This window comes from Haliotis rubra, unplaced genomic scaffold (assembly GCF_003918875.1).
Source record: "Haliotis rubra isolate DU_JTF1 unplaced genomic scaffold, ASM391887v1 Scf331, whole genome shotgun sequence".
Lineage (NCBI taxonomy): Eukaryota > Metazoa > Mollusca > Gastropoda > Lepetellida > Haliotidae > Haliotis > Haliotis rubra.
The window spans coordinates 980,805-1,052,893 of record NW_025767004.1 but is presented as its reverse complement, the minus strand read 5'-3'; the positions used below and the strand labels follow the sequence as shown (position 1 = coordinate 1,052,893).

General features: G+C 42.4%; 1 protein-coding gene and 1 long non-coding RNA gene across 2 annotated transcripts; both read right to left on the bottom strand.

The window, feature by feature from the left end:
• Positions 1-27,907: 27,907 nt before the first annotated feature.
• LOC124284222 lies at positions 27,908-28,391 on the bottom strand. Its single transcript, XR_006900504.1, has 2 exons — positions 28,338-28,391; positions 27,908-28,081 (listed from the first exon to the last, which is right to left on the bottom strand). It is a non-coding gene; the product is annotated as an uncharacterized LOC124284222 (long non-coding RNA).
• A 4,424-nt stretch (positions 28,392-32,815) lies between these two features.
• On the bottom strand, positions 32,816-33,921 carry LOC124284230. Its single transcript, XM_046720293.1, has one exon. The coding sequence runs from the start codon at positions 33,919-33,921 to the stop codon at positions 33,163-33,165; it is 759 nt and encodes a 252-aa protein (XP_046576249.1). The 3' UTR covers positions 32,816-33,162.
• Between the last annotated feature and the right edge of the window lie 38,168 nt (positions 33,922-72,089).

Genomic DNA, 72,089 nt, shown 5'->3' with positions numbered 1-72,089 from the left:
CATCTGGCCTACAATCAGTTGGGTAAGACTTCTGTCAACGGAACATCTGGCCTACAATCAGTTGGGTAAGACTTCTGTTAACGGAACATCTGGACAGCAATCAGTTGGGTAAGACTTCTGTTAACGGAACATCTGGACTGCAATCAGTTGGGTAAGACTTCTGTTAACGGAACATCTGGACTACAATCAGTTGGGTAAGACTTCTGTTAACGGAACATCTGGACTGCAATCAGTTAGATAAAACTCCTGTTAGCGAAACATCTGCATAACAATCAGTTAGGTAAGACTTCTGTTAACGGAACATCTGGATTACAGTCAGTTGGGTAAAGCTTCTCTTTACGGAACGTTTAGTCTATAATGATATCGGAAATGCTTCTGTTAGCGGACATTTAGACTAATAGTATAATGACATGGGAAAGGCTTCTGTTAACGGAACATCTGGATTACAATCAGTTGGGTGAGACATCTGTTAGTGGAACATCTGGACTACAATCAGTTAGGTAAGACTTCTTTTAGCGGAACATCTGGACTTCAATCATTTAGGTAAGACTTCTGTTAGCGGAACATCTGGACTGCAATCAGTTGGTTAAGACCTCTGCTGACTGAACATTTGGAGTACAATCGGATGGGTAAGACTTCTGTTAACGGAACATCTGGACTGCAATCAGTTTGATAAGACTTCTGTTAACGGAACATCTGGACTACAATCAGTTCGGTAAGACTTCTGTTAACGGAACATCTGGACTACAATCAGTTGGGTAAGACTTCTGTTAACGGAACATCTGGACTACAATCAGTTGGGTAAGACTTCTGTTAACGGAACATCTGGACAGCAATCAGTTAGATAAAACTTCTGTTAGCGAAACATCTGCATTACAATCAGTTAGATAAAACTTCTGTTAGCGGAACATCTGCATTACAATCAGTTGGGTAAGACTTCTGTTAACGGAACATCTGGATTACAATCAGTTGGGTAAAGCTTCTCTTTACGGAACGTTTAGTCTATAATGATATCGGAAATGCTTCTGTTAGCGGACATTTAGACTAATAGTATAATGACATGGGAAAGGCTTCTGTTAACGGAACATCTGGACTACAATCAGTTGGGTGAGACATCTGTTAGCGGAACATCTGGACTACAATCAGTTAGGTAAAACTTCTGTTAGCGGAACATCTAGACTACAATCAGTTAGGTAAAACTGCTGTTAACGGAACATCTGCATTAATCAGTTATCTTCTGTTAGTTACAATCAGATAAAACTTCTGTTAGCGGAACATCTGCATTACAATCAGTTAGGTAAGACTTCTGTTAACGGAACATCTGGATTACAGTCAGTTTGGTAAAGCTTCTGTTAACGGAACGTTTAGTCTATAATGATATCGGAAATGCTTCTGTTAGCGGACATTTAGACTAATAGTATAATGACATGGGAAAGGCTTCTGTTAGCGGAACATCTGGACTACAATCAGTGGACTACGGAACATCTGGACTACAATCAGTTAGGTAAAACTTCTGTTAGCGGAACATCTGGACTGCAATCAGTTAGGTAAGACTTCTGTTAGCGGAACATCTGGACTGCAATCAGTTGGGTAAGACTTCTGTTAGCGGAACATCTGGACTGCAATCACTTGGGTAAGACCTCTGCTGACTGAACATCTGGAGTACAATCGGATGGGCAGATTGGGCTGTAGCAAGAGCTTTCGGACTTACATCTAAAAGTAAAAATTCTTCTCAAGGCTGTCAACCATGGTGCAGCAATATGGGGAGTAAATCTTAAACCAGACGCGAACCGTGCGATGGGATGAAGAGGAGATGAAGACGTTTACGCTAAACCGTGCAGTTTTAGGATCTACCATGTGTTAGATATGGAAGCATATTTCAAGATAATACGAGTCAACTGACCCTAAACGGATTGGATTTCTAAGTCATCTGGTAGGTAAATACGACAGGCTACCAAACAACAACAACTGCAATCTACGTGTACAGGTGTCCAATATCATAGCATCCTTGGATCAATTCGGCTGTTGCAGAAAATTCCTCTGAAGCATGTTCCTTCCTGAAGTCTAGTAAAAATCATTAATCACAGCAGTCATTATAGAGAAGTTATTACTCCAGGAACGATGCCCCGCTCATGATCAACTCAATGATGTTTATGTGTGTTAACGCAGTACACATAACTGTAATGTAAAAACCGTGTTCACCCTTTCATTTCAACATTTGATCCATACATCTTTGTTGCGTACATTGTTATTACATACCCCTTCTCAAATTCACTTAATACAATTTTTGTATAACCTCAGGCAGTTGTATTTGGGTTTTGACTTTACGTATTTTCTTTAATATCCAATGAATGACGTAGTGTGTATCTCACTGGCATCTGCTAGGGCTACAAAGGGAAATCGACGCCAACAATGTCAGAGTGAGATCTTGATTTTTTCTACATAAAACGCAGGTGCTATCCCGGCAACCCTCCGCACCGTCTCCTCAAATTATTAGTCGCTACTCCGACTAACGACCTACTCCATAAGAGAGATCTAAGAGAGACTTCAAACAACGTTTGAAAAATATTTGTTCTTGGAGGTTAATTGCCTCCATTTCCATGCAACCAAGTTCTTTATTTTTTGCTGAAAGTGACATTGTGTTCCTTAATCGGAGTTATAATGTGACTTTCGTTTTGTGCTTCTTCCAGCGGTACAGATATCAATGATTCTGGAACGGTTTTGCGAGCTTTTTATACGCATTTGGATTGTATATGACCCTGTTTTGTCTCGTTCTGATGTCCTGCCAGATTTATTTTGAAATGTCGAAATACTTTATTGGAAGGCTGTGGAATGTGCTGCGAAGTGTTTGTGTAGTCAACGTGATTGAGCAGAACAATCACCTTCATCTCCCTCACACTGGTTGTGTCGATGGTGTCGGTCAGGATGAAGCCGAGTCGATGGTGTCGGTCAGGATGACGCCGAGACGATGGTGTCGGTTAGGGTGAAGCTGTAACCGGTAGGATATGCCATAGCCCCTCAAACAAGCGAACACAGGCACTTCAAGCACAGTATTGAGTGTGTTATCAACACTATACCTGATGAACAGAGGCGACAAAGTTGTTTCATTCTGAAACACTAACGTCACAGAATTTACAGTTTCGATTTTCTGTACTGCGCGGAAAATATCAAAAACAGGGATCAGTGTTCGGTTCCGAAATACAACATATGGATTTTGTGATTGTATCGATATGAATATAGTAGTGATACTATGTGTTCGTGAAAGGGTGAGCCTAGCTTGGCCCTACAGGGGCACCCGTCAGAGGCACAGGGTTAAATGGGAAGTCATCACTACATCACTGAGGCTTCTGGTGATGCCCCCCACATGGCCACCATCAAATGTTTCCAAGCTACCCTGAGGCATAGAGTGGACCCTCCAGTTCCCGTGTGTGTCATGCCCCAGTACACGACGCTCTGCACCCCAGTGACGTACCTGCAGGATCAGTGGTTGGTGAAACCTTTAACACCGGCCATAATCATCAAACGTGCTCAGTCTCATGGAAAACATCAGCATTATCACCCAGTGTGATCTCCTCCTCTTTCACCTGTCAGGCTGACGCCACAAGGGAACAATCTATGTGTCAGCTTTTAGTCAGTGAAGAACTGGCAGTGTTCTTATAAGTATCTTGATTTACACTACCAGCAACGGTAGATCTGTACGCAAATAGTACCGAGTATTTTTTTAAGCTGAACCTGACTTTTCACATGAATATTAACCACAGATAGCTATAATGATACCATGAATTATATTAACAGTGTCGCAAAGCTTTAAAGGTGTGGACTTATATTCCCTTAAGGCCACAAAGCAAACAGAAGTTGGTGCTACGGTGCCTTCCTGCCCCATAGACTCTTAAACCAACATATCAATTCGCTTTTCAATAAGTACATTTAATTTGTTACAACAAAAACATTAAAAGTTCGTGGCGATGACTTTGGTGTATGATTCTATTAAACTCACAGATGATATGATTTGTAAAAAATACATGCTAACAGAAACGTTTTCCGCATCCATAAATCTCTGCTAAAAGCAGTCGATGGAACAATTACACTCATGTCGTGAACATGTGTTTATGAATCACTATGAAATGGCAATGACACCAGGTGTTCTCGAAGAGGTGAGCGTATCCTGGCCACCGTCACACACACATGCAAAGGCTAGTCAACTGTTCGGACATCATATTTGACACTGATGAGTAAGATATTGAAATTTGCTCCCGATGCCTACCATGAAAGGTTTAGAGAGCTTTACTGAGTCTTTAAACTATAGGCCCCTGATCAAGAGTTGATTGGAAAGTCGAAATCACCTTGTTTGCCATACAACTTGCGGGGAGTTGTTTATTTTTTGTCACACTGAAACTCAGTTATTAAAATATGAAACAGATGAGGCGGTCTCGCTTGTCTAGTATATTCCAAGTTCAGGTGGGTAAATCAGTGGAAGAGAATTGACTATTTGATGTTTATTGAACGATATTAGATCATCGAAATACCTGAAACTAATCAAAACTCCAATTGTGGCCAGCCCGAGCAAAACGTGTGATTAATATGCATAAAGAAACACAGTTACAGGGTGGGGAGAACAATTGGTGACCACAGGGATGACTACTTCTTGTCGTAATGTTTCATCCCCCATTGTCGACAACAATGAGCAGTATGACATCGCTGAACGCAAACAATTCCGATTTGTATGACACCGCCGTTGTTGTCAGTCAATACAGACAGGTTTTAAAATACAAATGACAACACATTAGTTGAAAGCTGCGGTATCAATCATTACTATAGAAGGTGAATGATTCAATTGATATGCCAATCAGACAGCATGTGGGCGAACATTCTGCTCCTGACTTTTATTGCTTCCAATGTCTCCGATATTGAATGTTTAACCGCACATGAGGTACAGACCATGCGTGTATCCTTGCGACAGATAAACCTGATGACTCACTGGAGACTGAACCTTCCGAGTAGCGACAGTAACTCTGACATTTAATTCAGTTTCATGTTGCGGTGCATGAATATTTCCTTAATTCCAAATGCATCCGCAAATTGGTTTTTAAGATGTTTCGTGAGATTAAAAGCAATGTGTGAATGATGGATTGACGATTGTCTCTTAGGTCACATTCGAACGTATCACGGTCCTGTAGACGTCTTTTAAAAGACAATTATCGGGTGTTATCAGGTCCTGGAGTAATTATCGGGTGTTATCAGGCCCTGGAGTAATATTTCTGCACTCAACGGACGGTGTTCAAGAAGACATGTGACGTAGAGAATCAAGAAGAGTTAAATGTGCAGGGCATACTTCACGATCAGTATTCAATTGGAATAGATGTGTGTCAGTACTAACATTTGGGATTATACAAAAAGTAACACATTTTTGCTCCATGCTGTATAACAACTATCAAAACAGTCCAATCAAGTTGATAGCACTTGGAACAGCATTGGTAACTTGTTTGTTAGCAACATTCACAGAAAATAACTCTGAAGGCAGACAGGAGTCCTACAGCAGCCATCAGTGAACACCTGGGTGTAGTCAAAGACCTACATTGGAATCATTTCCAGATTGCTCCATTCTCCCAGGGGACACGTGTTGGGGGTATCGGACACCGACATGACTCCGGCCCGCTGGAATAATGAGCTGGCATCCACGCCAATCAGAGCTGACGTTGTAGCCCACACTCCTCCGTCGTTACAAACATCAGCCTCAGACAATAGATAAATGACCTACTCCACGACGACCGTGTCTGTCCGACTGAGAAATTGAATAATTTTGATGGATGAGATTCCTCCAACTTATCTGCTGGTGATTACCGGTTTAATGCTTTTCTAGGTTCCAAACGATACACACACTTAAGAAACTGAAGTATTTGTATGTTATTTTCTGAGCTAATTGGACCACTGACGGGGTGTATCTACATCGTTACGACGAACTACAGGTTTTTGAAAATTCCCATTCAATCCGCAGCTCTATCTATCAGATGTGAAGCCTTGCTGGAAGGGAAGTTGTCTGGCAAGGGTTCTCTGCACGTGCACTATGCTCTAATCTACTCGAGTACACTTGCAATAACTAATCGTTAAGTGTCTTGTAATGATTAATATGTAAGTGTATTGTTGTAACTTATATGTAATTGTACTTTTGTTGTTGCTATCATGCAAGAATACAGTTGTGATATCTGATCTGCAAAATCACTGTTGTCGTAAATAATGTGTGAAATGATTTAATTGTTGTAGAAACTGACCAGACTGGACACACTAACCAGAACTCTAACAAAGAGCGTGTGTGATAAATTACTTGTGGTGCGTAATCCTTCTGTGCAGGTTCCATCTGTATAGACTCACTTCTCCCACACAAGGGTCCTTGGTTAACGTCGTGCCCAGTGTCTGCATCGTCCATCAGGGACCAACATACGGTAACAAGCAGGAAACCAATCTATCAACTCTTCATTCATAGGACTTTGTCGGACTCAAGGGGCACTTATCTCTGGTCCCATGGTAACGTGAGGTACAGATGCAGTGGCGGGTAACGCCAAGGTGTATTTTTCATGGCTAGGGAGAAATGCAATATGCATGAGATTGGTCAAGTGAATTTCCACATTACGACCAGAAATAGTTCACGTCAAACAGCTGGGTGACGTAATCGATGTGTCTTATAACAACATTTGCTGCTTTAAGATAATTTATTCAACTCTTTGTCAAAGTAAACGAACATATGAAGTCCGCTATGTATTGTTTAAAGCGTCTCCAACTCCACAGAGTCCACACTGTGTCAGCCTTGTCTCAACAACCTTTAACATAGTGAATCAACTTAACGAGTTCCATGTACGAATATTTCTGTTGTTTGCTTTCGGTCTTCTTGGTTTAATTGTTTAAGAAGAATTAACATACCATCAGCAGGTGAGTTGACAGGTGTTTGACACAATAATCATGTACAAGGTCGGTTTCGAATTAGAACATTGCCTTCTATCAACATACTTGGCTTCTGTCTTCCTGGTTCAATTGTTGAGGAAGAATCAACATACCGTCACCAGGTGAGTTGACAGGTGTTTGACACAATAATCATGTACAAGGTCAGTTTCGAATTAGAACATTGCCTTCTATCAACATACTTGGCTTCTGTCTTCCTGGTTCAATTGTTGAGGAAGAATCAACATACCGTCACCAGGTGAGTTGACAGGTGTTTGACACAATAATCGTGTACAAGGTCAGTTTCGAATTAGAACATTGCCCTCTATCAACATACTTGGCTTCTGTCTTCCTGGTTCAATTGTTGAGGAAGAATCAACATACCGTCACCAGGTGAGTTGACAGGTGTTTGACACAATAATCGTGTACAAGGTCAGTTTCGAATTAGAACATTGCCCTCTATCAACATACTTGGCTTCTGTCTTCCTGGTTCAATTGTTGAGGAAGAATCAACATACCGTCACCAGGTGAGTTGACAGGTGTTTGGCACAATAATCATGTACAAGGTCAGTTTCGAATTAGAACATTGCCCTCTATCAACAAACTTGCCTTCTTGTCTTCCTGGTTCAATTGTTGAGGGAAGAATCAACATACCGTCACCAGGTGAGTTGACAGGTGTTTGACACAATAATCGTGTACAAGGTCAGTTTCGAATTAGAACATTGCCTTCTATCAACATACTTGGCTTCTGTCTTCCTGGTTCAATTGTTGAGGACAATATACCGTCAACAGGTGAGTTGACAGGTGTTTGGCACAATAATCGTGTACAAGGTCAGTTTCGAATTAGAACATTGCCCTCTATCAACAAACTTGCCTTATGTCTTCCTGGTTCAATTGTTGAGGAAGAATCAACATACCGTCACCAGGTGAGTTGACAGGTGTTTGACACAATAATCGTGTACAAGGTCAGTTTCGAATTAGAACATTGCCCTCTATCAACATACTTGGCTTCTGTCTTCCTGGTCCAATTGTTGAGGAAGAATCAACATACCGTCACCAGGTGAGTTGACAGGTGTTTGGCACAATAATCGTGTACAAGGTCAGTTTCGAATTAGAACATTGCCTTCTATCAACATACTTGGCTTCTGTCTTCCTGGTTCAATTGTTGAGGAAGAATCAACATACCGTCACCAGGTGAGTTGACAGGTGTTTGACACAATAATCGTGTACAAGGTCAGTTTCGAATTAGAACATTGCCCTCTATCAACATACTTGGCTTCTGTCTTCCTGGTCCAATTGTTGAGGAAGAATCAACATACCGTCACCAGGTGAGTTGACAGGTGTTTGACACAATAATCGTGTACAAGGTCAGTTTCGAATTAGAACATTGCCTTCTATCAACATACTTGGCTTCTGTCTTCCTGGTTCATTTGTTGAGGACAATATGACGTTAAAACAACAGTTGCGGTCAATCTTTCGAGAACAACCAACATGGCCGCATGTTTGGGACGATGGCCTGGAACCTTCATCATTTGAAAATAATATAAACTGAGCAGGTGGAAACGAGTTTAGTGTTTACCTAACGGGATCAGTGTGGTAGAACAATTCATGTAATTGGGCAAACCTGTGTTAGTGTCGCAATAATCACAGTGCAACCACACGTTACGTGTCCAGTAGTGGAAAAAACACACTCTGTGTATTGCCAAGCCAAGAGACAGCTTGGGATATAGCCGCGTACCACTCGTGTTGATCTAACTGATATCAGCAGACACTTGGGACAGATTCTCTATGTACCAAGTCACGGTATAACTGAACTATCGCCGATGTAACTGTAATTCTTAACTCACTCACTCACTTACTCATTCACTCACTCTATGTACTATAGGTCGTGTATGTTGGTATTGTTTGTGTACATCAGGACAAAACTGGTTTCCTGGTAAACGCGCAAGGCAAAGTGAGTGGAATTGGTTAACGCATGCCCATACACACTGAAATAATCATTCCAAGGAATTCACTTAAAACACAATGACCGAGGCTGTAGTTGGACTCGAGAGGACGTCGACTGGTTGATATTTGACAGGACTGTCCATCTCATCACACCACATACTTACCTGTATACATGTCAAACAATGGCGTTTGTCACATGCTACATAGAAACATACAGGAGATCAAACAGCAGGTAGGGAATTCATACAATGTTTGTGATTACGTCCTATTTGATGAATCAGCAGAACATAAGATCAAACAGCAGGTAGGGGAATTCATACAATGTTTGTGATTACGTCCTATTTGATGGCTCAGCAGAACATATGATCAAACAGCAGGTAGGGGAATTCATACAATGTTTGTGATTACGTCCTATTTGATGAATCAGCAGAACATAAGATCAAACAGCAGGTAGGGGAATTCATACAATGTTTGTGATTACGTCCTATTTGATGACTCAGCAGAACATAAGATCAAACAGCAGGTAGGGGAATTCATACAATGTTTGTGATTACGTCCTATTTGATGAATCAGCAGAACATAAGATCAAACAGCAGGTAGGGGAATTCATACAATATTTGTGATTACGTCCTATTTGATGACTCAGCAGAACATAAGATCAAACAGCAGGTAGGGGAATTCATACAATACAATTACGTTTTTGATGACTCAGCAGAACATAAGATCAAACAGCAGGTAGGGGAATTCATACAATGTTTGTGATTACGTCCTATTTGATGACTCAGCAGAACATAAGATCAAACAGCAGGTAGGGAATTCATACAATGTTTGTGATTACGTCCTATTTGATGACTCAGCAGAACATAAGATCAAACAGCAGGTAGGGAAATTTAGGGGAATTCATACAATGTTTGTGATTACGTCCCATTTGATGACTCAGCAGAACATAAGATCAAACAGCAGGTAGGGGAATTCATACAATATTTGTGATTACGTCCTATTTGATGACTCAGCAGAACATAAGATCAAACAGCAGGTAGGGGAATTCATACAATATTTGTGATTACGTCCTATTTGATGACTCAGCAGAACATAAGATCAAACAGCAGGTAGGGGAATTCATACAATATTTGTGATTACGTCCTATTTGATGACTCAGCAGAACATAAGATCAAACAGCAGGTAGGGGAATTCATACAATATTTGTGATTACGTCCTATTTGATGACTCAGCAGAACATAAGATCAAACAGCAGGTAGGGAATTCAATTCATACAATATTTGTGATTACGTCCTATTTGATGACTCAGCAGAACATAAGATCAAACAATTCAGGTAGGTCCTATTTGATGAATCAGCAGAATTCAATACAATTCATACAATATTTGTGATTTGTGATTACGTCCTATTTGATGACCTCAGCAGAACATAAGATCAAACAGCAGGTGGGGGAATTCATACAATATTTGTGATTACGACCTATTTGATGACTCAGCAGAACATAATTACGATCAAACAGCAGGTAGGGGAATTCATACAATATTTGTGATTACGTCCTATTTGATGACTCAGCAGAACATAAGATCAAACAGCAGGTAGGGGAATTCATACAATGTTTGTGATTACGTCCTATTTGATGAATCAGCAGAACATAAGATCAAACAGCAGGTAGGGAAATTCATACAATGTTTGTGATTACGTCCTATTTGATGACTCAGCAGAACATAAGATCAAACAGCAGGTAGGGGAATTCATACAATGTTTGTGATTACGTCCTATTTGATGAATCAGCAGAACATAAGATCAAACAGCAGGTAGGGAAATTCATACAATGTTTGTGATTACGTCCTATTTGATGACTCAGCAGAACATAAGAACAACGTTACAGACTAACTACATTTACCACCCACAGTGTGGGGCACACACAGACACTTTGACCCAATGGAATAAGGAGCCAGTAGAACCCCCGATCTTTGTTATCAATAAGATGCTTTGATTGTCAGATGATTGTGCACTATTCTCCCTTTTGTACGGGCGACAGCCTCAAAGTGGGAAGATTGGTGTATTCTACAACGGACGTGCTCGCCAAGCCCTGAGCGCGGGTTTTGCTGATGCATAAAACTCAGCTACTTCATCAGCGATGTGTGAAGCTGGGCTGTAGGAACACGCCTCAGGAAGTGTTGTCCTTACATCTTGAGGCTGCTGCTAATTGCTGACACTGACCTACACATGGTCCATCAAGTGATGTGTACCGAGTGTGATGTGTATAAAACACTGGCACTTTTTCGTTTGATCAGCGATCATTACGGACATGTTACTCCACAAACACCAAATGTAGGTCCATGCCCACACGCAGACATCTGGTAGACAACCGGGATTCCGTTAACATACGGGTATTCACACCTACACACAATCCGAACCACGTTCTGGCATCATGGAACTGACACAGGTCACTCTCCACCCATGCAGCATACGTGTAGACATTTGGATGAACAGTCAGTCTGTCTCACAGCCCCTGAATCGCATTATTCTCCCTACTGCCTAGCCCTTTCTACAATGAAAAGCCCTAAGTGAGTCTAGTTTCCTCAGAATACTCATCCCACGAGGCCTCCTTTTTATTTTAAATGGGAGTATTTGTTACTATCAATTATATATACATTTATTCAGAGACTAAGCGTTAGTCCATATTGGTCTAATACATTCACTCCGACTTCACTGTGTTTCATACACGCTGGCGTTACATGTCATAGACTCTGATTTGTACTTTAGAAGGCAACATACGTCATCATTGGCCTAATGTTCTGTCCCGGAGTCGGTTAAGCCAGATGAAATAATTGATCATGCAATCACTCATAAGATGTGCCATATTTAACAGCAAATGCCACGATAAGAATCTGCATCGTTTGAAAGCGGGATAGTTGCAATTGACTTAATATTATTACCCATATTAATACGTTTCCCCTACTCTCACCCATACATTGAAGATCCCCATACGCGCTGAAACAAACATAACCCAATCATGAGTGGCATGTTTTACATCTACAATGTAACACAGTTGATGGCCCTATTGTAATCATGCTAGTCTTACCTTGCAAAATAACGAGGACAGTATTTTGGATTATGTAAATCGGAAATGTTTTATCTACCGATCTGGAACTGCGAAACAGAAGATCCCCAGCGTCTGCATACTTCCGGCTGATCATACTGGCTGTCTGATGTGACTTTCAGACACGTACACTTTCTTGAAGTTCATGGGGGAGACCTAGCTTGTGATTGTTTTTGGGAAGAGTCTGTTCGTGATCATGATATTTCGTCTTCTTCGATATCCTTACCGTTTAACTCATTACAGTAGAAAGTAATCAAAAGTAATCATGGCAAGAAGTCAGTAATGGGCAACGTACAGAAACACGTGTCTGGTGTTACAGGAAGGACAGGGTATGTCCATGGTTTTCACGAACACTACCCGGTGGCAACAAGGATCTACAATAATCCATATGAAATTCACCACTAATTCGTATTTCAACAAAGTGGCATCAGTTTCCGAGGATAATCGCGATATATTATACTCTGGCATAGGCCTACACATTAATTTTTACATTACTTTTCATTGTAATTATTTCAATATTGGCAGAACTTTGGAAAATATATTTGTATTTCTATGTGTGATATGTATAGTGATGAAAGCAACACCTGCAAGTGTCATTAGTGGAAATAACGTAGTGATAAATCATTAAAGGTATATAAGATTGTAAGACGAATATGTGTTACACTTGGATATACGACTCTTAAACTGAAATACTGGAAACAAATGATCTGTATTGGAATCTTTGCGGAATATTCATCACACTACATAGTGTGGGGTCATCTACTGCAAGGGAACCTGTCACATATCATCAAAGGTATGATCCACGTTAATGCCATCAGAATAGTATTGTAACTTTCACATACGGATTTGGATCGTATGACAGTTCACGTATTTAATATGAAAACATCATTTGGTTTGTGAATCATGCTTTATTTCATCAAAGTTTATCAAGAATATTTTTAACATGCGAAAGTGTGCCTATCAGTGAAACTATACATCATGTTCGTCAAGTGATTAAGAATGTGATTTCCTCCAATATGCAGTATCAGTTCATCCCCGGTATTTCACCTTGTAGATTCCTTGTCTCGTTCAGTGGCTGTCCGACTGACATGGAAGCTGTTGAATAACAGTACAGAAGATTCCACAAGGGTCATGCAGGAAAGAACACAGAGTTGGAAACAAGTTATTGACTCACATATTTGATATAATAAGGAAGGGGTTTCGTTGAATTACTCATCAATCTAATATAATAATGAAGACGAATCGTAACAGCTTCTGCAGTGCATGTCAGCCATATCTGGCTGTATCTTTTACACAAGCTAATGCATGAACATTCGTCATGTAATTTCATTCACATGTATTTCGAAGATCACTTTACTGGAGCACAAAAACATACATTAATAGCCTCATCATTTCACATCATCACACGACAGCGCATGCGTGTAGCTCCACTAGGGCAGTGTACCTTCTTTCAACTGACGCTATTCTTGGAAGTAGTATCATCATAACTATCGCTGTCATAGTCTTTATAGGCCTACAGTACATGTATACTGACTATATTGTTATTAGGCAGTAGAGAGTACATTTCTCCTGTGTATAAAAGCATTGTATAGGAACATTGACAACTGTTCCAGGTGTTCCTTGCTAGAGTAGGTTAACAGAGATATAAATTTATAAATCTTGTGATGTTCAAAGTAATATTTCTTAATATACTTATTTCTTAAATTGTGGTAGGCTGGACAAACACAAAAAAATGATATTCATCTTCAATTAGATTCAAGTCACTCATTTTACATATTCTATCGTCTTATTTATTCCAATATATCTACCTGTTTCTATTAACAAATCATGGAAGGAGCAACGAAATTTTGTAAGCGTGATTCGATATTTCCTTACATTCAGATATATGGATAGGTTTCATTGTATATAGATTGCTGGAACATTCTGTAATAGAAACATTTATATACTGTCAATAATAGCTGGCTGTGTCTGTTTCACCTTGTTGGTGGGAGAACAGAACATGAAATATTGAAAATGTCGAAGATTATTGAACGAATAAAGCGACGTGCACGCATGTGAGTGTGGCTTCATGTACTAGTGCAGAATAATGCCACTTTATTGTGTACAACAGTGATACCTCACTCACACACAGTGTACTGACTCCGAGCCAACCAGAACCCGTTTAGTCTTTTAGTGCCAAACACCAGATTGGGCAACAACAAGTTCCCTCTTTTAACGTGTGTTGGTAGAGTGGGCGTCCTTATATTGAGGCAGTGACCTCCCGGATCGTGGAGGCTGTACCCAGCCAGGCGACCGTGTATCACGTTGTAGGTGTTGCAGGGACGTACATGGAGTAGAACCAGGGATGTAGCAGACTGTGTTGGGATGCATCCGATGACGCAGATCTGTACAGAATGACAACCCATGACAGTCTCAGGTCATACACTGCAAGACGACATGAGAAATGTCATACTTGCATATCCAATTCATTCAGGGTTTAGTGCTATATGCGATTTAAGTTACTACTTCGTGTTTAATTTGATTCAACCTTACAACCTTCTGCTATCCAAGCGTTGTTTATGATTGAGAGAGCAGTTGTGGACTAGCGAGATGGTATATAAATATTGAATTTACACTATTTGTTTCCATTTTGCCTACAGAAGTAGTTGTGTTGTGGAACTCCAGCTGGTACTGGTTTGTGCACAGTGAGCTACGCAGAGGAACACCAATGTATCCACATGTGTGATATGACTTTCTATGCGTTGTGGAGTCCTGTCATCTGAAAACTAACATGTGTAATATAAAACCTGTATCTACAATGTACTAGTATATCCATAGTGTGCACAACCTTAAACTTGCCCATGAGCTGGCAATACACTGACCTCCAAGAGAAACATTACTATTTCAATAATAACATAATTGCAAAAATGTAAAACCACAAAGCTAAAACTACATCATTAGGAATTTGTGGGCTCGAAAAAAATAGTTATTGTTATAGGTCATTATCATATATGTTGATTACTCAGCGTTACTGGGATGACATTCTTGGTTCGATTGTCCCACCATGTCCACAACACTACCCCTCACTGACGGTCTTAGACGTTGAGTTACAGTCCGTTTGAGTCAGAAACGGACCGATGAATTGCAAATTTGATCATTGTACAAAATTGCCACAGAAATATAAATAGTACACATGTTTATCATTTACTAATACCCAACAGCTTTCTTATATTTGAACATTTTCCGGACTCCACCAAAAAATTTGTTGAAGAAACTATCATCATTGAAAACGCAAAAGTTGTTATCTGTCGCGGCGGGGTGAAACTGCAGAAACGGAACAGCCACTATCTCGTCGGGCACGGGATGCACATGCCTGATGAAAAATGAAGTTGAATGCTGACGTCATTCATTCATTCATTCATTCATTCATTCATTTGGACAACTTTCAAAAGAACCTTGTAAGGCAGTCTATCAACAAGCTCTATTCTGAAAACAAATACATGTCGCCGAAATTTTTTAAAAAGCATTTGAAGCAAGAACACCTCAGAGTATCAAAGTACACACTCTGGCGACTCTTACACTCTTTCGGGTATCGTTATGAGAAAATTTCGGGGGAGAATAGGTCAGTACATTGAACGCCCTGATATCGGTCGCTTGAGAAATAACTTTCTCAGGGTTATAAAGAAGAAGCGAGAGGAAGGGTTCGAGCCAGTGTACTTGGACGAGACCTGGGTCAATGCCTCGCACACTGCCAGCAGTCAGTGGGTACCCGATGGGGGTGATAAGGGGTCACGTAGAAAGCTGCCTCTAGGGAAAGGAGAGAGACTAATCATTCCCCATGCTGGTTGCTCCAGCAAAGGCTTTCTCCCAGGCTGAAACTTGATATTCAGGGCAAAGTCCACAGATAATAGAGACTACCTTTCCGAGATGAATGGTGCGGTTTTCCTCGATTGGGTTAAAAACAAGTTGGTACCAGCTCTACCAGAGAAGTCTTTTATCGTAATGGACAATGCCCCATACCACAGCGTGCAGGACCCCGACAGTAAAGCCCCGACATCGAACAGTCGAAAAGGTGATATGATATCATGGCTCGACAAATGTCAGATCACACGGCCTTCAAAGGAAACGAAGCCTCAGCTATATGAGATCATAAAAACCCTCAAAGGTGAACCTTTCTACAAAGTTGACAGTTACATAAAAAGTAAGGGTCACGATATTCTGCGACTTCCACCCTAACACTGTGACCTTAACCCCATTGAAATGATATGGGGTATTGTCAAAGGAGATGTTGCCAGATCAAACACAACTTTTAGATTACGTGACGTAGAGGTTTTGGTTAAGGAACCCCTTATCAAAATCACGACTGAAACATGGCAAAACTGTGTCAACAAGGTAGCTAACGTCATTGAACAAGGTTACTGGTCTCGGGAAGGCTTCCAACAGGCAACTTTGGCACCAATTGTCATCCCTTTAAGTCGTGACTATGACACTACGACGGATGAGGAACCGACAGGTCTCCCGGAATAGATTTTGAGATGTCCCCCGCCATGAATGGCTGTTCCGTTTCTGCGGTTTCACCCCGCCGCGACAGATAACAACTTTTGCGTTTTCAGTGATGATAGTTTCTTCAACAACTTTTTTGGTGGAGTCCGGAAAATGTTCAAATATAAGGAAGCCGTTGGGTATTAGTAAATGATAAACATGTGTACTATTTATATTTCTGTGGCAATTTTGTACAATGATCAAATTTGCAATTCATCGGTCCGTTTCTGACTCAAACGGACTGTAGACGTGGATGTATTGCGTTCCATTCTTGTTGTTCAAGGGGATCTCTCTGGTGCAGCGTGCGACCCATGTTCAACATATTCCGCTGCGCAGTGTTTCTGCGATGCCAAACACGAGCTAGGCCATCAGGCATGAATTAATGAAGTCTTGTGATTCTGAGAAGGATTGTATCGTTTCTAGTCGTCACTCGTGGTCAACATGAACAGGGTCTTCTCGTTAACCCAGCAGCTTAGGTGCCCCTTAGTGTGTGGACTTCTGCCAAATAACAAGCACGCAACATATGATCGTTTCTTAAGGCTGATGAAATCTGCAGCCGCAGCTAGAACCATCAACCAGTCCACGTCGGATCTTCTGAGAGTCTGAGAGTACCGTCCAGAATGCCTTTCCTACCATCTGTCCTGACACACAACTGAAGGGCTGCACGTTTCACTATACACAGATGGTGTATCTCGTCTCACTGGCTGATAGTGTAAAACAAATGATGTGTATGTAATATGTGTATAATGTAATATCATGTAAAATATCATGTATAAATAACTATGTTCGATATATATTATGTCACAGTTATGTCTTAGCTTCCAAAGCTGACAAGACCAAATAACAAAGTAACCAGTATAACACAGTAACCAATTAGCGCGGGGGCCAAGACTGCATGTGACCAAATTTCACAGGGTACAAAATAAAAAGCGAACCTTTTGTTATGTGGGGTTTATAAATCATAAGTGCTGCGATACTTTTGTTCATGTTTATAGATTTATTGAAACTGGGGTAAAACATCTGTTGGCTGTCAGAGTAGTATGGTATGATCTGTGTTGTGAGCCAGTAGCTTTTATCCTGATATTAATCTGACTTTTCATGTGCGATCTAGGAATACCGCTTTTGACACGTTAGAAGTTGAGAGAATCAATAAATACGTATTTGAGTACCAACTGGACTTTCCCATCTTCATATCTGCAAAATTAAAACAAGCAATTTGGCATAGAAGTTTAACTGAAGCTTCAGATCTATTGGTGAACTGATATCTGTCAACAATATAAGTATCAAACTGCTAATACTCTTCCACATTTGAACTGAATGTCAAATTGCCAATTTTCTTATACATTTGAGCTAGGCATTAAATAGATTTGTGAAATCGTCTCATCTTGTTGATGTTTGGATTGAGTGTGACAACAAGCCTCTACTTGGCAATAAGAGGGTTTACTTCAACCTTACGAGGGTCAAGTTGTGTCGAGAAAGTCCAGTACTTCAAAGTGGATAGAAGGTTAGAGTGTTCATGGAGTTCTGAACCATAATATGACTTGTTAAAGGAAGGTTAGAGTGTTCATGGAGTTCTGAACCATAATATGACTTGTTAAAGGAAGGTTAGAGTGTTCATGGAGTTCTGAACCATAATATGACTTGTTAAAGGAAGGTTAGAGTGTTCATGGAGTTCTGAACCATAATATGACTTGTTAAAGGAAGGTTAGAGTGTTCATGGAGTTCTGAACCATAATATGACTTGTTAAAGGAAGGTTAGAGTGTTCATGGAGTTCTGAACCATAATATGACTTGTTAAAGGAAGGTTAGAGTGTTCAAGGTTATGAGTTAAAGTTCATGGAGTTCTGAACCATAATATGACTTGTTAAAGGAAGGTTAGAGTGTTCATGGAGTTCTGAACCATAAAGGTTAGAGTGTTCATGGAGCTCTGAACCATAATATGACTTGTTAAAGGAAGGTTAAGGTGTGAGAGTCTGTAAATAACAATGAAGTCACGAGTATGTTCATGGAGTCCTGACATTATGTAGGAGGTTAGTTGTTCATGGAGTCACAGATAAGCCAGGTGTTCAGGTGCAATGACGCGGAAGGTTAGAGTGATGGAATGAAAGTCACAGTGAAGCCAGGTGTGCAGGTGTAGATGTTAGACGCGTTTATAAATGAAGTCACAGGCCAGGTGTGCAGGTGTAGATGTAGACGCGTTTATAATGTCACAGTGAAGCCAGGTGTGCAGGTGTAGATGTAGACGCGTTTATAATGAAGTCACAGTGAAGCCAGGTGTGCAGGTGTAGATGTAGACGCGTTTATAATGAAGTCACAGTGAAGCCAGGTGTGCAGGTGTAGATGTAGACGCGTTTATAATGAAGTCACAGTGAAGCCAGGTGTGCAGGTGTAGATGTAGAGGCGTTTATAATGAAGTCACAGTGAAGCCAGGTGTGCAGGTGTAGATGTAGAGGCGTTTATAATGAAGTCACAGTGAAGCCAGGTGTGCAGGTGTAGATGTAGAGGCGTTTATAATGAAGTCACAGTGAAGCCAGGTGTGCAGGTGTAGATGTAGAGGCGTTTATAATGAAGTCACAGTGAAGCCAGGTGTGCAGGTGTAGATGTAGACGCGTTTATAATGAAGTCACAGTGAAGCCAGGTGTGCAGGTGTAGATGTAGAGGCGTTTATAATGAAGTCACAGTGAAGCCAGGTGTGCAGGTGTAGATGTAGAGGCGTTTATAATGAAGTCACAGTGAAGCCAGGTGTGCAGGTGTAGATGTAGAGGCGTTTATAATGAAGTCACAGTGAAGCCAGGTGTGCAGGTGTAGATGTAGACGCGTTTATAATGAAGTCACAGTGAAGCCAGGTGTGCAGGTGTAGATGTAGACGCGTTTCCAGGACGGATACAATCTGACCAACACCGAAACATGCTATCTGGTTACAAACATTCTGCTCGTATTGTAAGAATATGAAAAGTGAGAGTTAACGGAAGAATGATAACTCTTCACGATGAATGTCAAAGGAATTCACTGATTGCTCGGGTGAAGAACGTTCATGATACAACATCGTAGCCATCTGGCACCACTGTATGATGTGATTAAAGGGGATTGGCATTATAGCATCTGTCTATGTATAGTCAGTACCTTACATTAGTCTTACTGGTTATAGCTATACAATCTGCTGATGGATCCGATTGGCATAATCTGATTCAGACTAGATGCCAACTGCCCCTGATATTTTAAGTATTTGTCTAGACTGATGTGTGTAAGATTACCTCCAGGTTATTATAAACAAGTAGAGAGAGAGAGAGAGAGAGAGAGAGAGAGAGAGAGAGAGAGAGAGAGAGAGAGAGAGAGAGAGAGAGAGAGAGAGGGAGGAGAGAGGAGGGAGGAGGGAGGGAGGGAGAGAGAGAGGGAGGGAGGGAGGGAGGGAGGGAGAGAGGGAGGGAGGGAGGAGGGAGAGAGGGAGAGAGAGGGAGAGAGAGGAGAGGGAGGAGAGAGAGAGAGAGAGAGAGAGAGAGAGGGAGGGAGAGAGAGAGAGGGAGGAGAGAGAGAGGAGAGAGAGAGAGAGAGGAGAGAGAGAGAGAGGGAGAGAGAGAGAGAGAGAGAGAGAGAGGGAGAGAGAGAGAGGGAGAGAGAGGGAGTGAGAGGAAGGGAGAGGGAGAGAGAGTGGGAGAGAGAGAGACGTGACCCTCCGCCATATGCGATTTACAGCCGCTATCCTGAATCAACCTTCTCCCAGAAGAAAGACTTGGAGAAAGAGAGAGCAGTTATGTACTAGCACCCAGAGGTATACCAATATTGAATTTACACTATTTGTTTCCATTTTGTCTGCAGAAGTAGTTGTGTTGTTGAAGTCTACCTGGTCCTGGTTTGTGCACAGTGAGCTACGCGGAGGAACACCGGAGAGAGAGGTAGAGATATAAAAAGTTCCATTAATTGCAATGACGACGTGGCCCTCCGCCAAATGCGATTTAAAGATCCTGAATCACCCCTCTCTCATCAGCCTGGGTTAGAATCCCAGATGCGACAATGTGTGACTACCCTACACCCACTTGTTCAGTTGGCCATGTGGTCAGCCATACCTCCCATTCCACCACAGTACCGGTGGGGGTGGACAGACAGCGCATTATCACTGCTCGTATTGGGTTTTTTTTATAACTTTTTTTGATGTATTTGGTTTGATAGCACAATACCATGCTCGTGGTGAACGTTACAGACCTTCATTATGCTTATCCTCCATGAACCTGTCACGTTATGATGTAAGTAAGATGCTAAGTATATCTCACTGACTTCCTCTCTACTGTGGGCATAAAAAGCCTTTCTCTGTTTCCTGTTTCTCTGATCAACTTAAAGTTCATAACGCAAATTTCTGTAAAAAGTACTGAGGGCCTTTCTCAAGTTATTTGTATATTGAAAACCTTTGCAATTAGAGACGTGAAGATATTAACGAAGTTGACTTTATTTGAGAGCACATCGCAACAAAAAACATTGGTCGTGATGTATGGAAACGATAGCATCTTCTCCCGTATCTGTGTTACAATACCTCGTACCGTCTCCGTCATCGGGTAACGTGTATCACGGATGATACCTAGATAACATGTCTTGCATCCATGTCCGGCCATCTGAGTACAATCAGGTGTATAGCAGGCAGGGGTAGAGGATGCCGCTTTGTGATACCTGAAGTCACAAGTGTAGTATGACACGTAGTTCATGTTCGGCTTATGGCAATGAGCAATACGGGTGATCCAATTGGAACTATCTTATATGTCAGAGAGGTCAATACTGAGAGGTATTAAGGACTGCCAGTGACGAATGATTGCCATTAACTATCAAAGGTAAATGAACACATGGCTATGACTCAACCTCAGGTAAGAGATCTCCGGTATTAGCGGTCATGTATCAAAAACTCTTCTGTTTGATACTTTGACACAGACGCCAATGTGTTGTTACTCAAAAGTGTCATTATGTTACGACATTAGCCATAAACTGTTCCATTCTAATAAGGGATTGAAGGATAGCGTTTGGTTTACAGCATTCGCTCGGCACGCGAAGGGATAAAGTACTATGCCGTAAATGGATACAATGTGTGGTTTCTACGGGTGACTCAGATGTCTGTGTCTATCCCTATTGACATCCACCTTTACAGAGTTTAAACTAGTTTCATAAGGACTGGATATAGATCAGAATGATTATAATTACCGTTATTGTGTGAGGAACAACAAGTATTAAGTGATGCTATGTAGCAACTTCGATAGTCATGTATTTGATGTTCAGTAACATATCTGCACAGGTTTAACCTACCGTCCATAAAGCCGTGTTGAACCTTGTCCACGTCCTAGTCCCCCAGCAGACACCTGTGTACAGTCCCCCAGCAGACACCTGTGTACAGTCCCCCAGCAGACACCTGTGTACAGTCCCCCAGCAGACACCTGTGTACAGTCCCCCAGCAGACACCTGTGTACAGTCCCCGAGCAGACACCTGTGTACAGTCCCCCGGCAGACACCTGTGTACAGTCCCCCGGCAGACACCTGTGTACAGTCCCCCAGCAGACACCTCAACTGTACACATACAGTACCTGCTTCACTGGAACTCTGTACCGCTGGTCTCGGGGTCTCCAGGTGGGCTCTCTGCACATTTACTTTCTCTTCTTTCCACACAAGGAATATCTAGAGAGTTTGCATTGTGTCAAGTTACATGGAAGGTGGATAGCTTGCCATACTGTGCTCCCCTGATCATAAGTTCATTGTTCGGTAGCGATTGACGTGTTTTCATTTTTTAATGATTAATGCCATCAGAGAATTCTAAGAGTTCGAATTTCTAATGGGAATTTCAAATTTGATTTCAAATGAGTCTCCATAAAGATTAAGACACTGATTTGAAATGAATAAACTCTGCGCTTATTGTATATTCTATTGCACAATATATGTTTTAAATGGATGTCAAAATGTCAAACAATATTCTTTTTATCTAAGAGACAGTTATGTCGGGTAATTTGTGAAATAGGAACAGCAGTAACTATAAGTAACAAGACACATAATTGTTGATGGTCGCCTTTATAAATACATGTCAGGATAAAGCTAATAGGAAATTAACGTGGCTTCTAACACAGTCACACAGTAACTAAAATCAGGTTTTACTATATGCAGTATTGCAGTATTGTATTTCGATCAGCATATTCGCATTAAAGTGTCTACATTACATCCGTACTAAGACCAAGCAGGCCGTGATAACTATGCAAATTATGTCAATCCATGAACTACTTTCACAAAACTCCATACACGCGATGCGAATCCTACAACGTTTAACATTTCATTAATGACGTCGTCGCGAGTTTACATTGTTTGTAAACAAACATGGCTGCCCCCATTCTCAAAATTGGTGATTCTGTAAGAATTGATGACAGGTTCTGGAGTCGTTACTGCAGTAATTGACTTTGGTAAACATGAAACGGAGTACTTCGGTCAAACTGAAGGTACGGATTATGAGGCACCACTGAAAGGCAATCGTCTAAGAAAGGTACCAAACCATGAACTTCGATCTATCGATCACAATACAGACGACGAATCGATTCCGTCAGGTATCAGAAACTGATATTGATGAGGTGATTACCCGCAATGAAAATAGAAACACAGCTAAGAAAACAGTGCCTGATTTTGTTGTTCTTTTTACGACAGAAAGATCTTATTTTAAGCATGAGTTATGTTTGCACTGTATTAGCGACTAGTCACAACCATATGCCGCCGTCATGAACGACCTTCACCTTGGTGTACCGCTGAGTTTTCCTACGCGAATGCTCGATTCTCTTCATATACATTCACACAGATTTGCTTCTATTTTTAGAGTAACTTTAAGAATGACATTATATGATAAGAGATTATTAACCTCGTGTGTTTCCGTGTCATTAATATCATATATTAGGAATAAACAGGCCAAAGGCTCGCATAATACAATTTATTTTCCTAATATATGATATTAATGATACGGAAACAAACGAGGTTAATAATCTCTATATATTACACTGGTTATGTTTCACCAGATGGGTAATAATGAAGTATACACACCTATTTGCATTATCCCGCTAGAACTCTCCCACAGCACGGGACCGATATGGCCTAGTCCCATGACTCTGTGGCGGGCAAACCAAGGGGTGGTTATCAAAATGAGGCACAACAACCTGATCAAGAATATCTGTGATGAGGCGCTGGCCATTAAGACTTTTTCCCCGTACAGACACCGATTCATCACATGGGTACAATGTGTGTGAAGCCCATTTCTAATGTTCCCCGCCGTGATATTGCTGGAATATTGCTAAAACAAAACTCACTAACTCACCCAGGAAGATTGTGGTAATCGAATCGTCAGCTGCGAGAGTATACTATCGCCACTCATATAACCACGTGTTTTTGCAACATTAAATTCAGACAATATGTACAGTTTAAGTGAGCAGTAACTACAACACTATGCCCGTCCCCGTCAAATACCACTAGTATTACAACTCGGGAATTTCAAAACGTATCTAACGAGCGAAAGTGACGTTTTGAAATACACTCACTGTAATAAAGAAAGTTTCTGAGGTTGACTCGTTCAGTAATCGACATACATTTGATGCTTTAGTACAAACACAATGAGAATTATTCCCATAAGCTTGGTCTTTATTGCTCTTGGATGGCATATCCCTGTCCATTATAGAGTTTGACATAGGATACTTTGATATTGTTCAACACTGACATTTCTCAGAGAAAATGGAATTCTTATCCACTTCACAATTTTTAAAATTTCTATGGTAATGTGTGTTACATCTAGCAAGCACTCTTTTTTATGAGAAACAGTTCTAACGACATCCTCATCCTATAGATCATCTTGATGAAGGTACGCTGCTGTACATGAAATAAATGCTTGTGTTTGTCATGAAGCAAAGCTTCCTTATTTCAAATATGTAACCATAACAGTCATTCAATACATAAATCCCTGTTCTCATCCGTGAACGACCATCAAGCTGGCACTACAGACAATCTTACCTTTTTTTAGTATATGTTCAGATACGGTAATCGAATTGGAATTGAAGATCTCAAGATTTAATTACAATACTAGATCCTTGTTTGCAGGGTTTTAGTCACCCGTGAACATCCGGGTTAGAATTGGTCTTCAGTAACCCATGCTTGTCGTAAGAGGCGACTAACGGGATCAGGTGGTCAGACTGGCTGACTTGGTTGACACATGTCATCGTATCCCAAATACGTAGCTCAATGCTCATGCTGTTGATCACTGGATTGTCTGGTCGAGACTCGAATGTTTACAGACCACCGCCATATAGCTGGAATATTGCTGAGAGTGGCGTAAAACTAAACTCACCCACGTACTCACTCACTCACTCACTCACTCACTCACTCACTCACTCAAGGGTTTTAGTTAAAATAATGTTGTCATGTTGCAAGCTAAAACTCTACTGGATGAGCACAATGTTATCTCCACAGACGGATTTGTGTGTAATGTCTTCGATACCTCAAGATTAGAGATTTAGAAAATTGTAAATGCCACTTCTGTCAGTTCTATCAAAATAAATAAGTTACATTGAATCGATTATGTTTTTGTGTGAAAACATATTGCAAGTTTCAGAATACTTTTCTGTTCGGTGAATTTGATAATAGACTAGGCAAGGAGTAATTGTGTGATGGCAGAACCTCCCGGAGGAGCCGAACAGATACCAGGGGATTATATGTCTGTGGGATTATTGCGGGATTATGTGTCTGCGGGATTATGGCTGTGAAATGAAATTACATTAATGTTTGCGTCTCTTTATATGTATATGGGTGGAGTTGGGTGTGTTGCACTGGATTAAGTCAACTAAAGTCTGTTTTAATATCTTTTCATTAGCCAGGTTAAAACCGACAGCCCCATAAAACTAATGGTGGCATGATTACGTTTCCCTGTAGTGAGCTAAGATGAGATCGTTATGTCGCAGACATGCCCTTGTGATGTAAGTTAGTAGGTGCAGCTTGAAAAGCTCTGTGAACATAGACTGGCACAAGATCTTCACAGACACAAAGGCCCGTTTGAATCATGGCGAGGAGAAGACTTTCATTGGGACTGAGATGGCAGATAATGGGTATGTAGTTGGCATGTCAATTCAAAGCCATCGGGTGTCAACTTGTTTACTGCCACTCTGTCATCAATAGACTTATCCTGACACGCCAACAATCAGGCACTGTGGAGGATCAACCAACACCAAGGCAACCCAGGAATACAACACCGAGGCAACCCAGGAGTACAACACTAAGGCAACCCAGGAATACAACACTAAGGCAACCCAGGAATACAACACCAAGGCAACCCAGGAGTACAACACCAAGGCAACCCAGAAACACTACTCCAAGGCAACCCAGGAATACAACACTAAGGCAACCCAGGAATACAACACAAGCGGCCCAGGAATACAACACCAAGGCAACCCAGGAATACAACACTAAGGCAACCCAGGAGTACAACACCAAGGCAACCCAGGAGTACAACACTAAGGCAACCCAGAAACACTACTCCAAGGCAACCCAGGAATACAACACTAAGGCAACCCAGGAGTACAACACAAGGCAACCCAGGAATACAACACTAAGGCAACCCAGAAATACTACTCCAAGTCAACCCAGGAATACAAGACCAAGGCAACCCAGGAGTACAACACCAAGGCAACCCAGAAACACTACTCCAAGGCAACCCAGGAGTACAACACTAAGGCAACCCAGGAATACAACAATAAGGCAACCCAGGAATACAACACCAAGGCAACCCAGGAGTACAACACCAAGGCAACCCAGGAATACAACACCAAGGCAACCCAGGAATACAACACCAAGGCAACCCAGGAGTACAACACCAAGGCAACCCAGGAATACAACACCAAGGCAACCCAGAAGTACAACATTAATGCAACCCAAGCGTACAACACTAAGGCAACCCAGGAATACAACACCAAGGCAACCCAGGAGTACAACACTAAGGCAACCCAGGAATACAACACTAAGGCAACCCAGGAGTACAACACTAAGGCAACCCAGGAATACAACACCAAGCCAACCCAGGAATACAACACTAAGGCAACCCAGTAATACAACACCAAGGCAACCCAGGAGTACAACACTAAAGCAACCCAGGAATACAACACTAAGGCAACCCAGGAGTACAACACTAAGGCAACCCAGGAATACAACACCAAGGCAACCCAGGAGTACAACACCAAGCCAACCCAGTAATACAACACCAAGGCAACCCAGGAGTACAACACTCAGGCAACCCAGGAATACAACACTAAGGCAACCCAGGAGTACAACACCAAGGCAACCCAGGAATACAACACCAAGGCAACCCAGGAGTACAACACTAGGGCAACCCAGGAATACAACACTAAGACAACCCAGGAATACAACACCAAGCCAACCCAGGAATACAACACTAAGGCAACCCAGTAATACAACACCAAGGCAACCCAGGAGTACAACACTAAGGCAACCCAGGAATACAACACTAAGGCAACCCAGGAGTACAACACTAAGCCAACCCAGGAATACAACACCAAGGCAACCCAGGAGTACAACACCAAGCCAACCCAGTAATACAACACCAAGGCAACCCAGGAGTACAACACTAAGGCAACCCAGGAATACAACACTAAGGCAACCCAGGAGTACAACACCAAGGCAACCCAGGAATACAACACCAAGGCAACCCAGGAGTACAACACTAGGGCAACCCAGGAATACAACACTAAGGCAACCCAGGAATACAACACCAAGGCAACCCAGGAGTACAACACTAAGGCAACCCAGGAATACAACACCAAGGCGACCCAGGAGTACAACACTAAGGCAACCCAGGAATACAACACCAAGCCAACCCAGGAATACAACACTAAGGCAACCCAGTAATACAACACCAAAGCAACCCAGGAGTACAACACTAAGGCAACCCAGGAATACAACACTAAGGCAACTCAGGAATACAACACTAAGGCAACCCAGGAATACAACACCAAGGCAACCCAGGAGTACAACACCAAGGCAACCCAGGAATACAACACCAAGGCAACCCAGGAGTACAACACTAAGGCAACCCAGTAATACAACACCAAGCCAACCCAGGAATACAACACTAAGGCAACCCAGTAATACAACACCAAAGCAACCCAGGAGTACAACACTAAGGCAACCCAGGAATACAACACTAAGGCAACCCAGGAATACAACACTAAGGCAACCCAGGAATACAACACCAAGGCAACCCAGGAGTACAACACCAAGGCAACCCAGGAATACAACACCAAGGCAACCCAGGAGTACAACACCAAGGCAACCCAGGAATACTTAAGTTCTAAGTCGTAAACTCAACCGAACATAAAACATTTACAAATAATCGTACAACATTGTATTTGGGTACGTTCACGTCAGCCTGACGGGGCGGCAAGTTTATTGAAATACATTGAATACGAAGTTTACATCCACGGCTGGAACCGATCTGAATGGCTCCTCAGTGCTGTGTTATCTGGTAACCATATCTGCCCATGTGCTCCAGTAGAGTTTTCCGTTTGGAATTCCCGGAAGCCTGAAAAACTTAGAAAACTTATTTAAAACATTGTAACATATTCGATATTGATAAATTATTATACTGTCTTACATATTGAATCACAAATCAACTTCAACTGATTTTTCACCTTCATGAATCTTAAGATGGGTCCAGTGACCTAGTACACGAGGTCCAGTGACCTATTACATCCGAGGTTCAGTGACCAAAATTTAACCTGAAAACGGTTTTGCTGTTTACGAACCACTGACATAAGTTTAACCTGATCCATATTTACCTTGCACGGGAGTGGGTGGGAGGGCAGTCCTGCCCCGTCAGTCGTGAATCTCAAGTGCCTGTTGCACGTGCAATCTACCCTTTTATAGCACACCCATCACGTGATTTATTGCACGGACTGTAGTTCATCTGTACTGAATACTCTCGAACCCAAATATACAACCACGTATTAGTAAATATATTTATGTTCTAATTCGTAAACTCAACCGAACATAAAACATTTACAAATAATCGTACAACTCTGTATTTGGGTACGTTCACGTCAGCCTCAATAACTAAGAGAGCGGGCAAATAAAAGGATAATACAAATCTGTTTAATCAATCATTTATTACTGGCAACAGGAGATCACAACATTCAAATTCCCAATTTTTTTCGACACACTGACTGACTGACTGACTTTGGTTTTACGCCGCTTTTAGCAATATTCCAGCAACATCACGGCGGGGGACACCAGATATGGGCTTCACACATTGTACCCATGTGGGTCGACACACTGAGTCTTGCTAATAGGCTATCCGTCACATAAGAATCTTTTGCAGTCTCTGACCGCCACCGACCGCGACGCTTGAATAGCCTATCCGGCACTCCAGCATTGGCCGCCTCGGTCGCCCCTCCCGACCTGAGGCTGTGCACCCCAAAATCCTGTCTCTTTAGATCAACAGTCTCCATCATACTCAGAATGATCTCTCGCATACGTGTATAAGAGACTGGCTTGCTGCCTCTTAACTTATAAGTGTTTGACTTTCTGCAATAGTTCACTGGTTTAAAGATATATTCATCACTAACTTTCAAATGCTTGTTCTAGGTATGACTTCATAATACTAACTGGACAATTCTGATTGGGTTGCAGCAACAACCATGTGATGGCCATCTCGATATTTATCAGTCTTGCTTTTCTCTATAAAGATAACCATGTGACCTTCCCGAAATTTTATGTCAGAATATCTTAAATTTGCTGCTTCCGAAAACCTAAGGAAGCCAGCAAAAGAAACTATACAAAATGTTAAATTTCTCAGGTTGTATAAGCTGTCAACAGGAAACTTATCTTTTAACTTTCGTAGAATATCTGCTGTTATAGGCTCTTTCCGCCTGATTTGTACACCAAGAGTTCTCCGCGAAGATTCAAGCAAAGACTTGACGAAATGTGACTGAGATGGATTCCGTAGGCCTGCTAAATTATGTGCCCTGCCTATGGCGTAAATCGACTGCTAAATTGATGCAGGACTCTTACCGTTCTGCTCAAGATATAACACGTACAATGCTATATGAAATACAGAAGCCGGTATATGACTGATGGCAAATTGTTTACACCAATCCTTAAACTTCACAAATCGACCTTCATACTGTTTCACAGTAGTCTGAGCTCTAGATTCCAACATAAATTCTGGTAACCTTTCCGCTAAACTAATCAAAGTTGGATCTTTAAGCCCTCACCCCACCCCCTTCTCCTTCCAAACACCGAGTGAAAACACATCTGAATGAAATCAGAAAAATCTGATAGCTAAAACTGATCCCGAGAAATTCTTATCAAATATAGTTTTCGCTGCACCTTTCGCAAAAATGATTCTATCTTTGATTTCCCAGACCCCTGATATACCTGGTTTACTCCCGCCGTCACGGTTGAATAATCTTGGCCAAAATAAAGCAGATTTCCACAACGGTACCACAACAGTAGCTCTGCAGCTATTGTACAAAACAAAATCAATGGTTTTACATATCAGATTGAAGGGGACAACCCAATTATTGTCACGTGACCAATCTTGAGTGAAACAATCCACTGCTTCTGTCCCTGGAACCATAAATCTTGAGTTAAACCGTTTCAGTTTCTTATTCTTATGATCAGCAAACCTGTCTATAGTGAACGGTCCCCAGTGTTCATTTATCTCGGCAAACACTTCATCTACTACCGTCCAATCGTCTTGATCACCTGCCCTACTTAAACTGTCCGCCGCCGTATTACTCTCCCTGGGAATCCACTGGAATTCAACTTTAATACTGTTACTTCTAGTGAACATGAAGATGTTAGCTGCCAACTTTTGTAATTCTGATACGGTACTACCATGTTGAGCCACTAGACAGGCTGCTTGATTATCTGAAAAGAGCCTGACTGACCTTCCCTTAACTGTGTCAACAAAACTACTCAGAGCCAACTCTATCGCTCTCAGTTCCCGCCATGCCGAACTCCTTTGTATTTCATGCTCATCCCAGGCTATGAAGAACCTATTGTTTGTGTGGGGGATAAAAGCCCCACATCCCAGGCTATGAAGAACCTATTGTTTGTGTGGGGGATACAAGCCCCACATCCCAGGCTATGAAGAACCTATTGTTTGTGTGGGGGATACAAGCCCCACATCCCAGGCTATGAAGAACCTATTGTTTGTGTGGGGGATACAAGCCCCACATCCCAGGCTATGAAGAACCTATTGTTTGTGTGGGGATACAAGCCCCACATCCCAGGCTATGAAGAACCTATTGTTTGTGTGGGGATACAAGCCCCACATCCCAGGCTATGAAGAACCTATTGTTTGTGTGGGGATACAAGCCCCACATCCCAGGCTATGAAGAACCTATTGTTTGTGTGGGGGATACAAGCCCCACATCCCAGGCTATGAAGAACCTATTGTTTGTGTGGGGATACAAGCCCCACATCCCAGGCTATGAAGAACCTATTGTTTGTGTGGGGGATACAAGCCCCACATCCCAGGCTATGAAGAACCTATTGTTTGTGTGGGGATACAAGCCCCACATCCCAGGCTATGAAGAACCTATTGTTTGTGTGGGGGATACAAGCCCCACATCCCAGGCTATGAAGAACCTATTGTTTGTGTGGGGGATACAAGCCCCACATCCCAGGCTATGAAGAACCTATTGTTTGTGTGGGGGATACAAGCCCCACATCCCAGGCTATGAAGAACCTATTGTTTGTTTGTGTATGAAGAACCTATTGTTTGTGTGGGGATACAAGCCCCACATCCCAGGCTATGAAGAACCTATTGTTTGTGTGGGGGGGATACAAGCCCCACATCCCAGGCTATGAAGAACCTAGGCTTGTTTGTGTGGGGGATACAAGCCCCACATCCCAGGCTATGAAGAACCTATTGTTTGTGTGGGGGATACAAGCCCCACATCCCAGGCTATGAAGAACCTATTGTTTGTGTGGGGGATACAAGCCCCACATCCCAGGCTATGAAGAACCTATTGTTTGTGTGGGGGATACAAGCCCCACATCCCAGGCTATGAAGAACCTATTGTATGATGAAGAACCTATTGTTTGTGTGGGGAAGATACAAGCCCCACATCCCAGGCTATGAAGAACCTATTGTTTGTGTGGGGGATACAAGCCCCACATCCCAGGCTATGAAGAACCTATTGTTTGTGTGGGGGATACAAGCCCCACATCCCAGGCTATGAAGAACCTATTGTTTGTGTGGGGGATACAAGCCCCACATCCCAGGCTATGAAGAACCTATTGTTTGTGTGGGGATACAAGCTATGAAGAACCTATTGTTTGTGTGGGGGATACAAGCCCCACATCCCAGGCTATGAAGAACCTATTGTTTGTGTGGGGGATAAAAGCCCCACATCCGAAACTGCTTGCATCAGAAAAATAGAAAAACTCGGCGAATGATCCATTTCAAAGAATTTCACATTAAATGAGTGCAGATTATTTTTCCAAAATATCAGTTCCGACACACACTCTTCTGCTGGTCTGAAGTACCGACTATCCCATGACCTACATTCTGTGATCTGTTTGTACAAATGTCGAGTCATAATTCTACAAACATCTCCAAAAACGAATGACAAGGAAAGTATTTTACCTGTGACCTTAGCCAATAATCTTGCTGTAAATATCGGAAAAACTTGTAAACACTGTTCAATATCATGCACGGTATTTTCTAGTTTTCCTTGGGGGACAGACACAATGCCCTGTTCAGCATTCCAATTAAAGCCAAGCCAATCCAAGTTTTGCGTCGGTAACCATACTGACTTCTCAGCATTACACAAAAACCCTGCCTTAGTCAAAGTATCGTTTACAAACTCGGAGTCTTTCTGACACAAGGAACGACTCTGACTATGCCCAAATCCATCATCAAGATAAACCACAATATTCACCCCATTACCTCTCCAATATCGGACCAAAGGTCTGAGTATTTTAGTAAATATATATGGAGCTGACGTTAACCCGAAGGGAAGTACAGTAAATTGAAAATATCTCACTTTACCACCAATGTTCCATGAAAACCCAAAACGTTTGTTGTTTCTCACAGATATCAATATGATGATATCCGGACTTCAAGTCAAATTTGAACATGTAACCCGACTTGGAAATAAACTGCAAAGCCGAATTATGATTTTCGAAAACTATGGACTGCTTCCACACATGCGAATTCACCTGTCTCAGGTCCAAGATTAGGCGCTTTTTACCTGACGGCTGTACCGAAACTGACAACGGGCTGATTACACGGGGAGGGGAAAATACTTCTTGTATACATGCATTAGCCAACAATTCCGAAATAGCACTGTCAACAAAACACGAATGGTTGTAAGCCGACTTGTTATTCTTAGAACGCATTCTCTCAGGAGTTGACACACATGGAATAACGTATCCCGATCTGATAGACTGTAACACTAGTTCCGGAGCTCCAATTTCTTCCCAGAATTCCACTTTATCTTTCAAACGTCCTTTTACTGAAGTACCAGAAAGTCTATCCGCCGGACTGTTTCTGCCGGAATCTGAGTTGACCAATGAATGAGAACATGACGTACAGTACCTGAATCTGACATCTTGCTAGCTGTGGTCATGGCCTGCTTCACCGCACCCTCATTACTTCCTGTCAGTTCCAGATCCTGTGACGTCGTACTGCACGTCGCGGGAAGACGAGGCTTTAGCTGCTGGACACGTCTGCCTCCAGTGTCCGAGTTCTCCGCAGTAGTAACACTGTTGATATGGTCTGGGGCCCCTCTGGTTCTGACTCCGAAATGTTGAAGACTGGTTTTTATCGTTGTGCACCTCCTGTTGCCCTGTACGTTGATTGACGTGAGCTAGTGAAGGGTCATATGGACGACTTGAGCTGCTGCTGCAGCCACGGCTACGTTTCCTGAGAGCTTTCGCTTCAGCTCTCTCAAACCGACGTTCTTCATCAGAGTCGGAAGCGACGCCACTCCCTTCCAGTTCTGTGACAACACCCCAACCAGCTGGGGACTTGTCCGCTAAACGGATAAGCTTGTTCCGTTTTTTAACAGAGACAGAGAGAGACTCAATTTGTTCACACATATCAGTAGTATCTCTCTTGTATAACGATGACTTAATGTTGTCTAGACCATCTAAAATCTCACAATTAAACTTGTATTGCACAGAGTTCCCTTTATATTTGAAGTCAGGGTATTTGTCATATTTGACTTTCTTGGCGATAGACAAAGACAGTTGCTCTGATTCACTGATAAATTCTCTCTTAAGTGTAGACAGTTTAGCATCTAAATAATCCCGGAACAGTTGAAAAGACTGAAAGTCGTCACCTTTAGGTTGTTCCGAACGTTTAGGAGGAGCAGAGTCTTGTACACCGTCATCCGAAGAGTGGTCCATGTTTGCAGATACAGCCGAGACACGCAACAGCAGTCCTGCCCCGTCAGTCGTGAATCTCAAGTGCCTGTTGCACGTGCAATCTACCCTTTTATAGCACACCCATCACGTGACTTATTGCACGGACTCTAGTTCATCTGTACTGAATACTCTCGAACCCAAATACACAACCACGTATTAGTAAATATATAACACCAAGGCAACCCAGAAATACTACTGCAGCGGAAGATAGCAATATGGCCCGTTACGTGAGCATTGCACCCTTTGCCACGAGCACTCGTTGGAAGCAATTGTGGGGGCCCAACAGACTTTTGTCAATCAAGACCGTGGGTAACCGTCTCAAGGTTTATTGTTTCAGGTCCTGAAGGGTCATTAAGCGGCCAACTGTGACTCATGAACAACACAGGTAACGTCAGCAGTGGTGCTTTACTCGGCGGTACTGGAATCTCCGGACCTGGAGGCGGATCCAATGGTCAGACGAAAGCCGGTTTCTGCTTCATGTTACGGATGGTTGTGTGAGAGTTTGGAGGTGCATTAACACTGCTTATGTGCCGAGGAACATGTTCCCTTTGGTGGAGGCTCGGTTATGGTGTGGAGATGTGTCTCCGTGACTGTAAGTTGACATTGGCGTCTGTACGGGGAAATCTGAATCAACATCGCCTCATCACAGGCATTCTTCATCAGGCTGTTGTGCCTCACTTTTTATAAGAGCAGAGTTGGGAGCCACTAATGTGGGAACATGGGGACAAACGTGTGACAGAGGCCATGGAGAGTTGACAGACATCTCTCTCGTCGGTATTTCCTTAAAGGGTATACTGGTGGCGGTTTGTCAGCGTGATGGTGAGGGGAATATAAACAGAACACAGTTCCAGATGTCATGGAACCGCGACCAGGGTGTCATTAAATATGAATAAAGTAATACTAGAAATCATGGTGAAGGTTTTATAACTACCTGCTAAATGTAGCTGGAAATAGGTCATCTGAGGGGTCAAGACTCCATCTGATTAGCTTAGCTAGGGTATAACGAAAGATAGATAAAGGGCTTAACATACGCTGGCTAAGGGTGTCAATAAACATTTGCAACTAGATATGTACAATTTGTAAAGTGTCAAAAAAACATTTACGGGACAGCAAATCTCCCTTGTGAAACGCACAAATGTATCAACACAACGAGCTTTGCCGAAGTGGCCCGAGCTATGCCGACTTTAGGACAGCAATGAGCAGGTGACCAGGATTATTCGCACTTGGATGAAACATATACGTATGTCGTGTTATCGCTTTCTCGTCTCGTGTTATCGCTTTCTCATCTCGTGTTATCGCTTTCTCACTTTCTCGCCTCCGAATTTTAAGGCGAGAAAGCGATGTCCCTAATCAGCCACCATATATACGAGCTTAGACATGGGGCTGACAAACCAAGATGAATAAGGAATGTGAAGATTATTTCCCTTAACGTTTGGAAACTGTCGCATTATCGGAAATAGCTTGTCTGACTGTTTAAATAACTGTTTGAAATATGTGAAGAGCCTGAAATTACACACAATTGAAAGTGTATGGGGTAACATACACCTAAGCCTTTAATAGTTTCTCTATTGCACTAATCAAGGGTCGACAAATAATTACAAATCTTCCTAAACTCACAGAATGTCAGCTGTGAAAGTTAACTTGAACATGGCGTGAGTTTAGTACTGTGGACTGAAACACGCTCAAAATGGAAATCTGAAACATTCCGTGCACAGCTGATCAAATATGTAGAAATATATTCTTAGTCTTTGACAGATTCCAGACAGCTGCAATCATATGCGGATATGAGATTAGGAGGAAGCTTACAGGGCCAGTGGAAGGTCGCCTTGTTACAAGTTGAATCAATCTCATTATACAGTACCACTTGACGGGGCCCAGACAGTTGTATTAGGTCTAGCGTTCTGCATTGGGATTACAAGCTGCCACTCTTTGTTTTTTATCTTTATTTTCAATATACGTCAGAGTGTGTTTTATGTACAAGTATACATTAAACGGTTATTTTAGGAACGGGATTATATTGATGAAAATGTAAATATTGAGGTGCCAGGTTTTCATCTTCAATATACAATCAGACACAATCCGTCAACAACGCCAACTAATTACTTCTCATCTACGATTATCTGCCGACAACTAGGCCTAGCTGACAAAACAACGGGGGATCACTGTATATAGTGATGGCACTGTGTGTTTATTAAGTGTTTGTTAAATGTAAATGTTATATGTTGATGAAACGTATGGCACTGGAGCATCAAATGCTTGTTCACCTTTAATTTGTAATTAAACATAAAACTAGAATGATACAGAGTAACCTTTAGAAAGCTGAGGGTCTCCATTATCTGCTGAATAAGATTCCATTTGGCAAATTAGCGGTAACAGTTACAAGAATGGCTCACTGTAATAGCTGAAATCGCATTTCGCGATCTGCCATTCCCAAGCTTGTCACAACAAACAGTAATTGCCAGTGAGCAAGGTGTGAACACATCCTGGTAATGTTATAGCATGGGATGGCATCACACATCATGGTGCCGTTGTACAAAGCAAAGTTAGCTCTAAGACTGTCATAAGTTTATGTTAAGGTATGTGTGTTACGATCACCCTAGCGTTAAGATCCCCTTTGTAAAACGGTACCCACGTCGACATCGTCATGGATCAATACACCTGTTACGTTAGGCAGAAATCACGAATCAATCTGTCGACCATTATCGAAGTTTCGTTTGCCTAAGTGTGTGTTGATTGCGTCATTGGCCATAATCTGGACAGACCATAATCTGGACAGACCATAATCTGGGCAGACAATAATCTGGATAGACCATAATCTGTGCAGACCATAATCTGGACAAACAATAATTTGGACAAATCATAGTCTGCTGGACAGAACATAATCTGGACAAGTCATAATCTTGATAAACCATAATCTGGACAAACCATAATCTGGACAATCCATAATCTGGACAAACCATAATCTGGACAAACCATAATCTGGACAGGCCATAATGTAGACAACCATCATCTAGACAGACTATAATCTGCACAGACCATCTGGACAGGCCATAATCTGGATGGCGTTGTGTCCTGAACGGGTATATCATTGCTCCAAAACACAACACCTGGGTTGTCTGGCCCAGGCTTGTCTACAGGACACAGACGTGTGCCAGCAAGAGCATTTCTGGGAGAGCCTTCAGACAACGATCAAACACTTGTATTTTTAATTAAATGTGTGTGTGGCATGTCGTGTGGAATATCCTCGCCATTTTCACGAACACTTGTTGTCAATACTGACTTTCCAGAACCAGTTATATTTTGTTCATTTATTTTGTGTCTGTTACACCCCGTCGAATCAGAACGATAAACGGGATTGATTCCCTGACGCCGACTGCTTGAATTCAGTTCTCGTCACTTTAACCGCAGGGGAGGGGTTACGAGTCAGTTTAACTTGACAGACCCGAAATATCCAAGTCCCAGTATGACAGTCTGCAGTAGTGGAATCTGCAGAAGGTCGTAGTATGTGGGATCGGATTAGTAATGGAACTTCAAAGGAAAACCTATGTATCTAGATTTCTCGTGGATGGCAATAAGAGACACGGGGAGCTGTGTGGTCAGAGGGTAACTTTGTTGGTTGAGAGCTGGGAGAGGTACACGACGACGCTGCCAGTTAGCCAACACGTTCCAATACATTTTGTACATAAATCATTAACACTCTAGTCTTCCGCTATATAATTGTTTTGATGGAAAATTATATTTCTTAACATCGAGAAGCTTGAATTCCTTTGATCTGAAAATGAATCTGAAGGGACGTATCCTTAACATATAGATGAAGGTTGGATGTCGCAGACAGACAGCGAATCTTACAACCCCTTATTGACGGACGATATGCCATTATTTCAATATTGTATAAAGATCTCATATATTCTCCCTCAGGGTATAAAACACATCAAAGATTGGTGAAATGTGCGACAACAGTGACTCTCTCTAATAAGGCTGTGGTTGGATCCTGAGGAAATATTTGACGCCAGCCTTGAAACTCTCTGATTTACTGCAGGAGAATGAGTTGTTATGGACGCTTGTATTCAAAATACTGCTCCTGATAATACTGCTGGTAATTATTATCAGTATCCACATAAGCTGTTGAAGCCAGTTAGAATCCATTCCTCCGGCAGCTGTCATCAACTACCACCACACCATTAAGTCATCACGGCTACAACTAGTCTACAGGACTCGCACAACCGCCCTCTGGGGATGTCGGGGACAACACACGTACTGGCAATCAAGGGAGGGATATCCATGGCAGTACCAAATCTTATTGTGAATAATAATTGATGGTAAATACAATACATTACAACAAGTTGTCGTGTATTACACGAGAACTGTTTTTTTCAGTCCTTTATCATCTGTTAGACTTAAACTCTTCAAAGTTCAAAGTTGTCCAGTTTGAATTGTTATACGGCTGTCATTCGAATGTCAGTTACAAATGACACAAACATCAGTGAAGATTGACACTTCATAACGATATCAATTTTGAAACTATAATGTGAAATAATAACAACTTCCCTCCATTCTGTCTATACTGATGCCTGTCATCTCATCTTATATATCTCAATGTATACAAAGTTCAAAATAAATTTTCCACTACTTGCTTTCATCCACTGATAATAACAGTACCAGCACCTTTCCATAACATTTAGAAATCTCAGGCGAAGTCCCTTGTTAGGGAATAACATCACACATCTGTTTGGTCAATGATAAGTCCATATATCTATTATAACACTCTTTGAAAACGTACTGCTGCCTTGAATAATGTCATACTGTCACAATGTGGATACGCTGAAATCTACACTGAAGTGTTCAAGTGCCCATCTAAAGCTTACAATGGAGACATCAAAGACTGGAGCGACTAGTATGTGGAAAAAGAAATATATAGTCATCAGGACATAGAAACCAACACCGCGCTCAGACAAATACACGGATTTTATTGTTCCTCTGACCATACACCTACCAGCCTCCTAACTTCATCCATGTGTGTAAAGCCAATCTGGTGGAGGCAATCAGCCCGACAAGCGGCGCGATCAACAATCATGTGCCTCTCCTGCATTGTTATTTACAGTTCTTGCTTTTCCTATTTCACAAATTACCCGACATAAATGTCACTTGGATAAAATGAATAATGTTTGGCATTTGACATCCATGAAAAACACATCTTGTGTAATGGTATTAAGCCAAGAGTGCAGAGTTTATTCTTTTCAAATCAGTGTCTTAGTCTTTATGGAGACACATTTGAAATCAAATTCGAAATTCCCATTAGAAATTGGATCGCTTTTATAATTCTCTGATGGCACTAACCATTAAAACGAAAACACGTCAATCGCTACTGAACAATGAACTCTTGATCATGGGAGCACAGCGTGGCAAGCTAACCACCTTCAATGTAACTTGACACAATGCAAACTCTCTAGGTATGATTTGTCGTGGAGAAAATACATGTACAGAGCATAACCAGAGACACCGCCACTAACGTGCATTTTGATGAAGTAAACTGCCCCAGTGAAGCACCATAATATGTTCCGGGCATGTTCAAATGACTCCAATCTGGCCAAATAATGAAGGTATTCGAATGACGTGGAAACGATTCAACACGGCTTTATGAAGGTAGGTTAAAATAGTGCACATTTGCTACTTAGTTCCAACTACATGATAGTCGCATTAAATTCACCTTACTCCATGATAAGCTTCCACCACTATCAATTATCAAACTGGCTAAAGAACTTTGTACCACTGCAGCGATTGCAGTGATCTATTCATCATAGGTTCCTGAGTCACCCCTGGCAATATTCCAGCACTAGATTCAGTGCTGGGTCTGATATACAGCACATGGAACATCCGATATCAGGATATAAGTCAAACAGATGATAAAGGACTGAAACAGACACAGTTTACTTCTTAATAGCTTATGTGCTGCTTAGACATTCTTTTATGGAGTCCAAGCAAGAAAATCTCTGTAAAAACATTTTTCACATAATGAATAATAAACTACCGTGTATTGTAATGAAAAGAGCAGTAAATTGTAATAACCGCAGCACTTTGAATTGTTATGAAGTACTACAATTGTAACAAACGGTAACAAATTAAACCGACGGTGTCATCAACTACTGGTACACAGGGAACTTAACAGGTTTTCTAAAATATTTATGAATTTCAGCTCTTTTGTGCATTTAGGTGTCAAAATTTTACAAAGGTTATATACATTTGGGTATTGATAATATAGTTTGGGAATAAACAATAACCTGGTTGGGAGAAGAGATTCACATCTAAAGATGTAATGAAACTCATCTCCCATTACCTTTTGGTTGCATAGTTGACATAAACGATCTTCCCTCGCAATGCCCTGCCACCGGCCAGTCTCTATGGGTAAGTTATGATTTGAAGTGCGGAATCTTAGAATTTGGATAGAGATAGATTTAGGTGATAGTCAGTATTTTTCAAATTGTAGTTAGTACACTGTTTCACCAATAGAAATATAGCTCCAACAATCATATATATTATATGCTTCAAAGCTAATTCGTTATATTGGTTTTGTATTGAAACACCGATTATGAGTTGTCAAAAAATGGTTTTCAATTGATTCTAAACATAGAAGGCCAACGCCAGATGAAGACCAGTGGTAGTTATCGGAAGAAACAGATTCCTCTGGGCGTATGAAGACATTCTCTGAATGCCCACACGAGCAGTAATGACAACAGGCGTGTGCAATGTAGGTAAGCATGTCATTCTCAGCCGAGAGCACAATTGACACAATTTGTATAAAAATAAGTGTTTGTTTGGAAGTGTTTGTTTATTTTCTGTCTCTTCACAGCAGTGCTGCTGTCGTGCAACCTGACTTGACACATGTAGGAACATGGTGGTGGACAAGCCAACTAACTTGTACATTACTGGAATGCCATAACGTATGACGTGCCTTGATGGTGATTCCTAAACCCATCGTCATCTCGCCAGCACTGTACAGTCCACTCTCCTTTACCAAAGATTTCTGAGGGACAAGGAAAATGTTTTAATTACTGTAACAAACGTTGTCATTAGTTCGGACTCCTACGAACCTCAGTTCCAGCGTTGTTCGACTCAATCCAGGCCCAATGTCACGTTCATGTGAAACAAAACATTAGCTTGATTTCTATCGTCCATCTTGAGAGCAGGTGTGTTAATTCAACTTTCGACGTCAATTGTAAAGAGAGTTTGTTATTAATTATCTCAATGAAGAACTGCAATTCGATGTACAAAGTTGTGTCTGGTTCAGTGAAAGATATAACTTACTTTATCGCCCTGCTTTCAGTATATATACTCTCAATGAATGGGCACTTACATCCATATCAGTTTTATACATTTACAAGGTTGTCAGACAGACACTTTGTTGTAATGTATTGTATTTACCATCAGTTATTATTCATAATAAGATTTGGTACTGCCATGGATATCCCTCCCTTGATTGCCAGTACGTGTGTTGTCCCCGACATCCCCAGGGGGCGGTTGTGCGAGTCCTGTAGACTAGTTGTAGCCGTGATGACTTAATGGTGTGGTGGTAGTTGATGACAGCTGCCGGAGGAATGGATTCTAACTGGCTTCAACAGCTTATGTGGATACTGATAATAATTACCAGCAGTATTATCAGGAGCAGTATTTTGAATACAAGCGTCCATAACAACTCATTCTCCTGCAGTAAATCAGAGTTTCAAGGCTGGCGTCAAATATTTCCTCAGGATCCAACCACAGCCTTATTAGAGAGAGTCACTGTTGTCGCACATTTCACCAATCTTTGATGTGTTTTATACCCTGAGGGAGAATATATGAGATCTTTATACAATATTGAAATAATGGCATATCGTCCGTCAATAAGGGGTTGTAAGATTCGCTGTCTGTCTGCGACATCCACCTTCATCTATATGTTAAGGATACGTCCCTTCAGATTTATTTTCAGATCAAAGGAATTCAAGCTTCTCGATGTTTAGAAATATAATTTTCAATCAAAACAAGTCCATGGCGCAAGACTAGAGAGTTAATGATTTATGTATTGTAGAGCTTCCAGCATCTGAAGACAACAGAACGTGTTGGCTAACTGGCAGCGTCGTCGTGTACCTCTCCCAGCTCTCAACCAACAAAGTTACCCTCTGACCACACAGCTCCCCGTGTCTCTTATTGCCATCCACGAGAAATCTAGATACATGTAGGTTTTTCCTTTGAAGTTCCATTACTAATCCGATCCCACATACTACGACCTTCTGCAGATTCCACTACTGCAGACTGCCATACTGGGACTTGGATATTTCGGGTCTGTCAAGTTAAACTGACTCGTAACCCCTCCCCTGCGGTTAAAGTGACGAGAACTGAATTCAAGCAGTCGGCGTCAGGGATTCAATCCCGATTATCTGTCTGATTCGACGGGGTGTAACAGACACAAAATAAATGAACAAAATATAACTGGATCTTGAAAGTCAGTATTGACAACAAGTGTTCGTAAAAATGGCGAGAATATTCCACACGACATGCCACGCACATATCTAATAAAAAATGTAAGTGCTTGATTGTTGCCTGAAGGCTCTCCCAGAAATGCTCTTGCTGGCACACGTCTGTGTCCTGTAGACAAGCCTGGGCCAGACAACCCAGGTGTTGTGCTTTGGAGCAGTGATATACCCGTTCACGACACAACGCCATCCAGATTATGGTCCGTCCAGATTATGGTCTGTGCAGATCGTGGTCTGTCTAGAGGATGGTTTGTCTGCATTATAGCCTATCTAGAGTATGGTCTGTGCAGAGAATGGGTTGTCCAGATTATTGTCTGTCCAGATTATGGTTTGTACAGATTACGGTTTGAAAGGATTATGGTTTGTGAAGGTTATGGTTTATCAAGATTATGGTTTGTCCAGATTATGGTGTGTCCAGATTATCGTGTGTACAGATTATGGTTTGTACAGATTATGGTTTGACCAGATTATGGCATGTCCAGATTATCGTATGTACAGATTATGGTTTGTGTAGATTATGGTATGTCCAGATTATGGTTTGACCAGATTATGGTATGTCCAGATTATGATCTGTCTACATTATGATCTGTCCAGATTTTGGTGTGTCCAGATTGTGGTATGTCCAGATTATGGTTTGTACAGATTGTCCCATGCTATAACATTAACAGGAAGTGTTAACACCTGAACACTGTCAATTACTGTTTGTAGTGACCAACATGGGATTTCAGCTATTACAGTGAGCCATAATTGTAACTGTTGCCGCTAATTTGCCAAATGGAATCTTTTTCAGTAGATGATGGAGACTCTTAATGGTTTTAATGGTTACTCTAGCTTTCTCGTTTTATGTTAGATTAGAAAAAATAATATATTTGAACACACATTTGATGTCTCAGTGAGACAAGTTTCATCAACATTTAACATTTACATTTAACAAACATTTAACAAACACATTGTGCCATCACTATCTACACTGATCCATCCAGGCCTAGTTGTCGGCAGATAATCGTAGATGAGAAGTAATTAGTTGGCGTTGTTGACGGATTGTGTCTGATTGTATATTGAAGATGAAAACCTGGCACCTCAATAAGTTTTCATTTTCATCAATATAATCCCGTTACTGAAATACACCTTTTAATCACTTGTATACTTGTACATAAAACACACTCTGACGTAAATTGAAAATAAAGATAAAAAAAAAAGAGTGGCAGCTTGTTATCCCAATGCAGAACGCTAGACCTAATACAACTGTCTGGGCCCCGTCAAGTGGTACTGTATAATGAGATTGATTCAACTTGGAACAAGGCGACCTTCCACTGGCCCTGTAAGCTTCCTCCTAATCTCATATCCGCATATGATTGCAGCTGTCTGGAATCTGTCAAAGACTAAGAATATATTTCTACATATTTGATCAGCTGTGCACGGAATGTTTTAGATTTCCATTTTGAGCGTGTTTCAGTCCACAGTACTAAACTCACGCCATCTTCAAGTTTAACTTTCACAGCTGACATTCTGTGAGTTTAGGAAGATTTGTAATTATTTGTCGACCTCTGATTAGTGCAATAGAGAAACTATTAAAGGCTTAGGTGTATGTTACCCCATACACTTTCAATTGTGTGTAATTTCAGGCTCTTCACATATTTCAAACAGTTATTTAAACAGTCAGACAAGCTATTCCCGATAATGCGACAGTTTCCAAACGTTAAGGGAAATAATCTTCACATTCCTTACTCACCTTGGTTTGTCAGCCCCATGTCAGCCCCCATAGCTCGGATATGTTTCATCCAAGTGCGAATAGTCCGGGGCACCTGCTCATTGCTGTCCTAAAGTCGGCACAGCTCGGGCCACTTCGGCAAAGCTCGTTGTGTTGATACTTTTTAGTGTTTCACAAGGGAGATTTGCTGTCCCGTAAATGTTTTTTGCCACCTTACAAATTGTACATATCTAGTTGTAAATGTTTATTGACACCCTTAGCCAGCTTATGTTTAGCCCTTTATCTATCTTTCGTTATATCGTTGCTAAGCTAATCAGATTGTATACTTGCTGATGGTGTGTTAATCAGCTATCCTTGTCGGCGTTAAGTGGAGTCTTGACCCCTCAGATGACCTGTTTCAAGTTACAAATAGCAGGTGATAATAAAACCGTCACCGTGATTTCTAGTATTACATTATTCATATTTAATGACACCCTGGTCGCGGTTCCATCACATCTGGAAATGTGTTCCGTTTATATTCCCCTCACCATCACTCTGACAAACCACCACCAATATATACTTTTAACGAAATACTGACGCGAGAGATGTCTGTCAACTCTCCCAGGTCTCGTACACACATTGGTTCTCGCGTCACTACATTACTGTCTCCCAACTCTGCTCCGTGGTCCTCTCAAGTTCACTCATCAACTGAATTAACCCAATCAAACCACTGTTTCCCGTGTTCTATTTCATAAGCTTGTGTATAATCAATGGGATTGGCAGGCGTTTGCTACATCAGATGAATCACTGACAGTCACGAAGTGTGAACTGCAATACTTGGAGAGTCAAACAGTGTGTCGACCGAGATGGTAGTAAAATTGTCCCCATACTATCCCCGATCAGGACGAAACAACAGCAGATACTTTGCCAAGAAATGATCCACAAAAGGATCTAGATAGAATCTAATAATACTAACATGCCGATTAACATCATTGACAATGTTGTAATCAAAAGAGCCAAACCGCCATTATTAACAAGAAATCTATTATACGAATTAGCCTACATCATGAATATGTGGTTTTATGTCACGATCAATTGATGACAGCCAATGTGTGTGTGAAGTGATCAGCGTATCCTGCACAAATAGTGTAGCCTTCAAGTTAGTCAGGTATACCTGAACCATCAACATTAAAACTGCCTGTTGCCCTCACTCTGATTTATCTTGAAGTTAGTCAGGTAAACCTGAACTACCAACATTAATACTGATTGCTGACCACACCTGTAATCTGTCTCATCTTCAAGTTAGTCAGTTATACCTGAAGGAATGAAACACTTAGGTATCATCGAGAGTGAAACATCTCCCAACATCAAAATATTTCTTTACTCTATCTTGTGACATGACAAAAACACCTAGACTTCACAAACATTCAGCAAACAAATTCTTTTGAATTCTATAATTCTATTGATTTCTAAATCTGGCTTAAGAAGTAAAATAATTTCGTCAATCTGTTTCTATAGCACTGGTCCCTAACCCTTCAAGACCGACCACTTGGTATCCGAAAAATGTCCCGCAAAATGTTTCAGACAGCTGAAAACAATAAGATATTTTCCCTTAAAAATACATTTTTCCAAGACAAAACATTTTATTCAGAGTTTTGACCAAACAAAACCTAGCTTGTAGACGTAGATGAAAAATATCAGTCTAGTCTTCATACGCTACCTCAGAGTGCTTCAGGCTATTTCATAAATTTAGCAGACTTCAGCTATTTCCAGATGGACACGTCGTTCTTGTCAAGACTGAGACACATTTCACTTTCCTGATTAAACCAAATTAGTTATATAGGTCGTTTTTATTTACAAATTTCTACTTTTTCTTCATACTTACACCATACACATAAAGGAGTTTAGAAATATAACGTGTTAGATTGCTTTTAAGAGTTTCTGTAAAGTGTCTAAAACTGCAGTGCTTCAGCCCCATTGTAAAGTGGCCTCATATTCGTGTTTTTATCTACTTGTACCACATGTACTTGTCTTATACACAACAGACAGGCTGATCTGGATTTTGTCCATAGGTATTGATGTAGACAAGGCTTGAATCAAGCTTTGTAAATGATTATTAATATACGTTTTCACATGCACATACCTAAAACCAAATATGTCAGTGACTATATGAGTTTCCATACATATCTTTACAGCCATCATCTTCTTGGGCAGTTTTGTCTGAAAGTGTAATCAACATACTGCCGAATGGTTTACCTCTTGTAGCTTGTGATTACGTGATGTGACAATACTTCAGCATGTCTGTGTATGTGTGAGGCTGGATGTACTGAATACAGCAACACGATGGCGACCTTGAAACCCTGGAACCTTGAGGGATAAAACTGGGTGACATCATCAACAGGCCATACATGAGGTGACGATGACCTTAAAACCCTGGAACCTTGAGGGATAAAACTGTGTGACATCATCAACAGGCCATACATGAGGTGACGATGACCTTAAAACCCTGGAACCTTGAGGGATAAAACTGGGTGACATCATCAACAGGCCATACATGAGGTGACGATGACCTTGAAACCCTGGAACCTTGAGGGATAAAACTGTGTGACATCATCAACAGGCCATACATGAGGTGACGATGACCTTGAAACCCTGGAACCTTGAGGGATAAAACTGTGTGACATCATCAACAGGCCATACATGAGGTGACAATGACCTTGAAACCCTGGAACCTTGAGGGATAAAACTGGGTGACATCATCAACAGGCCATACATGAGGTGACGATGACCTTGAAACCCTGGAACCTTGAGGGATAAAACTGGGTGACATCATCAACAGGCCATACATGAGGTGACAATGACCTTGAAACCCGGATCAAGTTGCATTGTACGAACTTACTGCGTAATAAGATAATAATGTGTCCCTCATTGCCAAATGTGGGTAACTATCTGTACCGTCTCCTTTAACCGAACACAGTAGACCTAGTCACCGAAACCACAAGACAACGTAACTCAGTACTTTGTTTCCTATACACTTTTACTGTTGCGAGACTAATAAGAAATGCCTTTTCACTACTACGCTGGTATATACATAGAGCATACTGTGTCGCTTATTGTAGAGAAATAAGAAAATATCTAATCTACTGTTACACCTCTTGCATTACGTCACAATGAAATGACCGCACAGCGTCTAGGTTGCACCCCTGGTAACCAACGTCACGAATCACGTCAACTGCCTAGTACGACCTCCTACAGTGCATCATGCTCGGTTAGCGCCCCGTTTCATGGTTTGCACTTGCTTCATGGCTGACATGACTGGTGAAAACATTACGTTCAACTTTTTCGTGGGAAGATTCTAATGTCGTTCTAAAATGCCCATCAAAGATATAGCACTTATAAGTTACATTTGAGAAAACATTCAAACGACATGTCGCAGTTACATTTATGTCCAACAAACACGAGCCTGCATTTCTCTGTGGAAGTTTCATAATCTTTAACACGACGATAAAACCCAATTCACCTCCATCTCTTCCGCCCTTATGACACTATCAGCAGTACATTTTAAACAATAACGCTCAATAAACAATAATAAGTATGATTTGATTTTGTTCTGATGATGATGAATATTTTGAAATAGGTTATTGTAATCGAAATCTGCCTTAAAGATATATAATAAACGTCCTTGAAATCAAAGGACATTATATTAATTGATAATGGTTCGAATTTAAGAACAGTATAGATAAACTAACATCGGTGCCAATCTTGAGATGCTTGTGTGGCACATGGGACTGAAATAAACTCAACAGTTTAAGCCGTCGGTGGTGACGTTCGGATTCTCACAATGTTCTACACTTCTTTAATAACATTATCCGGATTTACTGGTCTTGCCCAGACAGTTATCTTGAGCCGACGAATCTCCCCGTTATCGCCGATTAGTCAATTTTTCACAGATTCTTCATCTGCGGCTTGAAACTGTCTGATCACGATGGTTTGGCTGAACAGCCAGGCCAGCTTGGTCATCAGAGCAGGAACATTTTCCATCATCTACGATACACACAAGGTACTGTTACCAACATACTCACAGTGTTGTTCAATACAGCAGAGTAAACTATCATTGACTGTCAGCGACTTAAAAGGCACGACAGAATCAACATCTCTCAAAACATTTCGATTGATTTCCCAGCCAACATTATTTATGATCGTCACTTTAATAGAGTTCTTGTTTTAAAAAAGAAAAATATCATCCACAGAATGTTATCAGACTTATGAGGCTTTCGAAGTAATTTCTGATCATATTGTGGCAACCTCTTCCAACAGAGGCCATTATATATTTAATATTTGATCAACTATTATTTAATGGTCTACCGCACTTCGTTCAGTGGCCATGCGTTCAATGGATCACTTCCTGTACGTACAAGGTTACTGTTGCTCTGATTGGAAACGTGGGCTATAAAGTGAGTCCTAACCCAATCATGTGCCTCGAGTTGGACGCACAGCCAGTTTAAAACAATACATAAATCTTCTGCCTTCCAGGCTGCCGCCATAAAAGTGTCGCAGTGAACAGCGAAGAGGAAATTTGTTGAAACGCCAAGGAGGTAAATTCAATTCGGCTGATCTGCATATGGATTTAGGGAGGTACCAACAGTTTCTGCTGTGACAATGGTCGCCGGCAGCAGTGGACACATGACCATCGACAGACTATGCCAGGTTACCAAATGTCAAAAAGTCACGTTGCCCAAGTAAGCTGGTCATGAAAATTCATTTTCTCCATGAAGACCAGTAGAGACCTCCATTGTCCGCTCCCTGCATTAGGGCTTCCTTGGTGATCAGTGTCTATATAACCGGCCGGGCCTATCAGGCTCAATTCATCTGGCTGCCAACCGGCCATCACAGTCGTCAGCCAGAATTTGCCAGCAGCAATATGGCGTGATCTGATGTGATCCCCGGGAAATGGGGGATCGGATATGACGTCCATTCCCCGTGTGGATCAGCTGGATTAGCACTGTCTCCTATGTTGAGATCAGTCTCAAAATGCTTATAGTGTCAAAATATTTCACAATTTCTTGTTGCATTGTAGAGATGAAAACGTTCGACTCCATGCAATGAAAAGAAACATAAATTACGTTTCTGTATTCTACAACTTTAAGTACAATACTTACTCTCAAATGTACGAACACACTGTGATGCCATCCATACTTAATCTCTGAATCATGGCAGCTTAAGCTGATACTCTACAGGGACAATGCCTTACATTTGTTGCCCAACCAGGAGTGTCACACAAATATCTGACGTCAACGCTAGAATACGGAAAACATGTATGTATATGAATGAATCAATGAAAGACGATTATCAAGCATATTCAAGTGTATAAAATAACACATTGGTAATCGACAATCTAGAAATTGTCCCATATCACCTTCAATATTTGACACATTTGGTTATAACATAGATCAGGGCTGGATACCTACTACACCAGCGTAAAATGTATTCAGTAACTGTTTCCACTGCCCAGTTCATCTACCTCTTAAAACTAACATTTTTCGTAAGAAGCAAAATCTCACGTTCTTGGCATCGAACATTTTGAAGGAATGCGCCATACCCAGGGAGCCTGTGAAAAACATTACCACTAGTCAGTTACGTCTATACATAAAATACAAACCACGAAACAGAAACAAGACTGGGCGAAACACAACACGTTGTCTCAAACCCATACGTTTTTTGCATTTCTGTATATTGACTGCGATAGTTTCTGAGCGTAATCCAGCTTTCTTCTGCCGGTACACAGATCCCATGACGGCGTATCAAACTAAATGTCTGATTAATTAATAACGTCAATTTTCTCCATATGAATGAAACGGTTAAGTTCAGGACAAAGCATCCATTTGAAAAACAAGCCACCAAATCTCATAAAAGAAATCAAAATTTTCTTAAAAGTACCCTAAAGACTCATGACACTAAAAGTGTCTAGAACCATGGTATCACCCTTTATATATCATCACGTACAGGGGCTGTGGGGTAGCCCAGCGGTTAAAACTTTGGTTCGTCACGCCGAAGACCCGGGTTCGAATACCCACATGGGTACAATGCGTGAAGCCCATTTCTGGTGTCTCCCGCCGTGATGTTGCTGGAATATTGCTAAAAAACCATACTCAGTCAGTCAGTCAGTCAGTCAGTCATCATGTACATTGTCTAACTCTCATATATAGCACATTGAATTTATCGTTTGAACACAGACAGAATCGCACATGTCAGTAAATAAGACACTTTTCATGAATACGCGAAATATCGGATGAAACAAATGCATTTGACTTTATACTTCGTACACAGTGCACGATTATCTGGTACAGTGCACGATTATCAGTGCACGATTATCTGGTACACAGTGCACGATTATCTGGTACACACTGCACGATTATCTGGTACACACTGCACGATTATCTGGTACACACTGCACGATTATCTGGTACACACTGCACGATTATCTGGTACACACTGCACGATTATCTGGTCCATGCTGTATTATAAACATGCAGAAAAAGTGCAGTACTGCTAAATGCCATTATTTAATGTGTCGAAAATGAACACCGCCAAAATATGTGTTTGTTGTTTATTCAGATACATATTGAAGGGAAAATAAAATAACATCAATGGCCGTCTTTTCTAATGCAGGCACTATCGGGGAGAGAGAGAGAGAGAGAGAGAGAGAGAGAGAGAGAGAGAGAGAGAGAGAGAGAGAGAGAGAGAGAGAGAGAGAGAGAGAGAGAGAGAGAGAGAGAGAGAGAGAGAGAGAGAGAGACAGAGACAGAGACAGAGACAGAGAGAGAGAGAGAGAGAGAGAGAGAGAGAGAGAGAGAGAGAGAGAGAGAGAGAGAGGTGATCGTGTATGACAAGTATAACCATCCGCCACGTTTAACGCTCGAGAGGGATTCGATCAGAGTAACATATTCAGGGTTGATGGCAGATGTGTGTAAGTAAGGTACTCAGGCATGTAGAAACATAAACATGTGCTTAGCAATGCAGAACTGCGTTACCGCCAAATTTGACAGCGTAGTGTTGAATCTAACAAAAAGTTAGGTATTGCGGACAAATTTGCAGATGTTCGTCCACGTGATATAAATGATATTATCGAAAAAAGGTAACTGTACATAAAATTGCATAAAATAAAAGTTATTTGAAAAGCTATAAAGGTAACCCTAAATAAACATGTAGCATGAAATTTGATGTCACGTATCACACGTGGCACGTGCACTATGAATTTACTCCATTTTTGCATGTTTTTTGACACCTGAAGTTCACACACTTGATACTGAAAATTGAAGAACGGTTGCTTATTCTCTAGTCTCTGAATGTTGTGGAAAACACGTTAATTTCAGCCTAAACTGCGCGTACGTCATGCGACGGCTTACAGAAAATCAACCACATTCGGCTGACCTATCTAAGGTATCGATTCCAGGGCCTAGATTTTCGAAGCTCTCTTAGCGCTAAGATAGTCGTAAGTGCCATACATTAACATTAACTTACCACTGTCTTTGCGCTAAGAGAACTTCGAAAATATAGGCCCAGGCTGCCAGTCTGACTGCTCGAACCATTCCTGGCTTACGTCCAACCAGTTCCTGGACTGTACGGAACTGATCCACACAACATCCGGCACCGTCAGCCTGCAATACGTCCAATTTGTCTCCAACGTCACCGACAGGCACTCCTTGCCGGGTGCAGACAGACGTGGACAATTTGGTGGCGAAAAACGTTATGGCATGGGGAAGCATCACATCTCATGGTCAGACACAACTTGTCATTGTTAATGACAATCTCACAGGTTTGCGATACAGGGATCGGATCATAGGGCCTCATGTGCAGCGTTCATTCAAGGGCAGAGACGTAACTTCACGCTTCAGCAAGATAATGCCCGTCCACATCTCGCTCGTGTTGTGAGAGATTTCCTGAGACAGCAGAACATTCCGGTACTCCCCTGGCCAGCTGTTTCTCCGGACCTGTCCCCTATCGAGCACGCTTGGGATGAAATAGTGCGACGTCTACGTCAGCCCAGAATCAGCCATTGATGTTAGCTGAGTTGGGTCAAGTGTCGATTCAGACATGGAATAACATTCCCAAAGCTTTCTTCAATCGTTTAGTGTCGTCTATGCGTCGTCGTTGTCAAGTCTGCATCAACGCCAATGTTGAAACACACGATACTGAACTTGTGAACTGGCTTTTGACACCACATCTCTTCCAGAGCGTGTCACGATGTCAAGTGTCAGACTATACAGATCATAGTTCGAAATTGTCCTGTCAACAATTAAACAGTGATTGAGGAAAACAGCATAAATCATGTTATTATCCTTTTGCATGACAAAACGGCATAACATCAAATAATGCATAGTTACTTTATTCCAGTACAACAATTTTTACGCACAAGCCTCTTGAGCGATCAAATTAATACGAAGCTAAACAGACATCGACTTTTTCTACCATGCTAATAGAAACATTGTCAGAAATGGACAGTGGACAACATCAGCGCCTTATTATCAGAGCAGTACAGAGCCGAGTGAACACTGGCTCACCACCTTCACTGTACCTTCACAACATGGCGGCAGACACGATCGCATATAGTAGTGTATGCTGTAAAATGTACTTTAACCCCCTGCGTGCCACAGCGACATATATGTCCTTCCCCTTCAACACTCAATTTGAAGTCCAATAAAAATTAAAATATCCCACGCACACAAATACACTTCACAGTTTCGAATTCTGCGGGAATGTTCCTGTTTCTTGATACCTTCCACTATTATTTTAGACACAGCCCAAGTGCTTAAAATGACCTTTCAAAATAGGCTTCAATGAAAATGTCGCCAGTTTTGACACAGTACGAAATCGCGATTGAAAGCGTTATTTGCTGTATGTTTTGAAATGTGAAAATCGGATAACTACTGGGAGTATTGAATCTAAAAAATAACATATTAATGAACACTGATATCACTTTTACATGAAATCGCTAATGATAATTCTGAAACGTTGCCGATGAATCAAGAATCGGTAGGGATGTTTTCGAAAATACACTTACACGAACGCCGTAGAGCGCTTTCCGCCATATTGGATAGTGTTTACAAAATCACGTTTCGCGAAGGCCGGTATTGAGACGCCTATACATCACGTATATTTCATATTGAGCTTCGAAAAATGCATCACTGAATTCCCCATACATTTTAGAATCGAAATTGCAACTGCTCTTTGTCACCAATATCAACTGTCAAGATCAAATGAGACGAAACATATTGGGTGTGAAAACGAACGCTGTGCTCGAAAGACTGTGCTGGTTCGAAATGTAAACAAAGACAATTTCCGACTTTACACTGTGTAGCATTTTCTGAAATTTTTCATATGCACTTATGTCGTTCAGATATCAGGCTGTATTTTCTTCGCTCACACTTTCCGTAAAGATGCCACATTAAAATATTCGTAGCACAGTGCTTTTATCGGTGCGCGATAAAAAGCGGATAAATTTACTGTTTTGTAACGCATAACAAACTTTGGACAACATTTAGCAGTGTCTATTTCTCAAACCGCCAAGGAAGTTGTACTTATATTTATACCAACGGATAGGAAATTAAATATTCTACATTTCTGTGTAATTTTATAGCCGTACGTAGATCCAGGACCACGCGAGCGCAATTCTCGCACAACGTTCACTTTTCAAACCGTATGAAAATGTGCTCCTGAAAAAAAACTCGGCATCAAGGGGGTTAAACGTCAACTTTGTAACGAAATCAACATGTCAAATATGTCCGAATTGAGGCGGGACAGAGAAAAAGCTCTCAGCGTAATGGACGATGGGCACACACATGTAATCCATTCAAGTTCAATGAAACGCCACATAAATGGTGTGATTAAACACACCCTGCTTCAAGACAAGCAACAACTCTCCGGTAAACAGAAAAAGTCGCTCATACTGTTAATGTAGCAGCAGTACACATCTGTAAAACATAAGAACTGATATTTGTATCTCCTGTGTATTTCTTTTTACCGACTAAAGCAGGACAGTAGTGTTACCAGCATCATTTATTCCACGTTACCGACATCCAGACTTTTGAGTTACCGACATCCTCGCGCGATTTTAAGAATACTTATTCCTCAACACATAGACATCAATAAGCAAATTCAGTGCATTCAATGTATTCACACCATCAAAGTTTATCAATGTGCTAAATACTGTTGATTGTATACACGTGGAAGACTGCTAATTCGAGATGAATAATCGCCAAGCGATCTCGTCTGCCGCCATGTTGTGATGCTGGTAACCCACCTTACCAGCATCACCTTAGGTACAGTGACCTTGGTGGGGCTATTGTATTGAACGTCCTTGGCGTGGCACAATTACAACATCTCCTGCAGGGAGACTGCTGCTGTCACTGTGTTGCAACATCTTTGAAATCAGGACTAAGCAAGGCCACGTCTTGTACAGTGTACTCCTGAAAACGCCGTCTGATGTTCTTAAGAGTAATGTCACCCAGAAGGCGCATTCACTGAAAGTAAAATAGCTTCTTTTGATATCAAAATAGATTACCCAACGATGGTAGTCAAAGATTCTGTAATGGAAATTAAAAGTCCAGGAATATTGGGGGCAAATTGAAGCAACAGTGATGTAACATGGCACGTGCACATCCACTGCCACACGTGTTACATGCAACAGTGATGTAACCAAACACGTGCACACCCAACAGTGATGTAACCAGACACGTGCACAACTACTGCCAGACATGTTACATGCAACAGTGATGTAACCAGACACGTGTTTATGTACTGCCAGATGTGTTACATCCAACAGTGATGTAACCCGACACGTGTTCATGTACTGCCAGATGTGTTGCATCCAACAGTAATGTAACCCGACACGTGTTCATGTACTGCCAGATGTGTTACATGCAACAGTGATGTAACCAAAGACGTGTACCTCTACTGCCAGATGTGTTAAATGCAACAGTGATGTAACCAGACACGTGTTCATGTACTGCCAGACGTGTTACATGCAACAGTGATGTAGCCAGAGACGTGTTCATGTACTGCCAGACGTGTTGTTATGTCACTAATCTACCATTTACTATGCAACTGCATTTAAACTTTAGCTAAGTGAAAGAATCGGTGTGTCCTTAACTTCTCTTTATGTAGCTCATTTTGTGCATTCGAAAGCCTAAAGTCTTGAATTTCTATTTCAATACCAATCAAAAACATACATTTACGTCAGTGGAATCTGTAATGGAATTGATGCCCTTCAAGGCCGTATGTTTAACAAACATTGGAGGATTAACTCCGTAAATAGATGGTACTGGCCGGGAGATGATGTTGGTAGAACCTCTGATGGAGACAGAAGGTCTCATTAGGAAAACAATGTGTATTTCCAGGCTGAGGTTTACTGCCGACCCACTGAAGGTAGTGGTAGGTATTATTTACACACATCAATCCAGTGCAGACCACAATGCATACATCCTAATTATGTCTTGCCACCAGCGCTGCTGAATCTATTGCTGCCATCTCAGATGTAATATATCGTATTCCTAACTGTGACAATAATTGGAGAGACACGGAGGTATAGCGCTCGTTATAGTTCTGTACAACCTGATCTGTTGCCTTGCACACATTGTACGTTGCTTCAACTCCACCATGACATGGATACACCGTGTGAGTGTATACCTAACTCTGATATTAGTGGTGACATACTGCTATTAGCACTTTCCCAATTTCACCCAAACCCAAACTAAATATTCAATATGTTTTTAATGTAAACAATTTATGGCAGACTATATCAGGACTCCCTGGTGAGTCGGTAACAACAACACGTCTGTCTGTGACAATTATTGTCAAAGTTTTCTCAGTGACCAACAATTGTCATGAGTGTTTCCTTTGGGTAATCTAGCAACATCAGTGATGAGGGCGTTTTCTAGCAATATATACTGAAAGCCATTAAAAATGCAATTTGACATTCATACTTTCTTTACTCACACTAATTTTAACAAATATAAACCTAACTGGCAGATATGTTTTAAGAGAACATCTGTGAGTAATTTCATTTGAAAATGTCCAGTCAACAACAACATTAGTGACGCAACAACGACATCACACAAATGAGGGGTCACTTGCAGTCAATATCGTGTGTGTCCACCGTCCGCTGCAAGACATGCTCGCAGTCTTTGGGGCATTGAAAGACACACATTTCTCAGGAACAGCTGTTGGATGGTCTGCAGCCTCTGATGGTCTGTGGTCTGATCATGACACCACCCCCTCCAAAACGATCATGTTCAAGGACACAGTTTGGCGCAAGTCTTTCTCCTTTACGTCGATAAATCTGTTGACGTCCATCTGCAAAGGATAAGTTAAACCTGGATTCATCTGAAAAAATGACATCTGGCCATGTCCTGTTGCCAAGATTGGCCCCATTTTCTGACCATCGCTGTCTGGCAAGTCTGTGGCGATGCAATAAGGTTGGACAACAGTACGGGTGACGACACCGGATGTTGAAGGCAGCAAAGCGTCCGTGCACCTTTTGGGCGCTGAAATGACGTTGACTTGTCCCAATTGTCCTCCTTGCCTAATCATCAGCTGTTTGGAACCGATTTCGCAAGTGTGAAACTCGGATATTGTGGTTTTGTCGAGCTGTTATCACAGGTGGTGCACCAGGTCGCGGACGATCAGCAACACTTCCGGTAGCCCGAAAACGTTGTCTAAGTCGACTTACAGTGGATGGATGTACATTAAAGTGCCTGGCAATCATCACATCTGAAGCACCTTGGCTGACCATACCGATAACCTGATTCCTTTCGTCTTGTGTCAAGTGTGGCATTTTCTCAAAGTGATTGAGTACCACAATTCCCTGTGCTTTTACAGGGCCTGGGTGCAACGTGTTTCATGAATGTGGTTGTGTTTACGAGAAATGTCAAAGGTTCAGTTTTAAGCATCAAAGTTCATGTGAGAGGAATGCTCCGGGACTCGAACTCGAAATGGGCCAGAATAACAGCCTTTTATCCCTACATCCTCTGTATCGCAGGAAAAAATCTTCAATAGAACTTTTGTAAGTTTCAGGACAACAAATACCAATTGCGTTTTAAATGGCTTTCAGTTTTTATACCCATGTAAACTTAGGATGGTAGTACAGGGGTGCAATACGGGTCACGTGGTCAAGTTCCGTATTGCACTCCAGATTCCGTATTGAACCCCTCCCGCTACGCTATTAGATTTATTAAGTAACAGATTAATGCAAGAAAAGAGAGTATATAATATATATAGAACGTACCAGTATATAATATATATAGAACATACCAGTACATTTGGATGTTTAGTATTTAACTCGAAGTTGTCGTTCTTCGAACTCGTTGTTTCTCTGCCCCCATGACATCTTCTCGTTCAATAAAAAACATTCCAATGCACCAGTATGACGTTCTATAAATGTTAGGGCGATGTTCTCCGATGTTAGGGCGATGTTCTCCGATGTTAGGGCACGTGTAAAGCAAAGCCAAAAATCATATAAGTTGAACTGAGGATACAAATCTCTGCTCTCCATGTATCACTTGATAGTAAGGTATTAACTTCAACACTGACATGATACACATCGGCTGCTGACATGCTTTACAAGTGTCTTGGGACATTGTCTTTTTTCATTGAGTGATTTCTGTGTACCTGGACGAGAACTTTCTGAAGGGAAATGTTTAGTTTGGTGCACAACATCAGTGTTGTTTGTTTCTCATTAACGCCACACTCAGCAATATTCCAGTTTACAGACGGTATAGCATCTGCACATTTGTCAATGTCGTACAATGTAAAACTGTACAATGTAAAACATACAATGTAAAAATCTCCCGTTAAGGATTTGTCAGATACAATGAAATTAAGCCTGGTAAAGGAGACATCGCGCTAACCGGATGAAGTTATTAGTTACAAACTTACTGTTAGATGGACTCAATATCAGAGGAGCTTGTAAATATATTTAGTTTTTCCCCAAAATGAGAGAAAATTACACTTGTCCTAAGGTATTAAGAAAACATTATTTCATCGCTCGCCATGATTGCTAGTCTGAAATGTTCTCAACGAACTAGGGCACTGGGGTGTTACGAACTTCCTACTGGTACATGAACAGTATTAGAAACCTTAGGAGAAGGTAGTGTTTAAATGCGACGCCCATTTGTACCGACATTAAGGAAATCTTACTGCGCATTATGCAATGATATGTATTTCTGTACGAAATTAAATAAAACAATGAATCCTAAATTTCGAAAAACCTTTTACCGAGAAAAATACTTAATAAAAGAATTTGACAAAGTTTAATAAACACGTACATTGGAAAATGTATGACGATGTGTACGGCTATAACGATTCATTCTGTTGTAGTAGTTCTGTCAGTGGTGTCATTTCACAACTTTAGTCACGCTGAGGCTTGTGGCACGTCGTGGGGGCTGATAGGTCACTATATAACTCGGTCAGCACGTCGTGGGGGCTGATAGGTCACTATATAGCTCGGTCAGCACGTCGTGGGGGCTGATAGGTCACTATATAACTCGGTCAGCACGTCGTGGGGGCTGATAGGTCACTATATAGCTCGGTCAGCACGTCGTGGGGGCTGATAGGTCACTATATAACTCGGTCAGCACGTCGTGGGGGCTGATAGGTCACTATATAGCTCGGTCAGCACGTCGTGGGGGCTGATAGGTCACTATATAGCTCGGTCAGCACGTCGTGGGGGCTGATAGGTCACTATATAGCTCGGTCAGCGTCGTGGGGCTGATAGGTCACTATATAACTCGGTCAGCACGTCGTGGGGGCTGATAGGTCACTATATAACTCGGTCAGCACGTCGTGGGGGCTGATAGGTCACTATATAACTCGGTCAGCACGTCGTGGGGGCTGATAGGTCACTATATAACTCGGTCAGCACGTCGTGGGGCTGATAGGTCACTATATAACTCGGTCAGCACGTCGTGGGGGCTGATAGGTCACTATATATAGCTCGGTCAGCACGTCGTGGGGGCTGATAGGTCACTATATAGCTCGGTCAGCACGTCGTGGGGGCTGATAGGTCACTATATAGCTCGGTCAGCACGTCGTGGGGGCTGATAGGTCACTATATAGCTCGGTCAGCACGTCGTGGGGGCTGATAGGTCACTATATAACTCGGTCAGCACGTCGTGGGGGCTGATAGGTCACTATATAACTCGGTCAGCACGTCGTGGGGGCTGATAGGTCACTATATAACTCGGTCAGCACGTCGTGGGGGCTGATAGGTCACTATAACTCGGTCAGCACGTCGTGGGGGCTGATAGGTCACTATATAACTCGGTCAGCACGTCGTGGGGGCTGATAGGTCACTATATAACTCGGTCAGCACGTCGTGGGGGCTGATAGGTCACTATATAAGCTCGGTCAGCACGTCGTGGGGGCTGATAGGTCACTATATAACTCGGTCAGCACGTCGTGGGGCTGATAGGTCACTATATAGCTCGGTCAGCACGTCGTGGGGGCTGATAGGTCACTATATAACTCCGGTCAGCACGTCGGGGGCTGATAGGTCACTATATAGCTCGGTCAGCACGTCGTGGGGCTGATAGGTCACTATATAGCTCGGTCAGCACGTCGTGGGGGCTGATAGGTCACTATATAACTCGGTCAGCACGTCGTGGGGGCTGATAGGTCACTATATAGCTCGGTCAGCACGTCGTGGGGGCTGATAGGTCACTATATAGCTCGGTCAGCACGTCGTGGGGGCTGATAGGTCACTATATAACTCGGTCAGCGTCGTGGGGGCTGATAGGTCACTATATAGCTCGGTCAGCACGTCGTGGGGGCTGATAGGTCACTATATAACTCGGTCAGCACGTCGTGGGGGCTGATAGGTCACTATATAACTCGGTCAGCACGTCGTGGGGGCTGATAGGTCACTATATAACTCGGTCAGCACGTCGTGGGGGCTGATAGGTCACTATATAACTCGGTCAGCACGTCGTGGGGCTGATAGGTCACTATATAGCTCGGTCAGCACGTCGTGGGGCTGATAGGTCACTATATAACTCGGTCAGCACGTCGTGGGGCTGATAGGTCACTATATAGCTCGGTCAGCACGTCGTGGGGGCTGATAGGTCACTATATAACTCGGTCAGCACGTCGTGGGGGCTGATAGGTCACTATATAACTCGGTCAGCACGTCGTGGGGCTGATAGGTCACTATATAGCTCGGTCAGCACGTCGTGGGGGCTGATAGGTCACCATATAACTCGGTCAGCACGTCGTGGGGCTGATAGGTCACTATATAGCTCGGTCAGCACGTCGTGGGGGCTGATAGGTCACTATATAGCTCGGTCAGCACGTCGTGGGGCTGATAGGTCACTATATAACTCGGTCAGCGTCGTGGGGGCTGATAGGTCACTATATAGCTCGGTCAGCACGTCGTGGGGGCTGATAGGTCACTATATAGCTCGGTCAGCACGTCGTGGGGCTGATAGGTCACTATATAACTCGGTCAGCACGTCGTGGGGCTGATAGGTCACTATATAACTCGGTCAGCACGTCGTGGGGCTGATAGGTCACTATATAGCTCGGTCAGCACGTCGTGGGGGCTGATAGGTCACTATATAACTCGGTCAGCACGTCGTGGGGCTGATAGGTCACTATATAGCTCGGTCAGCACGTCGTGGGGGCTGATAGGTCACTATATAGCTCGGTCAGCACGTCGTGGGGGCTGATAGGTCACTATATAGCTCGGTCAGCACGTCGTGGGGCTGATAGGTCACTATATAGCTCGGTCAGCACGTCGTGGGGGCTGATAGGTCACTATATAGCTCGGTCAGCACGTCGTGGGGCTGATAGGTCACTATATAACTCGGTCAGCACGTCGTGGGGCTGATAGGTCACTATATAGCTCGGTCAGCGTCGTGGGGGCTGATAGGTCACTATATAGCTCGGTCAGCACGTCGTGGGGGCTGATAGGTCACTATATAACTCGGTCAGCACGTCGTGGGGGCTGATAGGTCACTATATAACTCGGTCAGCACGTCGTGGGGGCTGATAGGTCACTATATAACTCGGTCAGCGTCGTGGGGGCTGATAGGTCACTATAACTCGGTCAGCACGTCGTGGGGGCTGATAGGTCACTATATAACTCGGTCAGCACGTCGTGGGGGCTGATAGGTCACTATATAGCTCCGGTCAGCACGTCGTGGGGGCTGATAGGTCACTATATAGCTCGGTCAGCACGTCGTGGGGGCTGATGGGTCACTATATAGGCTCGGTCAGCACGTCGTGGGGGCTGATAGGTCACTATATAGCTCGGTCAGCACGTCGGGGGGGCTGATAGGTCACTATATAACTCGGTCAGCGTCGTTCAGCACGTCGTGGGGCTGATAGGTCACTATATAACTCGGTCAGCACGTCGTGGGGGCTGATAGGTCACTATATAACTCGGTCAGCACGTCGTGGGGGCTGATAGGTCACTATATAACTCGGTCAGCACGTCGTGGGGGCTGATAGGTCACTATATAACTCGGTCAGCACGTCGTGGGGGCTGATAGGTCACTATATAACTCGGTCAGCACGTCGTGGGGGCTGATAGGTCACTATATAACTCGGTCAGCACGTCGTGGGGGCTGATAGGTCACTATATAACTCGGTCAGCGATACGCTTGATGGACACTATGTGTCGTATGCCTTGTGTTACACATGCAGTTATGACACGATTACTCGTTGTGTTTTAGGTGGTTACATACCCAGCACACTTAGCGCTGACGCCTCCTGAAAATGGATCGGTTAGGATCAGTGAGTGTTGCCTCCTGGTGAGTGGAACGTTGGAAATTGCCGGTATTATTCTACCCCGGGGTTTCAGGAATAAATCAATTGTAAGCTCGCATGTTACGGTGTTCTCTGTGTATGATGGAACGCTTCCTGGAATTATTTGGATATTTGTGCTGATCAGGGTTTATGTGACAGTAATTACTAACAGAATGGCTATCTTAGTAACCAGTTATCCGCGGTTTTTGTTCAGGTGGACATTTTTGTCATCAAATAAGGTGTGTACCCGTAAAGAAATTCTTATGTCATTTCCACGCCTCGAGTCTGGCGGCTTCATATAGCTTTCAGGACAATTGGTGGTTTCACTTTCACAGAACTATTTCCGATACCGCATTGGTCGAAAACGTTCGTCATTCGTCAAGACATTTCTCATGGCGTTATTAACATATTATATAGGCGAAGGTCAACACTAAACCACCAATCAGATCAAATCTTACGCTGCCTTCTGTGTATGTGCAAATTATCAAAGCGCTGGTCCAGTCATTGGTGTGACGTTTCATGCTCTTTTATGAAAGTTATTTAGGATGTATTTTGGTAGGGGTGGATGTCAGCCTTAATGTGGGAACAGATCTCCCAAACACAGCATTTCATTTATGTGCAAAACATGCATTTGGTTATCAATATGCTATATAAAGTCTTGTTAAGTTGAATTTAACACAGTTGAACTTCATACTGTCAAGGGAGATCTAAGGAGAAGGTCTTTTTGTGAATACGTTTCTGGTTTCTTTAGCAAAGTTAAATAAGTAAATTTATCACTTGGTGTTGAGGATTAAGAAAATATTTGTCTTTTAACATTGTTACTCGCAGACACTTTGCGTAGCATTTTTGGTGTTATTACTTTAAGAATGTTATTGTGTTAGATGTGTTGACACGACATGTTATGGTTGTCACCACGTAGCTAGCGAGTAGGTATTTTATTATTTCAGACTGGGGGAAAATTGTTCCCACTTCTGATTTTCGTATTCAAGAGTTCGTCAAGATATAAGGCAGTACAACACTATTCTCGATGACAACAACAGAGCTGTTACACATCGTATACAGGATTACATCCATGGACTATTTTGTTCTGGACAGTCTGTGTTTATGGACCTTCAGTGAACTTGTGTGTACTTTTGACCATTGTTTGCCTCGCCATCTGGATGTGATTGGATTTATATTTGTGCTGATTAGTACAAGCTGCACTGATTACCTATATTATCTTGTGGATAATGTCACTGTTTCATGCTACTGTTTGTGAAGTGAGGATGTAATGTAATAAACATATTTGGCCTAAACAGGTTTTATTTTCCATTTGTAGTAATATGTGCTGAATATCCATCGGGTCTACTTTTGATTTGTGACAATTGCATAGGAGAGGTGTCGTCATGATTCTACATCTCCCTTATATCACGGTCTATTATCCTGAACTGCTGGTATATAACACAGGCACATCACATCATTGTGGTGTATGTCTATTTCCAGATACTCCAGCATCAGTGACTGAGTGTGAAGATGTAGCGGAGCTAAACGCGGTGTCTACACAGCAGGGTATTCTTATTGGTTCTATTGATGGTGGGATTTAGGAGATTAATCTACTAACTTTTGTTGTTTGAGGTTGTCCAGATGACATATCAGTTTTATTTGTAGCACAGGGGCTTGGATTCCTGACTGTGTTGAAAGATATACTTATATATGGACAACGTTCATTGTATACCGCCGTATATAAAGAGCTGTATTCCAATTATATGACGGAGGTTCGGTCGGCTCTGACGACAAGCATGGTTTGTCTGTGACGTATGACCAAGTACCCCGCCACCACCGGTATATGTGTACTGTACACTGTGTTCCCACACGTTGGCGACCTGGACGTCCAGTACGCCAACGTTGTGTAGCGTCTCACAATCCTGATCAACAGCAAGGATGTCACCAGCACCGTGGTCCCAAGCAGGCCTCGACGTCATCACGCTTCCTATACATGACGAGACAACATTTATAAACATCCAAATGTTGGGCAGCGATTAGAATTATAGATATGGTTTTGTCTGAATGTGTATGTGGTCATAAGGAACCACACAATGAAGTCTTAAGTTCCTTGCTACCTCGCTAACACCACCCACAGTCCATTTTCCGTGTTTTAAACAAAGTTTATTGCAGTTGTCGAGATTGTTTTCTTTAACATGTTTGGCAAAGAAACATAATTGAAGGACTGCTTTCAACAGGAAGTGCATCTGCACTTGGACACATGATTGTTTAGGGGCACTTATAGCTTGAGAGCTTAAGTATTCTATACTGTAGGATTGCTCAGTGAACCTAGATCACAATCATTCAGGACGAGTAGTTGCATTATCGGTCTACATACATTGTTGCCGTCTCGTAAAGAGGTATCGTGTGTAATTCTGTGGGCTTTAATCGCTGCAATGTTATCTTGTGTTAACCAGAGCTGAACTAAACAGGTCCACGGAGTGCAGTCCATCATTGAGGGCATCACAGATGCTGTGACAGCAGCAGCGGGGGAAACTGGACTGTAATGACTCGGATAAATGGTGCGCAGTCTCCACACGTGTCCATGTGAGGAATCGAACCCCAGATCATGAGGCGACGCTTTGGCCACAGTGCTACCCAACCATCGAGATTTATTAGCAGTTGAGGGACAGAGACCAAGCTTTTCTCTTTTCTTTTTTTGCTATTCATGCAAAATAATTTACATGGATTGCGGTTCTGCATGACACTTAGATTATGTTTCTCCGCTACTGCCGTATGTCGTGATTGTCTTTACTTTCCCCACAGTACCCTCGGGTAGTCTTTACCTTCCCCACAGTACCTCGGGTAGTCTTTACCTTCCCTCACAGTACCAGGTACCTTAGTTACCTTCCCACAGGGTTTTCCTCACAGTACCTCGGGTAGTCTTTACCTTCCCCACAGTACCTCGGGTAGTCTTTACCTTCCCCACAGTACCTCGGGTAGTCTTTACCTTCCCCACAGTACCTCGGGTAGTCTTTACCTTCCTCACAGTACCTCGGGTAGTCTTTACCTTCCCCACAGTACCTCGGGTAGTCTTTACCTTCCCACAGTACCTTCACAGTAGTCTTTACCTTCCCTCACAGTCTTTACCTTCCCCACAGTACCTGGGTAGTCTTTACCTTCCCCACAGTACCCTCGGGTTGTCTTTACCTTCCCCACAGTACCTCAGGGTAGTCTTTACCTTCCCCACAGTACCTCAGGGTTGTCTCTACTTTCCCTTTCCCCACAGTACCCTCAAGTTGTCTTTACCTTCCCCACAGTACCCTCGGTAGTCTTTACCTTCCTCACAGTACCTCACAGGTAGTCTTTACCTTCCTCACAGTACCTCTCAGGTTTACCTTCCTCACAGTACCTCGTAGTCTTTACCTTCCCACAGTACCTCAGGTAGTCTTTCCTCACAGTACCTTCCCTTCCCCTCACAGTACCTCAGGTAGTCTTTACCTTCCCCACAGTACCTCAGGTAGTCTTTACCTTCCCTTCCCCACAGTACCTCGGGTAGTCTTTACCTTCCCCACACAGTACCTCGGGTACCTTTACCTTCCTCACAGTACCTCCAGGTAGCCTACCTTCCCACACAGTCCTTCCTTTTCACAGTACCCTGGTAGTCTCTTTACCTTCCCCACAGTAGTCTTTACCTTCCTCACAGGTAGCACTGGTAGTCCCTCCTCACAGTACCTCGGTACTTTACCTTCCCCACAGTACCTCAGGTAGTCTTTACCTTCCCCACAGTACCTCAGGTAGTCTTTACCTTCCCCACAGGTACCTCTTTACCTTCCCAGGGTAGTCTTTACCTTCCCCACAGTACCTCAGGTAGTCTTTACCTTCCTCACAGTACCTCAGGTAGTCTTTACCTTCCCCACAGTACCTCGGGTAGTCTTTACCTTCCTCACAGTACCTCAGGTAGTCTTTACCTTCCTCACAGTACCTCGGGTAGTCTTTACCTTCCTCACAGTACCTCACAGGTAGTCTTTACCTTCCTCACAGTACCTTCCAGGTAGTCTTTACCTTTTACCTCACAGTACCTCAGGTAGTCTTTACCTTCCCACAGGGTACCTCCTTCCCAGGGTAGTCTTTACCTTCCCCACAGTACCTCAGGTAGTCTTTTCCTTCCTCACAGTACCCTCGGGTACTTTACCTTCGGGTAGTCTTTACCTTCCCCACAGTACCTCAGGTACCTCTGTAGTCTTTACCTTCCCTCACAGTACCTCGGGTAGTCTTTACCTTCCCCACAGTACCTCGGGTAGTCTTTACCTTCCTCACAGTACCTCGGGTAGTCTTTACCTTCCTCACAGTACCTCGGGTAGTCTTTACCTTCCTCACAGTACCTCGGGTAGTCTTTACCTTCCTCACAGTACCTCGGGTAGTCTTTACCTTCCTCCCACAGTACCTCGGGTAGTCTTTACCTTCCTCACAGTACCTCGGGTAGTCTTTACCTTCCTCACAGTACCTCGGGTAGTCTTTACCTTCCTCACAGTACCTCGGGTAGTCTTTACCTTCCTCACAGTACCTCGGGTAGTCTTTACCTTCCTCACAGTACCTCAGGTAGTCTTTACCTTCCTCACAGTACCTCGGGTAGTCTTTACCTTCCTCACAGTACCTCGGGTAGTCTTTACCTTCCTCACAGTACCTCGGGTAGTCTTTACCTTCCCCACAGTACCTCGGGTAGTCTTTACCTTCCACAGTACCTCGGGTAGTCTTTACCTTCCCCACAGTACCTCGGGTAGTCTTTACCTTCCCCACAGTACCTCGGGTAGTCTTTACCTTCCTCACAGTACCTCGGGTAGTCTTTACCTTCCTCACAGTACCTCGGGTAGTCTTTACCTTCCACACAGTACCTCGGGTAGTCTTTACCTTCCACACAGTACCTCAAGTATTCACGATAACGCACAGTTATAACCAGCTATTACTGGGCCATGTCTTATATATATGCATATAGAAATACGGAAGATTAATAAGTTCAAATAGACAAACGTATGTTTGTGATTGATATATGATTTGTAAAGTACAATGTATAATCGTTTACAAGAACAAAATGTACAGCTATGAACTAGTGACAGCGAGGAGACATGTATGTTCTGTAACACTCTCCTGATTGTAGTGATGCTCCCTCTAGGTGGGTCGTGACGTCAGGAGGGTGTGGTGGGGGTTTGGGGGTTCGTCACACAGGTCAGCAGTCATCTGGGCTCTGCAAGCATAATAACCACTATGCGAGTGCTCATTGTCCATCTGTCTGTAGGGAAAAATGGGGATAGCTAGTTCTGTGTTTGTAAACACTGTACTAAACGCTGATTGAGTCTGTAGTTGAATATAGTTGCTACGGCATCTACTGGGGCTTACCATGTCAGTGTTTATGTACACTACTCCGCTGTGTTTCAGATGTATTGTTCAACTGTCTAAGTAGGTCACCATTCATCTGTCAAATCCAATCCCTGTTTGGCTGTTCACGGCACACTCATGACACCAACCCGTTCAGCGATAGAGGAAGTCCTGGGCCTAGATTTCCGAAGCTCTCTTAGCGCTAAGATAGTCGTAAGTTAACTGTTAATGCTAAGAGAGCTTCGAAAATCTAGGCCCTGGCCTGCTGGTTAACAGTGTTTAAGGTACTTGTAGATGTGTGAATTAACATTTGCGTCCGATGATAAATATCAAGTGAAAGTGTCTGCGACAACTTCCGTCACTGTGAGAGTTGCCAGCATGGAGAATGGCGGAATCGGTTGTCCTGCAGTTCACATCCTGCCCACCTTATGAAAGATGCATGGCAGGGAATGAGATTTTCTGCATCTTCTCAATGTAGGACAGTGTAATGTTTAAACATCTCGACACCTGGAAGGAAATGTATTATGTTCAAAGGGACCCAAGGCGTTACAGCTGCCGATCCTCTTGTAGGCATGATCTTCTTCATGTGATGCTCCTTGTAGGCATGCTCTTCTTCATGTGATGCTCCTTGAGTTGACTCGGTATTCAAATGATCACAACGCGAGTTTTGGTGAAATCAATGTATATATCAACTTCCACTTTTCTGCCTCAAAGTGTAAAAAGATGACGTCAAATACTGCAGCAAACCTGGCATGAAGCGGAAATTGAAATCTTTTTTTCAGTTTCGGGTTTAAGAGATACTCCGAGGAAGTATTTCATATCTGCGAATCCCAGGGGTACATGAATGATTATTGCTAGCTGTTTCACGATGGAAGGGAAACTATTCGATTCAATTCTCCATTTTCACTTTCACAACTGTTCCTGTTTGTTCAGGTGCACACTAGTATTTGACTTGCCTTTGCGTTTGTTTTGCAACAGGCGCCACAGGGACAGGGGACGCTTGCCACTGGGGACAGGGGACGCTTGCCCCTGGGGACAGATGACGCTTGCCACTGGGGACAGGGGACGCTTGCCACTGGGGACAGGGGACGCTTGCCATTGGGGACAGATGACGCTTGCCACTGGGGACAGGGGACGCTTGCCACTGGGGACAGGGGACGCTTGCCACAGGGGACAGATGACGCTTGCCACTAGGGACAGATGACGCTTGCCACTGGGGACAGATGACGCTTGCCACAGGGGACAGATGACGCTTGCCACAGGGGACAGATGACGCTTGCCACTGGGGACAGATGACGCTTGCCACTAGGGACAGGGGACGCTTGCCACTGGGGACAGATGACGCTTGCCACTGGGGACAGATGACGCTTGCCACTGGGGACAGGGGAAGCTTGCCACAAGGGAGAGAGGGACGACACTTGCCATATTATTGTTTGATTGGGATTTATACTATTGGTGGTTATTTCTTACTATGTGTTAATTACACAGATCCACGAAGCACCGAGCCGCTGGGTGCCCCAGACAGTTGAGATGGCATGTTGCTGTACAGGATGTGCTTTCCTAACATTATGTCCTGCAACAATAGTATAGTCACCAGGCGTTCCTCCTTATGCCTCAAGTGAGAAGTCCGGTCCATTCCATCAAACGTTGTCAGTTCCTTCTATTTGTCAGATTAGCTTCTTCTGTGCCATTTTTGTGCCAGTCATCTTCTGTATCTTCTGTGCCATCTTTTGCCATCTTCTGTACATTTTCTGCACCCCAGACTGCTCCAGACGTATTCCATGATTTAAGAGCTGGACTCGTGACGGACCAAAGGATGGTAGTAATGGCGTTTTGTTGGAGGAACTCTGTTACCAACCGAGGACGGTGTACTCTAGTCTCGGCGCCCGTGTACCCATGTTTAGTAGCCAGTGTGTGGTGATGCATTAAACATATCACCCGTCCTCCACTTTCCACCTTCCTGCCATTTGACAGTAGACCCACGTTTTGACCCTCACCAAAGGATGCTGGGGAAGCATGTTCCTTGGCGTGGCTCTTGTTTCTTCAGCGCAGACCTGAATACGCCAGTCTGTGACCACCATGAGCCTGTTATCATCAGTGGATCTTCCAGCAAGGCAATCTTGTGACGCCACGGGGCATCCTTTGATTTGACTTGTTCCTTTGGGTCGATTTCTAAATATCAATTTCAAGGGGAGAATTGTAACGTTGTTGTTCCCCTTTCAAAACCTAAGTTTATAAAGGTGCAATCCAAACGGGATGTAATGGGACTTTTAAAAGACGCACAACATTGTTTAGCTTTTTCAGGAGGAAACTGATATTCTCATGCTAATGATTACCAGTAGACTATCATAGATCATCATCATGAGGCAACCTATACAAGGAAACGCTGCATTGTCGACTCTTCAAATATCTGACGGAATTATTATATAGTATTTTATCAAGAAGGTTTGCTAGGAAGTTGATCTGGTTACGCCTTGGGCTGTATTTGAAATAGTTTTATAATTGTTTTCCCATTAAACCCTTGAATGGACCTATGAAGACACCACGGACATGGCAGGACGGTAACAAGAGGATAGAACCAGGATAACACAAGCCTAGGAAACACTGATCTTGTGTAACACTAACCGTATTGATCGAACTTCCTGATGTTTGGCTTCAGTGCCTGCTCTTGAATTCTCCTCTACAATTTGCACCAAGGCATTTATTTCTATAAGCGGAGGCCCTGCTCAAAATCAGACTGTGGACTAGACATCAAGGAAGTCAGAGGCCGTCACAAGACATCATACTGCTGAAGTCGTACAGTATCAATACATCATACTGCTGAAGCCATACAGTATCAATACATCATACTGCTGAGGCCATAAAGTATCAATACATCATACTGCTGAAGCCATACAGTATCAATACATTATACTGCTGAAGTCATACAGTATCAATACATCATACTGCTGAAGCCGTACAGTATCAATACATCATACTGCTGAAGCCGTACAGTATCAATACATCGTACTGCTGAAGCCATACAGTATCATACATCGTATTGCTGAAGCCATACAGTATCATACATCGTACTGCTGTAGCCATACATTATCATACATCGTACTGCTGAATCCGTACAGTATCAATACATCGTACTGCTAAATCCGTACAGTATCAATACATCATACTGCTGAAGCCGTACAGTATCATACATCGTACTGCTGAAGCCATACAATATCAATACATCATAATGCTGAAGTCGTACAGTATCAATACATCGTACTGCTGAAGCCATACAGAGTATCAATACATCATACTGCTGAGGCCATACAGTATCAATACATCATAATGCTGAAGTCGTACAGTATCAATACATCGTACTGCTGAGGCCATACAGTATCAATACATCATACTGAGGAATCCGTGCACTGTCAATACATCATACTACTGAAGCCGTACAGTATCAATACATCGTACTGCTGTAGCCATACAGTATCATACATCGTATTGCTGAATCCGTACAGTATCAATACATCATACTGCTGAATCCGTATCGTAGCAATACATCGTACTGCTGTAGCCATACAATATCAGAACAGCAGTACTACGTGCTAGATGACACTGGCAGCTGTGATTTCCTCTTGAAACAGTATTCATTTTTCTTCCACGTTGACATTTTCATCTTGTCAGGAAGTTGCAGCAGTCAAGTCCCGAACAGAATATTGGATTAATAGATATATTCAATCGCCTCAGAATACCCAGCTACCAGAAACCAATATAGTGAGGATTCTACTTGAGAATTCTTAAACTTGATATGCTTAAAAAAATCTAAAACACACAAATGGGAATGCCGCCTGTGGTTTGCTTGTCACCATATAAACACCTGGTCTGAATACTGAAACTTTTGACATCTGAATACAGACAGCTCTCTGTTGACGTCTATGACAGAAACAGAAATCGTATGTACAGAAGTTTAAGGAAACATTCATTAACAGTACATCAGACCTTGAAAGATGTATGTTCGACGACCAAACCAGTAAACCCTTCAGCTAACACTGCATGCCATTACATTAACAGCAGGTCTATACACTGTGACAATGTTTAAAGTCTGGTGCAGGAATTGTGTTAATACGGAGTAAAAACCTTAAATCATACTCACTCACTCACTCACTCACTCACTCACTCACTCACTCACTCACTCACTCACTCACTCACTCACTCACTCACTCACTCACTCACTCACACACTCACTCACTCACACACTCACACACTCACTCACTCACTCGTTGTTTCCATTCTCTCCAAACAAAGCATTGGGTTATGTAAGGTTAAATAGCAACCATTAGGACAAAGACAAGAGTTGACTATAAACATTCAATACCAGAACGTCCGTTATGTAAGGTTAAATACCAACCATTAGGACAAAGACAAGAGTTGACTATAAACATTCAATACCAGAACGTCCGTTATGTAAGGTTAAATACCAACCATTAGGACAAAGACAAGAGTTGACTATAAACATTCAATACAAGAACGTCCGTTATGTAAGGTTAAATAGCAACCATTAGGACAAAGACAAGAGTTGACTATAAACATTCGATACAAGAACGTCCGTTATGTAAGGTTAAATAGCAACCATTAGGACAAAGACAAGAGTTGACTATAAACATTAAATACCAGAACGTCCGTTATGTAAGGTTAAATAGGAACCATTAGGACAAAGACAAGAGTTGACTATAAACATTCAATACCAGAACGTCCGATATGTAAGGTTAAATAGTAACCATTAGGACAAAGACAAGAGTTGACTATAAACATTCAATACCAGAACGTCCGTT

Excerpts from the sequence above, each read along its gene's own strand:
- LOC124284230 (XM_046720293.1), bottom strand. The coding sequence starts at position 33,921 with ATGGACCACTCTTCGGATGACGGTGTACAAGACTCTGCTCCTCCTAAA.